We start from the raw sequence: 72,089 nt of genomic DNA, 5'->3' as shown, positions 1-72,089 counted from the left end.
CAAGATTGATATTTTGCATCAGATGGCAAGAAAATATTCCCTTCATTGTTGATATTTATTGTCACTAATACATTTTCTACCTCAGTTTTAGTTACCTTGTGTTGGAAAACAAAGTTTCCTAAAACTTTAAATACATTCCAACATACATATTCTTATCAGCAGACAGTAATAATTCAAATATCACTCGCTTGTGCTTCTGGGTCCTGAGATCCAGATGCTAAACAAACAGCTATGATTCCCCAGGCATCTCCCTAACATCTTGAGGTTTCTCCACACATCTATTTCATTGTGGTGATTTCAGGTTAGTTCATTATCTTACATGTCAACCAGAAAGAAATTGTGACTTAGTCTTGGAAGTCACATAATGTCAACTCTGCCACATTGTATGGGCCAGGTGGTCAAGGCGTGCTCAGATTCCAAAGGAAGGGAAATGAGTAACCCAGAACACTACAAAGAAGAAAAAATAGCAGCAAAACATTATCTTTGTACCATGTTCTATTCAGGAGAAGAAAATTGATAACTATTTGGGGTCGTGGTTGTGTTCATTGCTTGATGCAATTATTTCAAATTGTATCTATTATATGCATATATATGTATATGTACATATATAGTTTGTCAATGCTTAACATTTTCTAAGGAAATAGCAAGTCTGCAGTTTAATAAGTGCCATCCTCAGAAATTCAGATCCAGAAAGACTCAGCTGAGATTTAAGGATTTTCATTTCTAACTAGCCATTGGTGGTTCAGTCCTATAATTCTAGCTATTCAGTAGGCTGAGCCCTGAGGATTATGGTTGGAAGTCAGCTTAGGCAGAAATGTTTGAAAGATTCCAACTCCATTTATATAGCAAAATGCTGGACAGGGAGTGTCATTTAAGCAGTAGCGTATTAGTTGTGAGTGAGAGAGCATAATGAGACAATTCAAACCCTTGTAACTGGCAAAAAAATATTTATAGAAAATTACTAAATAATGCTGACGTTACTGGTCCAGGAAACACATGTGGCAAGCCATAGCTTTAGGGGCTTTTGTTCAACACTTTTTTCATATATTTTTTATTGTAAATAATAGAAGGATTACATTACATTCACCACATAGAAGGTGCATTACTTCACAAACATTGACACCCTCTCTCATGTTTTGGTCCCCATTTCCCTCGCTCCATCCCCGCCCCTCTTCTTCTTTTCCTCCCTTCTCTAGCCTATTTCAAATAACCAAATAAGCATAGATACAATATATCAGATAACAAGGTAAAATATTATAATAATATGAGACAGCCAAGGGATAGCAAAAGAGATGAGAGATGACATAGTACATTAAGGACAACAATCACTCATTATATGGCTCTTTTTTCTATATCCTGGAGGTCCTTTCATTTAGCATCATATTGTATGGTCTTATGTGTCTAGGTTTTGTTCTATTGTAAATCTCTGCTAGGAGAGCCCAAGGTTTCTACTGATTACGACAAATGAGGGAAACCATTGAGCCTATGTTCCTTTGAGTCTGGCTTACTTCATTTAATATGAATTTTTCCTAAGTCTTTCCATTTCCTTACAAATGGGGTGATGTCATTCTTTCTGACAGCAGCATAGAATTCCATTGTGTATAAATACCACAACTTGTTGATCCACTCATCAACTGAGGGGCATCTGGGTTGGTTACATATCTTTGCTATGTTAAATAGTGCTGTGATGTTGTTCAACTCTTTTTAAAAACTACTTTATTTGAAAATGCTAAAAACAGTGGGATTGTAATTACATGAGTCAGGCAAAGAGTACATTTACTTTTGGATTATGTCACCCCTTATTCAACTCTTTGGCAGAACTTTGATCCCATCAGCACAATGACACTGAAGGAGAGAGATGAAAAACATGACAGTTTAATGTACGATGATGATGATGATGATGACAATGATGATTTAGCCATACTGGCGATTGAACTCAGGCCTTTTTAAAAAATTTTATTTTATTGCCAGGGTGATGTACAGAGGGGTACAGTTACACATGTAAGGTAGTAAGAACATTTCTTATCAAACATTGTTACCCCTTCCCAGGATTTTCTCCTACTTTCCCCACCAAATTATAACGTTCACTTTCAGAACATTGGTTTGACAGTATGGCTGTGATACTGGTTCACCCTTTGCCCTTTGTCTCACCATTTTGTTGTTCCTCTTTCCTTCCCTAATTCATATGTACTATGTGAACTCAGGGCTTTAAACTTATTAGGCAGGCACTCTACCACTTGAGCCATGTCTTTGGCCCTTTCTTGCATTGATTACTTCTGAAGACTTATTTTTGAGGATTATTTTGTGCCAAGTTGTGCTGTGATCTCTACTTTGGCATTGATTTAATCCTGGGGATAACAAGCTTGGACCCTAAGCCCACACTACTTTCCCCATTGCTAGAGTAGCCACCACCAAATTCAGCATTGTGTGAGATAGGGCCTGAAGAGTATTTTGCCTTATCTAACAGCCTCCAATTTCCAGACCCTTCTAAGTAGGACAGGCCTGAATCACCACACTTACCTAACCTGTCTTTATTATATTAATGTGCAGTGGCCTCAGCCACACCCAAAACAAAACAGCACCTCACTTTTCTGAATTGTTAAGGAGAATCTGACCAACTGACATTTTGAAACATATAAATAATTCTCATCCTCATATACTCTTTCAGGCACTTATGACATTATAGGAGATCCTAAGACACAGTTGAATAAGCAGGATTGTTTTTTCCTATTGCAGATTTCAGACCTTGATTTCTGATTTCTGATTTCAGAAATGTTGTTCATGACTTTGACATGGGCTATTATATCTTCACTCGGCCAACTTGTACTTTATCTGAGCAAAATGTCCTGATGAAGCCAGGGAGCAGACTTGATTGCTGTAAGGAAAGGCTTGCCCTCCTTGTTCCAGTAATCAGAGTGGAAGCAGTAGCTGGAAAACGTCTTCCTTCTCCCATAAGCAGAATATTCAATGTTGCATCTGAAGCATGCTTCATTTGAAACCAATGGATATCCAGCCATAGTCACTAGCAGTGTATTTTAATCTCAGTAATATTTGTCCAGCATTGCCCTCTAGTGCTTGTGGGTTTGTTTCTGATGGTGCCACACATCCAATTAGGGCATTTCAAATCATTATTTAGTCAGTGATGTCTTCCAGACCTCAGCTTCTCAGAAGCAGACAGAAAACCCTAACAAATACAGTAAGAGAATCTTTTGTGTATGTTTCTTACTTGGTAGCCTTTGTTAAATGCATATAATTGTTGAGACAGCAACTCACTCATATTTTACATTGTGAATGAAAAGATGTGGCATGCCTTTGCCCTTCCTGAGAAGAAATACATTGTAGGATGCAAGATTATTCCACTAACTTTTTTTAAGGCAATGTTTTCCCCCCTTTGTACAACAAAATCCTTTGGCTCTGTAGACATGATCTGCCATGAATGGTCTACATGTAGCATTAATCAAGTGGCAACTTTGGAATATCTTGAAGATTGTTTAACATCAGCCCAACATTTCTGGATGGTTATTCAGGTTGGGGTGGGGAAATTGCTCCTAATTTTAGATATTTCACAAGCTCCCAACTGAAGCTTTTCCTTTCTGCTTTGACAAAAAAAGCAACAGAAGAAAGAAAGAAAGAAAGAAAGAAAGAAAGAAAGAAAGAAAGAAAGAAAGAAAGAAAGAAAGGAAGGAAGAAAGAAAGAAAGAGACCAAAATCGTAAAGAAAGAGCAACAACTTTTGTGTTTCATGTTGAACCCTTTTTTTCCTAGACTACCCAGGAAGCTCATGTGCAGAGTGGCCACTAAAGGCTTCAGACAAGGGGCTGCCAATCTGGTCCCATCCTGTGACAAGAAAAGTGCCCTCTACATCATGGCCTGAAAAACTAAAATACAAGTAGCTGACTTCCCTGATCATCTGAGATTTATTTTTTTTTCAGCAGACAGCCTTAATGGTTGTTAGTGGAGAGAATTACACCAGTGACTTGGCTTTTTTGTAGATCCCTTGACCAGTGTATGCTACCTGTCACACACAACCTTGGGTACCAGCATGAGGTGCTATAAGAGACATTCGGTTCTATAAAAAAAAAATTCCCAGGCGTTAAATCTTAACAAGTTGATGCTGTAAACGAATGTAATTCAACTGAGAAAATAAATTTCTTTGCAATTTACCCTAAATTAAAATTTTAAATCAATCAGAAATAAGGAAGTTGCTAAAGATAACATGCATTTTTAAGTGGCAGAATTATCAGTCATGAGTCTTTTCTCTTGTGTTTTACTTTATAATCTAAATTTTGTTCCCAAAACACCTTGAATTCTTTATGAAAGTATAAATCAGATGCCACAATATTCATGTATGTTATGAAGACAATTGATTATCTTTTTAGTAAGCTAACAGTTGGATATAATCATCCCCATAATTTAGTTCAGAAAATTTGTGTCATCAACAAAAATGAGCCGTGTGCATATTTGTAGTGACTGCAGTGTCAACACGTGGGAACCAGTGATCTGTTTCTATTTTTGTCTTTTGGGGGATTGTTCATACAAATAGAATCATGTAGCACAAGAACTATTGTGTCTACTTCCTTTCAGTCAATGCTTTAATTTCCATAGTGTATTGCATAATACTTATTATTGTGGTGAGATCAAATTCTATTTTATGAATAGACCATACTTTATGTTTATCATATGATGGACATTTTGGTTGTTTCCATCTTGGTTGTTGAAATAAATATACCATCATTTTTCTGGAGCTTGTAGATACATGGGACAGTGATTACAGCCAATGCTTGATAATTAGTTGACCTGCCAAGAACCCTTTTCTTATTAATTTCTAAAATAACTTTGTAAATTATTCTCCATTTCTAAAATGAGAATAGCATTGCTTTTGGGAATAGTAACACAGCTATTATATACTATGTAATGGAAGATCAGAAACTTAAGTACAAGTGATTGACTGATAACTAGTTCTGTCTCTTAGACTACTGATAATCCATCTTCGATGAGCATTCAAGTCACCTGTTGAAAAAGCTTGGGCAGCACCACAGAGAACGCTGCACTGCTACTACCTAAAACCAAAATTACTATGAAAAAGCAGGAGCTTCAAAACTCACTTCCGGTCAAGAAGGCATTGCAGTACCACAATACTCATGTCTGAATCTCTGGTACTACTGTCATTCATATGAAGAGTTCTTTCTGAGAGAATTTTTTCAAAATAATAACTCAAGGTTAATGGCCAAAAAATGCTGAAGTTCAGATGATAGAAGATATTGTTCTTTAAAAAAAATAATAAAATAAAAAAACTCTCTGTGGATGTGAACCCAGTTGTTCCTCCAGACTAGACAGGATTAATTAGCATTAGAGCATGACCACTTTGCTCCAAGGCCAGAGAGTTGGAGTTTTATCCCCACTCACAAATGTTTACTTCCATCTCTTAGCACTCCTTGGATCTTGTGCTAAAAGAAGATCACATCCTAGGCTTATTTTATTGTATTTTATTTCAGTAATGGCTCATTAAATTCAACATTAGCCCATGGCTCCTTTCTGAAAATGGCAAGAAATAGCTTTTTAAGTGAAAGAAACCATCCCTACTTCTTCCATCTTTTCCTTTTCCTCTTTTTTCCATGATTGTCTTTTTCTCCTGCCCAGCTTTTCTCTTTTCCTTCTTGTCGCCTTCATTCTTTACTTGTGTAGACATGACATTTTGTAAATAATATTTATTGAGCTCCATGATAAATATGAGCACTTTAAAAGGATTTCCTACCAGGTGCTGTTAGTTTGTGCCTATAGTCCTAGCTGCTTGGGAGGCTAAAATTTGGAGGGTTGTGGTTCTAGGTCAGCCTAGATGGTGTCCATGAAATTCTACGTAATGGAAAAGGCTGGATGTGATGGCAGCCAATGTGAATCCAGCTAGGATGGGAAGGGAGAAACTGGATGACTGTGGACCAGGCCCACTGCAGGAAGAAAGTAGGACTCTATCCCCAAATAACCAGGACAAAAAGTGTGCTGCAGATATGGTTCAGTGGTAGAGTACCAGTCTCATACATGTAAATCCTGGAGTTCACACCCCAGTAAAAAAGAGAGAAAAAGCGAGGAGGAGAAAGAAAAACAAAATTAAGCAGGCACAGAAAAGGCGAAGAATTTAGATAACTTGATCAACAGCTCCTTTTGTAGGCTCAACTCTGCATATATCTGACCTCCATTTCTTCTATATTTGCTCCATTTCCAAACTGACCTATGACTACTTAGCTATATCATATCCTGAGATAAACAAACAATGGATTAGGATTTTGCTTATATAATACTGTCTCATTCTGTTTTTGTATATATATAAACATACATATGAATGTATGTGTGTATATATGTATATATATGTGTGTATGTGTTTATATGTATCCATATATACATATATACATATGTATATATGTAACTGCATACAATAGACTCCAACATTTATAAAGAATAAAACCCCACTTTTGGAGTCTATTGTGGGAGACCGTATCTAGTGGGGCCCATCTTATTGGTGGGAATGCTTCCGCACACCAAGGCAGTGCAGGACATGACGGGGAGAGAGCAGAGCATACAAGGCACAGAGCCAAAGTGAGATCTATGACAGAACAATCATGGAGGTAATTCATTAACCCAGTTACCAGTGAGTGGTCTCTGGTGATGTGCTTCTTCACTTCCCAATGCATTATTTTGTTTCATTTTTCCTCAAATGACGTGAATGTGTATAGATATTTCAGAATTTAAAAGGAGAGGAAATGAGGAGGAAAGAAAAACTAGAGATAGAAAACACAAGTGTTTCAAGTTGTACTTTTGCACTTTAAGCCCCTATTATCTAAAGTTATTGAGTTAAACCCACATTTTAGGTCTTTTTGTTAAGAAGTAGCTCATACTTTGTCGCTTACTAGGTCCATGGTAAGATTCACCAGGACTAGCTTTTGAAAATTACATTTGTTTTTACTCCTTCCACATATTTCCATTGGTTGAATTGAATATGATTGTTTATTTTTGCTTTAATTGGATTGTGTATATTAAATAAGCAGAAGAAACATAGAATGTTCTACATTGTTTTATTTTAGTTTGTTCCTATTTGGCCCTACTGTTATATTTAAAACAGTCAGGAAAGTGCATTGTATAGATTAGATTTAAAAAAAAACAATTCCTGAATAAATTAATTAAGATTAATTTTTTAAACTTTAGTGTAGCAATGGCTTACTTTTGAACTGAGGTGTATGCTCTAAGTTTGTAAACTGAATCATTTTGTTTTTTAATACATACTTATGAGTACTTAAAAAGGTAATAATGCACCAAAATATTTCCTCTTTATAAAATGTAGAAAATTAAAATTATCATCATGAGAGTGCTGTTCTATACTTCTAAAATATAGCTCCATTTGGATACTTATTTTGTACATACTTTATAAACATGGATTTTATGGGCTTGTGCTTGACAATCAGAAGTTTAGGTCTAATCTTCAAATTTGTGATGCCATATACAGTGTAATTTACATGCACAGTTCTAGGGCTCTGATTAACTTATTTTTTTTCCACAGAATTAGAGCATTTCACTCATTTTGAAAACTCACACATTGGAATCTGTATTTGCAAAGCTCAACATGAATGAACAAGTACAAGTGAATAACCATACTAATTGCCATAGAATTAAGATTATAATTTCATTAAAATTGTTTCCACTGCATTGAGATGGATAATGATGAGGGTCTTATGTTTACACTTGTAAGATCTTCCCTGCCAGGCTTAAAAATTCCCAGAGAAATCACCAACATGCTCATAAACAATGAAGGTTTATCTTTGAGAATGGCTAGAGACCTCCACCCATGATATTTAGACATGTGCACAAAAAAGGTGATTTCCTGAAGACCTACATAGAAATCTTCTTTTTTCATATATTTTTATTGCAATTAATAGAAGGGTGACATTATATTCACCAGATAGATGGTGCATTACTTCACAAACATTGACACCCTTTCTCATGTCTTGGTCCCCATAAAAATCTTTAGAAATTTCCCTTGCAAGCTTTTCTGTTATCTGGAGCTAATCACCCAGGAACTAGAAATTTCAAAAGCCATCAGATTCTAGGTCAGATACATGAGGAAAATTGGCAAAATGAGCAAGGAGCTTTGTTTCTGTTGCCAAGCAGTTCTGAGAATTTCATTCTGGGTGGGTTCATTTCTGTCACTGTGAAAATGGCAAAAGACAGAGTCTCATTTGCAAACTAAGAGGCTTCTGTGGAGACCCATAATAATTGATTTTCTTTCTTTCATTAAAATTCTTAATACCTACACTCCAAAAAGTTGAAAAGGTCTTTTGCAAAGCTTTTCCTGGCAGATAATGTATGGCCAAAGTGAGCGGGAGTGGTAAGGAAACAATACAAATTTCACACACATATTTATGATCTCCATTCACTAGATCTTGGCTTCAAAGTATAGATAAAAGCCATCATTCCATGTAGCAGCATGAACAGGTGATGTGAGCTAAGATATTACAATTAGCATCTTTTTAGCAGCTATTCACTATACATTGAAGGCAGAAAACAGGCAAGCTGGTAACCCAGCACCATCTAGAATGACACTATAAATCAACCTCTGAGACTCCAAAATACATTTCAAAATTTATTTGACACTCTGGAGCTGTAACTCAAAAGCTGCCATCCTTCTTCAAACTTGTTTGAATCCAAATTCAGGCCTTCCTGGACCCCCACAGTGAAGGCCACACTGGCACAGAATTGTTTGCCTACCAGCAGAACTTGACTATTAGTATGATTGATCTGTTGTTATGACTTCAAAAGAATAATAATAAAAAAAAAGCAGCCTTAACCACTGGGATTCACAATATGAGCCAAGGATAATTAAGACACTGGGTAGAATTTTCTCCATTTTTAGGACTCATTTTGCTTTCCTTGATGAAGCCTAAAATCCTCTGTAGCTATGACTTAATTGCAAGGGAGGAATATTGACAGCAGTTGACGTTGACGGCTGTCACATGTAGGGGTTTTAGGGAGGTATTTGCTTTTTACTGTGAGATTTTTAAGATTTTTGTTTTATTGCATGAATATTGAATTCAATTGAACTTAATCAGATTACCTAAGTTTGCACTTGCTACCTTTGTGATATCATTAACATCATGATACTTTCTTGTGCTCTGGCAGGAACTCCTCAACTTCCAGGTGGTTCTACACTTGAACAAGTTCAGGAACTACTGAACTATAAAATACCATTTCTTCACGGTCAGGCACTTAGCCCAATTAAAAAGCAAACATGATTGAGAACGATTATTATTCCCATTGCCAGTCTTTTTACAACTGAATGGATTTGTGAATTACCTTAATATTATTCTCAGGCACCCTGTTTATTTTATAATTACTTTTGCATGAATGAAATTGGTCATTAAATATTTCCCTCTCTGTTTCTGTATCTCTGTCTCTTTTTTGTCTCATCTCCCTCTCCTCCATCTCTCTGTCTGTCTCTGTCTCTCCCTCTCTGTTTCCTCCCTCTCACCATCCCCAGTAGTTCTCAACTATGTTTAGGCCCAGTAAAGTTACAGTAGGCAATCTTAGTAGACATCTGTTATTTGACTGAGTGTATTTGATAGAATATTGTGAGATATCAACCAGTCTGTTCTTATTTGTTTGTTGGGTTTGCTTTTTCCAATGAGTTGTTCCACTCCCTAGCAATATGACTGCATGTCTTCAAGATGAAACAAACTCAATGTGTGGGTATGTCCTGTGCATGGATGGGAATGGGTTTCAGAATTACAGAACCACACATTACAAAGGATGTTGCTGCATGCATGAGAGATGCCCCACAATGGAAAGGAATACATGCACTTTAGATAACGTATCCTTAAAACCTCACAGCTATTCAGATGTCAGAAAAATGAAGTAGATTTGGATAAGAGGGGCCAATGGGGGGTGGGAAAGTAGGAGTGAGTAACCTACCAATCCACCACAGCTCATAATAATTGCTGACTTTGCTTTATACGAAATTCTGTAGTATACAGGCAGCCTATAAAAGATCAATTTAATTTTCCTTTTAATTGCTTTGGAATAATATTAATATTTTCTACCATATAAGGCTAATGTGAACCATTACATGTATATAAAGCAGAATTATTTCTTTCATCTTACTTACATTCCAGTTGGTCTTTTCAGAGCATCATTTCCCTGCCTTTCTTCCAGTGAGCTGAAGAACTGCAGGAAGCTTTGAGATGCAGCTCTGTTCTGTTAGGATGAATCCCTCAGGCCAGCCCCTGGATGTGATTGTATCTGGGTTCTATATATTCTTCACTGTGGCTGATTCTCCTATCCCAAACCTGTCTTTCTGTCTCCCATTTAACATCACACGTAAATTCCACTGGGGGTTGTAACAAGCGCATGTGAACATTCATATGATTTTTTTCAGCTTTAATCTAAATGGCTGCCATAGGAAGATATGTCCAAGCTCCTGGAGTAACCAGTTCTCCAAGTTAGTGCCTTGAATTACTTTGGTGGATTAGCTATACTGACGGAATTGGTGTTTCCAAGGTGCCACACTACCTGTCAACTTTGAAAACAGAAAATACAACTGGATTTGCATGAACCAGGAGATAAAACTACCTCCCCCCGCCCTCCAAGTGGTATTTCAATTCTTGCTAATGGAAAGCCTACTCAGCAATAGATTGACTGCCACACATGGTGTGACTGTGGGGACACTTGAGCTTGTTCATTTACATGCAATCCTTCCCTTTGGTGTCTGCCACCATCTTGTCTTAAGCTCATTCATTTTTCCATGTGTTCAGCATCTAAATAGATTTTCTTTTGATGCTGCTTACAGCAACACCAAATCCTTTGATGTTTGTGTTTTGTGTGTGAGTGTGCGCATACATGCATGTTTGTCTTTGTGCACGTTCAGATCTTGTCAATTGGTGCCTTAAATCATTACCAGAGCTTACCTTCTTGGTTCCCTTTCATAATTTCTGCCTCCCAAGTCTTCCCTCAGTCTGAGAAAGCATAGAACATCTTCTCTTTGTGTTTGGCTGGGGATGTATGGAAGTACTGTGGAAATCTTCATTGCAGAGAGAATTTACCTCTCTGTCATCCAGAATCAGCCCCATACCTAGAATGGCACTGCCCTCCTATTCATAGCATTGGACAAGAGTCTGTTTTGTACTGTTTGCATATATGGCATATATCTACCCTGTAGATCTTCCCACCGTGGCCACTTTAAGCTGAAGACTACTTTGCTGAGCATAAATTCTTCATGAAAATAACTTCTGGAGTGGCTATTTGGGTTCAGTAAAATATTACCTGTGAAGGGCCAGGAAACAAACATTTCAAACTTTGCAAACAATGGGATCTCAGTCATATCAACTCAATTATGTTATTGTAGTATTAAATTATTGACCCGGGGCTGGCACTGTGGCCTTGTGGTAGAGTGCTTACCTAGCATGCATGAAGCCTAGGGTTCAATTCCTCAGTACCACATACACACATAAAGCTGGAAATGGCCCTGTGGCTAAAGTAGTAGAGTGCTAACCTTGAGTAAAAGCAGTTCAGGGATAGTGCCCAGGTGCTGAGTTCAAGCCCCAAGACTAGCAAAATAAATAAATAAAACAATGGCCAACTATACATAGTGAGTGGGTATGGGAGCATAAAATTTTATTGACTAAACTAGGGATCAGGTTAGATTTAGTCTCAAGGCTGTACTTTCCTGACTTCTGGCATTGACTATAGTTAAGCATAATAAAACAAGATGCAATAAGCTTTGAGTGTCATCTATAATATAATTAATTGTTATTCCTATTTGCATTTAATAATCAGTTTGAAAAAGAATCTTGATAATGTAAAGGTTAATTTTTGTAAGATGGTATAAACCATTAAAAGTCATCATAAAATCTACCGATGCTTCAAGCCTGGTCACATATTGACAGATACCCATTAACGCGCCTGATATTCCTGGAGATTTATATTAATTCAAGTGATATGGCAGTGTCTCAATACAGGGAAATGTATTCAAATACATGTTTATATGAAGTGGGTCTTCTAAAATTATATTGTACTCTGCAAGAAGAAATTTGGCTAATCTGAGACTATGAATTTCAATGTCTGAAAAAGAGGCAGTCATTTGCTCCAAGAGAATACCCGAACGTGTCTGCAAGAATAACTACTGGATAAAGCTGAAGGGTTCAGTGAAAGAAAAGAAGAGAGATTGAAAAAATATGCATCTTTAGTAACATCATTCAAGGGACTGTACCAACTCTTGCATGAAAGGCAGGATTATATTTCAGTGTTAAGCTAACAATGCCAGGATACATTGTTATGCCATATACATTGCTTATTGACATGTTTGTCTTTGGTTAATGGCACTTGTAACCCAAAAGTTTGTCAATAAGCATCTGTCCATTCTGTATTCTGCAATTTTCTTTCTAAATGATTCCAGATTGCAAGCAAATAATACTATCACTAAGGGACAACTCTCAATACCCTATTAATTTCCAAACTATTGGTCACTTCTCATAAGCTCTTGTTTTGGGGGACATTATTTCCCTCTTAGATGATGTCCAAGGATGCATGGCGGGACAGTCTAGTCAGAGGTCATGGTTCTTGAGCTCAGTCCTTTGCCCAAATCATCTAAATGTGATTTAGAATGAAGACATTGAGTTGTGCTCCTTGGAATTAGTTTTTATAAATTCTTTTTCACAGTGCTCATCACTCTGTAACTATCTATTGATATAGTTTTTCTCTTGTCTACTTCTTCTATTAGATGATGGACCCAGGAAGGCCAAAGATATCACTTGTCTTTTCCTCTACTTTCTATGTCCAAAAATTACCCATCACCATTTTTCTGGTGGACATTAGGCATCACATGATACCATCAGGAAGAATGACTTTATAGCAGCATGCAAAATTGACTCAGCAAGTTTTGACCCAAAGATGATTGACCTTAGACAGATCCCACCTAAATCAAGTTTTCCAGTGAGTTATTTTTCACTTGTGTATTTTGGGGTCTTCTAAAAGAAGCAATGAAGTTCATGTACATGCAAATAGTTCTATACAAAAGGGATATGAAATTGGAGATCTAAGCTTTATGCCAATTTAGGAAACCAATACAGATTCACAGAAACAGGAACTACTCCATGAAGAAGAAAAAGAAAGTGGGAAAAAACTACTCTTTTAAGGGCCCTACCTCTCAATAGGGCTACATTGGCAGTCATATAACTGTCTCAAGGAAAAACACATACAAATTTCACCAGTGCTACCTCCATAAATCCAATTATGAAAAGTCTTTAAAGCTATCTGTTACCTAGTCATCCATTCATACTCTTCTGCTCTTGGTAAAGCTGCCTGGATGTAGCCATTGGGGGTAATGAGAAGTAATGAGTACATGCTCTGCTTCTGGGTACCTTGGGCAAAGGAGCTGCTCATGGCTGGTACACAATGGCCCTGTACTTGCCTGTGGGAGCTTGGAAGGCAAGGGGTAAAAATGTCACTCTTCATTGTTCTTTATCATCTGGATTCCCAAACATATCTCACATCACACAGACACATCACAAACTTGTCCACTAGAATTTCTGGCACAAAATACATGCATTAGGAGGATACGCAGACAAGAGCAAATCAGTTTCCAGTATTCCTATTATTGCCACTTCCCCCTTCCCTGTGAGATTTTGTGCCAGTATTTTTTAAACATCAAAATCCAGTGACAGAAAACAGAATGTGGAGGTTTTTGCTTTGTTTGCTTACTCTAAAATACTTAACAAAAATGAGAAAACCTGGATAGATTTCAGTCCATACTTGGGGTGGGGAGCACACTGGTATTGCTGAATACTAGGCATAGATTAAATGCAACATGCAGGCAGTTTCAGAATCAAAGCTGACCCAGTTAGGAGAGAGAGAGTGTGCATCCGATGTGACTATGGCAATAACCATCGAGTATTTATTCTTTAGATATTTCACAGTTAAATAATACTTTCATGCCTCTGTAATGTAATGGTGCCATCAAGCACACAAAACCAATGATCTAACTTCAAGAATGTACAAATGCTCATTTAGATTTCCTCTCTCAAATACAAATGTAATTTCAGTTGCCTGTTTTTCTGTCCCTAGGAATTGCACATATGAAGTAATTCTTATTTTAAACCACCGACTATATAAACTATCATAAAGCCTATAATAAGCCACAAGATCAATAGCACTTTCTATGAAACAGCAATATACCTTCCTTGCCTCCTGCCTTTTGTATTTAGAAGACACTATTAATATCGAGGTAGAATTAAGAAGAAGAGACCATTACTTCCCTCATGGTAGAGAATCCATTTTCATTCCCTTACTTTTGCCAAGAGGCAAATAAGATGGACTAATTCACAAGCATTGTCAGCAGTGATTGACAAAAAATAAATAAGCACAGAATAAGAGCAATGGAGAGTCTTCCTCTTCATATAGATGCTTTTCATCCTCGACAACATACTGTATTTGCAGGGCTGTTTATTGAGGAGACTGGGGAAATGATAGGAAAAAAAAATACCTTATCTTCCCAAACAAAGAAACAAGAGAGAATAAATAAAGCATCGAATTTCCAACAGTCAAGTGAGTTCTCTGGGTATTATTTATTTGGTATCTCTGTACCAATCCTTTGTCTGACTATAAATCTTTATATTACGTTAGAGCTTTTTTTTGTGTCTGGGGTATGTGTCCTGTCTACCGAAGACATGAGAAATAAACAATCTTCATCTCAAGAGCTGTGAGTACAATTGTGTCACGGATAGAAAGAAAGGACTGTGATAAGGCACAAGAGGATACAAAAGGGTTGATATCTTAAAAAATATATATAAATGAATGCTCTTACAGTGACTCTGCCAATTCCCTTGGGAGTCCTGTAAGAAGGAAACCAACAAAACCTCCCCCTTCCTTGGTCTACAGATGGTCTTCAGGGTCTGTAGATTTAGGAAGACTCTCTTATGCTTTTGAATGGATAATAGGTTTTGTTTTGTTTGATCTTTCCAAGAGTTAACTCAATTAGAGTCTGGAGCTGAGTGGTACCTGGAAGCTAGAGAGCTCTATTGTCTGCTATTAATCTAGCCTATGCTTATCAGTGGTGAGAAGTAGTTCCTGAGCTGCAGAAAGCTGAACCAGTTGACACCATAGATTTAGTGCTCAACAAAGGTCAGTGTTAATTCATTAGTCTGTGCCTCTTCATTGCTTCTGAATACTCTCAGTCCAGACTTCTCATACCTGTTCACTCATGGCTTCTCAGCTTAGATCCCTCAGCTTTGGTCCAGTATTATCCTCCCCTTTTTCTTGGCATTTGCTAGATTTGGGTTTCCGAAGAGGGGAATATTATTTTCTGTATCTCATAAACTACACACAATGGGTCTGGAGGCCAGAAGTCTCTGGTCAAGTTAAAGGGTTGCTGTCTTCTGAGAGCAGAACTGCTTCCAGATCAAGCCTAGATATCTCTCTGTGGTTCTCTGATGTCCACTTTCTGGGTCTTCTCATGATCTCCCCTTTTGTTGTTCCACAGACCTGTGTCCATCTCCAAATTTCCCTTTCCTATAAGAACCCCAGTCACAATGGATTTGGGCTTACTCATACAAAACTTAGGGGAGACGCAATTTAAATATATCAAGATTTTTCTGGGCAACAAGCATTCTATTCCATCTCATCCATTTTCAACCTTGCCACTGGTAGACAGTCTTATTTTCTCTTAGGACATTTAGAACATATTCCTCTATACTATCAGAATATATGTTGCTTGACTTTCCGGAATAGATCACAGTCTTAGCTCTCTATATATACAACATGCTTCTTCTGAACTTGTTACCTGAATGACTTATTTACCTTGACATGAACCCACTCTTCTAAGTCCAGCCAATCCTTGAAAGACATTCACAAATTTCCTGTTTTTACAGAATGAGTGGAGAAATAATCCTGACTGTGGACTGCCAGTATCCATGCACACATTTATGCATGTGCATCATGCAACAATCAAAGCATTAGCCGTGCCTTACTTTGGCTACCAAATTGACCTCTAAAATGATGCTAAGCAAAGATCCTAGTGCGTGAATGGTTACTGCAGTTCTGACTGCCAAGGTAAAAGCATTAGATGGAAGAAAAGATGTAGTGACTGGTATGATGACCACTATCACACCCACATTTTCACATATTGCCAGAGTTGTGGAGAGTTGTGTTGTTAAACACAATTGCATATATCAAAGAAGACAGAAGGCCTGCCTCATGCTTAGCCTGGATTACTTAACTCTTAATACATTGAAAGCTGATTTTGTGTGGATTTTGTGTGGGGAGGGGGGTTTTGTGTATATGTGTGTGTGTGTGTGTGTGTGTGTGTGTGTGATAGACTGATTGTGATTGTTTTGGGTGTAGAAAGATAGATAGATGACCAGATAATTATGTATTTTTTTACTCTTAGGGCTTTCATCCTTCAGAACTTATTTCCCACGACCTCTACAAGAAAAAGAACAATCTGTTCCATTATGCTTTGCTATCAATTAAATGATCATTAAAATATATATGGTGGGCCTAATTGTTAAGGCTCTTTATAAACATTGGCTAATTAGTCAATCAATAATACTTAAAGGGCTTTCTTTTTACACCGCAGAATCTTCTATGACTTTATTTTGTATGTTTTTATTGCAGGATTTCAACTGACTCTGCCATTACTGCATTAAGTCTATTAATGAGAGTTGTAAGTCAAAGCTGGCAAAAGGATTAACTCTGATCTCTGGAAGTCTTTAATATACCCCTTAAGTTTTTGGCCTGATGAATGCACCAGAAACAGCATCTCCCCAGAATGGCTTAACAGGTGTATGTTAGAATTTAGATCCATCTGGAGGTTTAATATTTTGTTTTAATTGTGACTGGAAAATGTTCTTCAATTCTGTATGCAGTTGAAGAAAAACATACAGAAACTTCATAAGAAAAACTCTAACTATTGTATATTGTTTACTTAAACATGGAAGAATTCATTATTTCATTTAAACAGATTTCCAAACAGGCAATTGCGCTTACTAGAAACTCAGTTTCTATTTCAACTAAAGACAAAGCAAACATCTTCTCATTTGTGTACAATCATTGTCTGTCTCTCTCTCTTTTTCTGTCTCAGTATATCTCTCTCTTTCTTTCTCTCTTGATAGAGATAGTTCTGCAAAATGGATAAAAGATCTTCCTCTAAGATTAGCAAGATTACAGTTTGATGTAGACTCACCAATGCTTGGGCAAATTACAAATGCCTGCTTATACTCACTTTTCTCATCTGATAGAGAAGGATATTCTTGTCTAACTTATAGAATTGTACTGTGAGGATTACACATCTTGGAATACTGGTATGATAAATACATATTTAGTGTCATTCCCAACACAAGGAAATAACCATTAAATGTTAGCCATTACTGTTTCCAGAAGATAATTTTCATATCAGTTTATTCATCAACTTACTCTTAAACATTCAATACAAATGGGAAACTAGGGACAAGAAAAAAAAGAATTAAAAGCTCAGGTTGAAGGGAAAATGATTATTATAGTCCCTTATAGATCCCTAAATCTTCCTTAGGATACTTTGGGCTCACCAGTTCAATTAGTTGTTCACAATTACACTCCGCTATTGCCTGTCCTTTGTGCATTTTATTAAGTTGAAATTTATAATATGCATTCAATGAGATAAAAGGGAAGAGGAACCAGTTTAGCTTAGGGGCTTAGGTATTATATCTTGACAAAGGATATACCAAGTTAAGGACTTAGCATTCGCAATGGCTGTCTTCTGTCTTCTTAGGAATAGTGTAAATGATGCACTGGGCACTGATGTCTCACACCTATAATCCTAGGTACTCATGAGGCTGGGATCTGAGGATTGTAGTTCAAAGCCAGCTAGAGAAGAAAAGTCCATGATGTTCATTTCTCTACCAAAAAAAAAAACAGTAGTGATAATGTAGCTCAAAGTAGTAGAGAGCTAGCCTTGAACAAAAGAGCACAAGGACCGCATCCAGGCCCCGAGTTCAAGCCTCATCACCAACAGAAGGATAAAAGAAAAAAGAAAAAAAATATGGAGCCTGGGTGTGATCCAACTGGATGGATGCAAGAGACTCCTGCATGCCCCTTTGTTTTTTTTTTTGTTTTGTTTTTATTTGTTTTTTTTATTTTATATTTTTTATTGTATTTAATAAAAGAGTTACATGATATTTGCCAGATAGAAGGTACATTAATTCACATACATTGATACCCTTCCACATGTCTTGGTCCCCATTACCCTACCCCCCAACCCCCCTCTTGGTTTTCCCCCCTTCCCTGTCTAATTTCAAGTAACCAAATACAAATGAATCCAATATATCAGATAACAAAGTGAGATATTGTGACAATATGAGATAACAAAGGAACAGCAAAAGAGATGAGAGATAATATAGCACCTTAAGGACAGCAATCATTCGTTATATGGCTTTGTTTCAATATCCTAGAGGTCCATTCAATTAGCTTCATACTATATGGCCTTATGTATCAAGTCTGCATGCCCCTTTGTAAGGCAAGTGCAAACCTTTTAGTTCCTGTAACAGGTAGAGACCTGGGGGAGAAGTTCTAAAGCTTAAAGAAGCCTCAAGGAAGGTGTCAAGAGTTCATAGCATGATTCACTAGAGAAGTATTTTAGTATTTCACCCCTGATAATAGCCATTCTATGATGTACCGGTGACGTCCTGCATGATTTCCCAGGGATGTGTATGCTTTCCTTGCTTCAGTTCCCTGGAGCCTCTTCTGACTCAGCACACATTCAAATGATGAATAAGACCTGGTATGGTGAAAGCCCTACGGAGAAACAATGCGAGATTGTGATGAACAATGAAGAGTTCTTGAATTAGGGTGATGTGAGCATGTATCCTCACTCTCACATGATAACAATTTGTCCTTTACTGAGTGACCTACAGTCCCAAACTCAGTCACCTGTTCATACGTGCTTGTATTCAGTAGATATTTATTCAGTGAATATAGACAAGTGAACAATACTGAAGTACATGAACTAAAACTTTTAGGAGTGTAATTATGTTAAAGTAAATCACATAACAAGGTAATGGCAGGTAAGGACACATGCTAGTAACCAAAAAAAGGTATGTTAATGAAAGAAATAGATAGAGAGATGTCATTTAGAATGATGGTTAGGAGAGGACTCCTTTGCATCACAGTGGAGATGGAACTTGAAGAAGACCACAGTTATGAAGACTTGACCAAGGGGGCATTTTAAGCAAACTAAATATCAGCCCTGGTCTTGAATCAGGGATGAGCCCACACTGCTCAAGGAATAGAAAAAGAGGAGTAATAAATGAGGAAGAACATTCTAAGAGATGCAGGACGTGGCCAACCCTTGAGATTAGTACCTTTGTTGGATACCCACTGGGGTATGCTATGCTTTGCTATATCTTTGATTTGTCACCTAAAACATGGGAGCACATTGTTGGTGGTGGAAGTTTGGAGGGAATTCATGCATGAAAACTCAGCAGAATTTCTGGAACACTTGAAGTACTCCGTAGCCAACACATAAAAAAGGTTTGACTGCTGTTTTTCAATGAGCAGACAATTAGTCTCCAAATATAAGAGGAAAGAGAGCAAGAGGTTAATTGTAGAGTACAACCAAGTGTTCTAGACTTTGCCCTCACACAGAGATTGCTGTTGGATAACTATTGACCATAACTCAAGATAACTATCATCTTTGCACTTCTCAGAGCTGTGGCATGCAGGGACCAACTTGTATATGAGCTTGATGAATCAGATGAAATGTTTTCCCCACTGTTGTCTGATACTAATTATGCTTTAATGAACTCTTCTTGATTGGTGTAAAAAATACCCTGAAGCCTGTTTTCTAGGCAACAAGCCAATGCCATGTCGACTAAGGCTTCTGGTGAGTTTGCATTGTTGAAGATTCTTGCTTACCTTTCCTGAAACATGGGGTTATTGGCTTCATGTTCTTATTTCTTTATGTCTTTTAACAAACACTTTTTAAGAGGGAAAAAACTCTATTGAAGATCAAGGAGGAAAAAAATGAAATAATCTCCTGTCCTGATATCAGAGGCCTTCTGACAATATCTGTTTTCCAGTGTATTTGCACTCATTTTTCAATAAGCTGTGTTTTGAAAAGGGCTATCTCTTAGCCTGAAATTAGAATTACCTATTATTTCTTCAAGAGGCATGATGTTCCCTGGCCAACCACTGTTTCCTCAATGCCCCTGTCTATATAAGAAAACATTCCATTTTTCTGGAGTAATAAAAGAGCAGATTTCAACCCAACTGAATATATCTCCCAAAGCTCTTAGTTGCCTTCACATTATTTTTGGATGTATTCAAGCTGTCAAAACCCCTCTGCTACAAGACCCAAGCCTCCCATTGTCTAACCAGAGGACATGGCTTTGTGTGAGTAGACATGAAAGGAACAGGCATGTGCACAAACCAATAAGATGAATTCCACATAGGTAGCTGGCAAGATGCGTCTGGCTGAGAAGACTTGAACTGCTATCATGTCAAGGGATCAAAAAAAAATAGATGTCATGGTAGCTGCCAGAGTAGCCACCGATGTAGTTCTCTTCTTGTTGCTATGACCACAAGCTCCAGAAAGTAATTTTCTGATAACTTTTCCAACTCAGTCCCTGAAGTGTCATTGAGATCTTGGAAAAGCAGTAAAGGCTGATGAGAGCTTGTGTCTGCTATTGGTCCTCAGTGAGTGATGGAGTGGAGGAGTGGATGGCTGGCCTGGCTTTCTTCTCTTATCAGTGATCACAAGTAAGCATCATAATGGTAGTGCAGCAGGTAGAAAATAGAATGCTAATTTTAGTGAGCAGTGGAAAATGTAATTATTGAATAAAACTGGAGTCTACATGTTTATTTGATCAAATAATACCCTTCCTATGATACAAAACTGTAATCAGAATTTTAAAAATGGTTGGATCACTGCAGAAATAAGATCTATTAAAAACTATAAATTACCTCTGGGCAGATGACATCACTGTGATTACTTGGGCATAAGCAGTGAGAACAGGTCTGACTGGCGTATTTTCAAAACTAGATCTAGTGAAATTATATTTGGAAAGTCAGATGAAGGAAATGTTGAAGAACTGGACTTTAGATAGAGCAAAACCTAAAGTAGCAAGCAGGTTGTAATCAAATAGTCTGTTGATTGAACTACCATTATGAATCAATACCAAATCTTTTCATTTGTCTCCATGCAAGTTTCAGCTCTCCATCATAGAAAGGTTACCTTAGCATAAATCAAATGTCTACATTTTGGTCATAGAAGAGCAGAGAATCCTGAAATTCCCACAGACATATGCTGTATTTAGAAGTGACAACTGGATTTAAGGTTGACCGAAGAATGCATTCAATGCTCTGTTCATCTAAGGAATCAATTTTTTTCCAAAACTAACTTGAATTACTTTTATAGGTAGTTGATACCCTCATGGTTACAACTTCCAAGAAATCTGTGATTAAGTTTGACAATGAACTATATTGGTTTCTCCTTATGACTTGGCAACTTGAACCTATCGTCATACAGTGTGCACTTATATTTCAGCATCCCTCAATGTATTGATTCAAGACCAAAATCTACAGATACTAAATTCTGTGATATAAATGATTATAGGGTTTGCATAGATGCTATACACATATTCTCTCATATATCTTTTTTTAAAAAAATTTTTTAACCAATCCTGGGCTTGTGCTCAGGGCCTGAGCACTGTCCTTGGATTTTCTGAAGGCTAGAGCTCTACCACTTGAGCCACAGCACCACTTCCAGCTTTTTTTCTGTGTATGTGGTACTGAGGAATCGAACCCAGGTCTTCGTGTATGCTAGGCAAGCTCTCTACCACTAGGCTGAACTCTCGGCCCCTCTCTCACATATCTTACGGTGTCTATAGATTATTTACAGTACTTAATGAAATGCAAACACTGCATGCATACTTTCATTCTATAATTTGGAGAGAAGTAAAAATAAAAATAACCGTACACATTCAGTTTAGAGACAATATTTTTTAAAAAATTATGTTTTATAATTGGTTGAATCTGGACTTAGAGCCCATAGAACACTGATGGTAACTCCAAGGAATTCAAAATATTCTCTCTGCTTTCTCCCTTTCATTATCTGCAGCCAGCTTCCAATCCAAAAAGCAAAAGCCATTCCTCAGCTCCTTGAGGAAAGAGAACTTCTCACATAGTAGAGAAGTAATTTGAGAAGAAAAATAATGAGTCCGCATCTCAAATGTCATGGCGAATAACACAAACAGAAACTTTAAATATCCTAGTGACCTTTTCAAATCACTCTACTACCTGTAGATATGGACACTTGATTATGGGAACAAGGCAGCAGGAAGGTCAGTAGCCAGGCTTCACCAGAAAGTGTTAAAGCAATTTCCACCCATCCCTGGCTGGCCTGGTTCCCAGGGAATAGTTCAGACTCTAGCAGCCCTGGTTGTCTCCTGGTTCTTTCCCTAATGCTTTTAAAGAGACAAAAGCTGACTGCGGGTATGCAGAGGCTGCCTGCCTTCTAGGGATTCTTTTACTTTAAAAATATCCCTGCTAACCAGTTCAGGGAGGAGGATGGTGAATGGTGCCAAATGAAAAATAGTGGTAAGGGGCTTTAGGGGCTTTGTATGCTGTGAAGTTGGAGGATTTTAATTTCCTCAGGAGGGTGATTCTAAAACCAGAGGAAATAGTTAATTAAAACAAAAAAGACCTTGGATTTTGTGAAGGAGCTTCATGTTGGAGATGAGGGTAGAGATTTTTAGTTCTTACTATTTCTCTCCCTCTCTGTGCATGTATATTTTCACTATGAGTGCTACCCTACATATATTCTGATTCTGTTTGTGTGTGTGAGAAGAGAGAGAGAGAGAGAGAGAGAGAGAGAGAGAGAGAGAGAGAGAGAGAGAGAGAGAGAGAGAGAGAGAGAGAGAGAGAAAGAGAAAGCAAAACTGAGTCACAAAAATGACCTGAGTCCAGCCTATTATGGAGACACAAAATTCTGTATCTACTGAGCAACAGCACAGCTGGTCCTTTGAGCCCCACTACCACTGAGACACTGAAAGGAAAGAGAAAGAGGTTTGCCCCCTCAGTCAAAGGTTATTTATTGCTCCAGGCATTTTCCATTTTCTGCTTATTGTTGTGTGTTCCTGCAGAATTCTTCTGCAGCTGAAATTGTTAGGTGAAAGTTTCCTGAACACTTCAGGTAAGTGAGAAGGAAGGCCTCACTTCTCCCTCCCCATACTGACAAGACATGTTGTACCAGCAGCCATCAGAATTAATACTACCACTTCCCAGAGGTCACCCTGAGGTCTGACTTAGAATTTTCCTGGAGCTGTTAGACTTTTGGCAAATTGCCACATAGTTGAAAATTCCATTTGCTATTCAGCTTTATTTTTTCTGCCTCTTCCTCTTCCTCTTCCTCTTCCTTTTCCTCTCCCCCTCCTCCTCCTCCTCCTCCTTTTCCTCCTCCTCCTCCTCCTCCTTCTCCTCCTCCTTCTCCTCCTCCTTCTCCTTTTCCTCCTCCTCCTCCTTCTTCTTCTGCTGAAATCTGGATTAATCCCTCAACAGGTTCAACATGCAATTAATGTTGGTGATCATAATAGAACTCCATTTTGAATGAGGAAGTTTGACAACATGAGAGAGGGAGAGAACAGTATAACAGCTTTGTGAGAGAGATGCAGTGGATCCATTCATTCATCATTGACTGAGTAGATACCAAGTGTAAGTACTATGAGAGGTCCTAGGAATGCTTGAATGAAAGGTGATTTCGAATAGTTTTGTCTGGGTCTTTATTAGAAAGAGAAGTTAGATTAATTGTATATAAGCAGCGGTAGTGGTTCCAGAGCTTCAAACCTGAACTGGGAACCAGAGATATGGGTACGTTGAGACAACGTGACCACAGATTGAAACAATATGCAGAGAGATGGGGTGCATTCTCTCTGAGAATTCTGCCAGCTCACTGTTATATCATGTGAACGTCATATGTTTTCTCATAGTTACTCCCCACAAGAACACTATACAAAGAAGTATCCTTGCTTGCTTTAATTATCAGTGAAATCTAAAGAGGTTTAATGATTTCCCTTCATCCCATTTTACAGTGGGTATTTTTTCTTTTGTTCTAAGGATGGATCTATGAATGGGGGAGACTAGATCCCATGGGGCCTTCATTCTAAAACTGCATGTGGGAGAATAAGACAATACATATGAAAAAGAAAGTTTCACAACAGCCAACTCTGTTCACCATCTCCTAAAGAAGTCATTTCATTCCAAATGTCCTATGAATGATTGCTATACTTCACAAACTTCTCACATCTCAAAGCCCATTTCAGGAGAGCAGAGAGTTTACCAAAATAACTTAGAAGAGGTTATGTTTGTTTTCATTTGTCTCTGTTGGCCTGTGTTGCATACACAGTGTAGAGCTCAGAAACTTAGAGCTTAAAAGTCAAATGTGACTTGCCCTAAGTAATGCTAAATTTTGATTTCTGAAATTCTTGCCTTTTATGACTTTCATGACACTGAAATCTTTTTTTTTTTTTTTGGCCAGTCCTGGGCTTGAGCTCAGGGCCTGAGCACTGTCCTTGGACTTCCTCAAGGCTAGAGCTCTACCACTTGAGGCTCAGCACTGTGTATGTGCTACCGAGGAATCGAACCCGGGTCTTCGTGCATGCTAGGCAAGCACTCAATCACTAGGCCAAATTCCTGGCCCCGACACTGAAATCTTGGTTTATCTCTAATTTTGTGCCACATAATTTTCTTAAATCTTCACACACTTGGAAATCCATGTACACCTCATAACTCCAGGATAAAGGCTTGAAGAGAATTTCTTATTTCTTCCCCAGTAGCAAGTTGAAATGAAAATAGAAGTAGTATGCTAGCAATGAAAAGAAGACCATCTAATCATTTACACTGGTACATGAGGTAGAAAGGCAATCCTTGATCGAATCCTAATGTTATCCCAGTTAGAATGTCCAAGTATAATTTTACAGGTCTTTTTGTATTATCATCACTTAAAAGTTGTTACAGAAGAATTTTTAAATGATTATTATAGGCTGAATAAATTCTTTCTGCTTCAAATTCATATGTTAAAGTCTTAACACAGCATCTCAGAGTTTGACTGTATTTAGTGATGGGTCTTTTAAAAGATTTTTTAAGGTAAAATAAGTTCATATAGGTGACTCTTTATTAAGCATAAATGCTGTTTTGATAAGAATGGCAATTAAGACACAAATATGAATTTGGAGAGAGGGGACAAAGAGGAAAAGTCAGCCATCTATAAGCCAAGCAAGAGACCTTTCTAGGACACTCACACTGCCCACATCTTATTCTCAAAAGGCTGGTTCTGAACAATAGAGGAAATAATATTCCTGTTAATTTTGCCATCTTGTCTCTGATACCTTGTTTGGCAGCCATCATGAATTGCTTCAAGTATATAATGATGAGGCATTGAACTCAAAATGAGACATTGCTATGGAAAAACCCAAAAGTACAGACTTAGTTCTAAGCCATCAGCGATGCTAAAGCTAGTTTACAAATAGATAATGTCCACAGAGCTACTGACAGCTTGTCCGAGTGGCTGCAATTTACATTTCCACCGGAATTGTTTGCCTTGCTTATCAGTGTGCTACGATTCAGAATGATAAAATAACTGAGACAATGAAAGGCAGGATAAACACAGAAGGATTCACCAAAGAGGATACCTGAATGTCTTCTATTGCCCATTCAAAGACTTTTCCAATTTTCCTTCAGAAACAAAACAGGATGCAATCAAATGTTGCCATCTTGTTGTTTTCCCCTTGAAAGGGTGAAGATGACCCAGTGTGCTTTGAGCTACCCCAGTCCATCTAGTTTTCTTGTAACTTGGGGTTTGGTTTACTGTAGACTGGAGGGATGTCAAAGAGAAAAGAAGGGCCCGTTCTTAGGGGCTCTACACTCAAATCTGATACTTACATATTGTTCCCCTTTCTAGGCTTTGGGGTGGGAAGAAGTGCGCAAAAGGTTTCCATTCTATCCACAATCATCATGGGGCACTGCCTTGGGGGAAAACCTAGCATCCACCAATTTCCTAAGCTTTTAAAGCACAAAAGTCATAAAGTGTGGATTTTATTTTCTCCTGTCCCCCTCCCCTACACTGCCATATCTCCTGGAGGTACTGAAAACAAAGTAGACTGAAAACAAAGAAAAATTTGGAAAGTAAGTGTCTCCAGGTGCAGGTGAGGGTTTGTGAAGTTTCCCTGCAAAAGTAGGGACTCTTCACTTATGGTCCTTGACTTTGATCACAGAGTAAGAATTTCTGGACAAGTCACCATGGGGGGAAAAAAACTTGATAATGCTTGGGTAAGTAAGCAATCAGATAAGTGGACAAACAGACAAAAAGAAGACAAACAGAAAGACTTTACTCTAGTAGAGTGTGGGTTTTCTCCAAGGAGAGATCCAGAGCTCTTTGGCACCATCAGTATTTATATAATAAAGACAGGAGATCTGACTTTATACTGTGGTACGAGAATTCAGTCACAAGATACACAGAAGCCACATTTTGAAAAGTCCAATTGGGAATCTTTATTGGGACACTGGTATCTCCAGGTCAACTCTTGTCACAAAGACCTGCAACTCCTCTACAATACTATAAGGAAACTGAACCATGAGAGCAGGAGAGAAAAGCAAAAGCAGAAAAACATTAGTAAAAAACCATATCAACTCCAATGGAGAACAGAAGTGGAATAACATGGTGACCAGAGGAGAGCCAGGAGGGAAGATATGGGAATATGAGGCTTGGCATAATGGTACCTGAGTTGGTCTTGGCCTAATTAGGGCCAGGGTCATAGGAAAAATGAAAGTCTTGTCAGTTCACAGCACAGGACTGACAGATCCAGTAACCTATATCGTCCAAGTCCCCTACCTCTAGGAATTCAGATATGCCTATCATTGGGAGTGGAACTTCCCTGCCTCTCCTACGAAAATAAGATGGCACAAGTTAAACCCATTCCCTGTCATTCACCACGTGGCCAAGATGGCATGATTAGATCAAGTATCCTTATTTCAGTGCAAAGATAGGTTATTTATCTTTGTTCTCAATCACTCTTGATGTTGTTACACTTGCTACGTTCCTGGCTCCTGTTTATTCTTTAATTGGGGGGCATTTCTCTCAGGAAAGAAGACATCTTGCTAACTATAGATACTAATTCTTGAGGAATTAGGAATTATTTTGCCAGTCCTGAGGCTTGAACTCAGGACCTTAGTGTTGTCTTTGGGCTTTCTCAAGGCTAGAGCTCTACCACTTGAGCCACAGCATCATTTCCAGCTTTCTTTCCCCTATGTATGTGGTACGGAGGAATCGAACCCAGGTCTTCATGCATGCTAGGCAAGAACTCTACCACTAGGCCAAACTCCCAGCCCAGGAATTAGGAATTCTTAAGGAATGTATCCTATTGTCACTCTTAGTGCTTCTCTGTTTCCAAATACCTTGTTTCTGAGTTGCCTTCACCAGCCCTCATTTTTTTTTCTAGTCTATCTTGCCTCATTTTCCCCTAAAATGACTTTGGTCTCTTAATCTTAAGGGAAGTTGATGGGTAAGTATCAATCTCTGATATTTGCTTAAAGCTTGAGCTTTTTGTTTGCTTTGTTTTTAATTCTGGGCTGCCATTTACCAGGCCTCATTTTCCTTATTCTATTCTGCCTTAGAATGAGAGAACTGCTAGCAGTTTTTATAAATGCTCATCTTTAAGCCTTTACAGATACCAGGCAACTTCACTTATTCCATACTTGCTTCCCTATGTTGGGGAATGTTATGTGCTGTATCTCAGGAAGGAGATATTTAAATGATAGAACTAGGCAAGAAGCCTGGTTTTGAATAGCTGCTAAACTCAGCATTTGAACCTTGTGTTCTGCCACACACCTCTCATCACATGAGAGAAGGAAACCTGGAATGTTGTCAGCTCATACCTGCCTAGTGCATGTTCTCATGTTCCCATTGTTCCAGATGAAATTAATTCTCTATATAATTCTATCATGCTCCCTCATCTCCAATTCAATGGATCATTCCTGAATTTAATTACAAGAAAAAATACATTGTGAGGTGTTACTTTGTATTAGTTTTATCACTCTCATGTCAACCCCTTCTGAATTTAAAGACTGAGAAGTTATGATTTGTATTTTTCAGAATTTTTCAGGTGGGTGGTTAACCTATTCACTGGTCTTTTCAAATCATTTATGTGGTTGCTGATGAAATCATGTTTTTAGACTATAGTCTGAAATCTAGGAGTTCTACATGTCAGATCCAGCAATTGTATGTCATGTAAAGAGATGGGATGAACGTGAAGGAAGTCTTAATACAAGGTAGTCAGGACAATACACTTCAGTACATCTTTTTGGTCTTCTTCACCAGTACAGATACTGGTCTTCACCTTAAATAGGGAACTAGAGGCAGAGAGAAAGAAAGGCCTCTAAAGTTCATAGTCAAAAGTCACTTGTGGACCTCTGTCTCTGTAGGGGTTCTTGAAAACTTAGTATCACTTTACCAGTTAAGGGAGAGCAGAAGCAAGTCAGTCATTATTGCCTGGAAGGTGACGTGTCCTGCGTGTTTAGATATTGAGACCGTTTTGTCTTTAGTCACAGAAAGATAAGATGACATTGCTTGTCTGAGGATCAGTTTGCCTTCTGCTACAAGAGGCTTATCAGTAATAAATCTTATCTTTGATCTTATTAATGCATAGCAACCAAAGGTGAACATGACTTCAATCAAAGGTATAGATGCAAAGGGGAGAGGTGCTGGGTACCCAAATTTTAATTATTCATAGGCTTAGCAAAAGCAGCTTTTATATTTCCTTTTCAGAAAGCAGGAAGGACCCAAGATAGCCTCTCCCATGGTTTCTGAAATGTGGCCCTTGATTTCTACCCTATATTTCTCCAGTTTCTCTACTAGTACCTCATTCTCCACAGCTTCCATGTGCAATGGAGATCTCAGAGAACATCAGATCAAATTTCTGTGCCTTTCCAGGAGCAGCACTTTCATAGTGTCCTCAAAGATGACCATGCAGCCACTCCAGAGCCAAGGGGAGAGCAAACTGACTTGAGCTCTTGCTGGAAAGAATTCCTAGAGGTCATATTTGCACTGCCAACGTAAAGCACTTCTTTTTACAAGCCAGACTTGCTGACTCTGCCTGGATGAATCATGCTGAAAAGTCAATTTCACTAAGTTATTTCTCTGATTAAAAAATCTTAATAGTTCCTCACTGCACACAGCTAAACATGACACTGCATCCTCTGACAGTGAAGGTCTTTTGTGACATGTCCCTAACTCATGGCTTCTACAAACTTTATCATCTTGCTTTTTACTTCTGTTGGAAATGTCATGTATAAATGTGGGCACCAACTATAGATGAACTTGGCAGGACAAAATTTTACTTTTTCAGAATGGAATGCTGCTGACAAGAAAACAAGTAAGCAAGCATGCTGGGCCAGCCATCTGCTTGGATTTTATCTATAAAACTACTGCTATCCTCATTCCTATTTGTTGGAATTTAGGATTACAGTCTTGTGTGATTAGCTTCTTTGAAAAGGATTAAAAGTTTACCTCAGCCATTTACCAAGATCAGGATACTTGGCTAAATCAGAAACTTGCTGGGAAAATAGCACAAGTGGCTTAACTAAAAGAGTTTCTTGTAAAGTGGGAGCTATCCATAAAATGACAGTGCTGCATCAAGCAACCACCTTGGCAGAAATCTAAGTCATACACATCTCTTTTATTCTGTTTCTCCATCTCCTTAGATACCTCAGCTTGGCGCCGAGTCTACAAAGTAGAGAAAATATTTATGATCATTTTCTCAAATGTAACATAAAGCCAAGATATGTCATTGTCTCTTCATAGTCACAGCAATTGAAACTTTACAAAACTAAACTATTCCAGTGAATAAGTCAAGCCAATTACTAAAGGCTATCCAGGCAAATATAACTTTGTTTGACTTTATTTCTTTTTCCTTTGTTTAAGTTGAGTACTGTTTCAGTATAGTCAAGATATGATGGTTCTATGGAAGCTTCTGAATATTTCAAAATGAGATTTCTACTAGAGGCAAATAGATAATCAGCAGGCAAATATACATAGTTACACCATAACATCTTCAGGCAGCTTTTCCTTTTTAAGTGTAAAAGTCTATATAAATATTTATTCATGTGTCAGGTCATTTCAGTCAAAGTTATGAAGTGTAGCAGACAAAGACATTTATCACATTTAAAGTGGTGTTTTTCAACATTTTGATTTGCATAATGAATTTCCTTAGAATTCACCCAGAAAGCTATTTAATGATCATGGGATTTTATTTAATAAATAAGTCAGATCTGTTAAAATGATGTATGTTACACAGTACCCATAAGGACATTACTTTTCTTTATATAAAAAAAGGATGAAAACTACTATATTTCACTCTTTTTATTCTTGTCTCCACACCCTTAGTATTTTTTGCAAGTTTTCCCCAAACAGTCATAGAACTTCCAGAAAGGACAGTTAAAATTGGGCCATTTTTCTTGTAAATGATAAGTGTTATCATTCATCATCTGTTTGGGATATTGAATATTGTATCATATATCTGCTTCATTGCTCCCACATAGCAGTTATCTAATACCAGTGACAAAGATGAGGAAAAGGCTCACACCTCTTAGTGAGTTATCTAGGGCTAAAGTTCACCTATCTTACCCAGGTTTGGACAATGTGCCCCTAAAACAGAGCTCAAGACTGAAATAACACCTAATCCACTTTCAATCTTATCAAAATATATTTAACTCTGAATCTTGGCATATCAAAAGACACTTCTTTCATTTAAAAAGAACTGAGTCTCAAACAGCAGGAAGAGCTCACTAATAAATTTGTCACCAGTGATTATCAATATTCCCAGAACACAGATTTAACATGTTATAAAAGTTCAAACAAACTAATAGTGAATTGTATTTATACACTTTCCAAATTAAAACCACATTAGATCTATTGTTACATTTGATTTAAACTCGTAATAGCTCCAGACTGAGTTTTTGTATACTTACTGGGTCATACAATTCTTTGAAATGCCCCAATACATGCAAAAGAGTTTGTAGGTTTGCAGAACACTTGGGCCTTTACTGTGCTTTTTTTTTAATGTTTTTACTTATTTCTGGTCAGTTATGGGGCTTGAACGCTGTGCTTGGGCACTGTTCCTGAGCTCATCAGCTCAAGTATCGCTCTACCCTTTGAGCCACAGCACCACTTCTGGTTAATTGGAGATAAGAGTCTCATGGACTTTTCTGTCCAGTCTGTCTTGAACTGCGATCCTCAGACCTCAGCCCTCTGAGTTATTTTGAAATGGAGAACTTAATTCATGTCACAAAGAACTATTAGAATTAAACTCTCACTGACTTAATAGTCCTTCCTTTATAGCAAATTTTGCAACTTCATCGTACTAGGATTTCTCATGGTTCCTTTAGCATGCTAAACTCACTTGTCTTTGCTCCTCTTCTAAACTAAAATCCTCTTTCCCAAGTCTCTGCACAACTAATTTATTATTCAGGTCTTAGCTCTGATACCATCCACATTGAGTCTTAATTCTAATGCCACACTCTAGGAAGCATGACATTAACTTACTGGAATTTACTGTGACCCATAATTCACATTATTGCACATCTGCATTTATGCTTAGCTTTTCACATACATGTGCAGATGTGCACACACGCACACACACACACACACACAGGCAAGTGGTAAGTGGTTTGTCATATTAGCTTGTGTTAATGTTGCTATCACTTTGTCATTCTACTAGTTCTCTTTCTCATTGCTTCAGTGATGGATTCTTATGCCCAAAATGGACTGAATATGTAAGTAGATGATAAACAGATGGATCAAAGTATTAATGACTAGATGAAGAAACAAGGACACCTTCTAGAACAAGCTGTCTTTTCCATTGAAAGAATAGAAGCCAACTTACATTACTATACATGCTATCATAAGCCTAGAAATGTCTGTCTAGTGAATGTTCACATGCAATATTAATATCCCGTCTTCCCTGTAGCAAACTAAAGTTAAAATATGACATGAGAAAGAAAATCTCAAGTAGTGTAATGAACAATGAGGTAAGAAGAGGAACTAAACTCCACTTTGTTCTTATCTCTTGAAATAATTCACATGTTTTTGTCAGTGATCAAAGAATCTGTGTTCAGAAGAGGGACATTTCTTAAGCAGGGAGGTGTTTGGACAAAGACCATCCCCAAAAGACAAATAAAGTGAATCTTTAATGGGTTACTTGAATGTTAAGATGGAAAAGACATATTCTGTTGGAAAAAGTGTTTCACGGTGCTGAAATGAACCATTAGAGACTTCCAGTAAGCAAGGCATATAAATCACAAGATTTATCACTTCATACCTGCTGTTCTCCACTTGTCCATTCTTGGCACCACTGGAGTTGACATCTGGGAATTGCATGCAAAATAAAGGATTAACATTCCATTGTTAAAATTCAATGCCCTAGGCTTGGCTGTTGCTTTACCAATTTGTTGTCTGAAGAGGATGATGTCTTATAGGCTTTCTGGGAGTCTTTGTTCTGATAAGGACTATCCTCAAATCTTACAACATGGCCCTGATCACCAGCAGCTGATTTTTTTCTCTCTAGAGATGAACACTTCATAAGAGTAATATATGCCAGGCAGAATAGACTGCCATTTCCAGCCACTGTGCTTATATTTTCTCAATTTAACTGGCAATTCTTGAAGGATCTATTGACTCAGTATCTGGCAGAATACATGGCAGCTAATATATGGTGAATTGGATATGTCGCTTCAATTATTTGAAGCATTGTACTGATAAAACCACATTTATTTAGGTGTCTGTTCACCTCAGGGTTAATACATGTTGCTTTCTTCTATCCCCAACTTGATATCCTTTACTCAATAAGTCCTTTCAAAGCTGAATTTACTTAGTATGAACAACTATTTTTTAAGTCCCAGACCTGATCACAATAACTGGTTTTCATCCATTAATTATATTTGTATCTTTTTATTTAACATTTCATTCTCTTGTTAGAATGTTGATTATATAAGGATTCGGATTATGGCTTTTTGTTACTGTTTAGTAAACAAAGGAGGAAATAGCGTGAGGCATACAAAAGGATATTGATAGAAACTTGTAGGATGGATAAATAAATGAATTAACAATGATTTATACAACCTTTCTTTTGTTTTGTTTCCTGTTAGTCATTCACATTGCCTATTGCAATGTGGGAGAAATAAATACAGCTAGTGGAAATTGTATGATCTGGTGGAGGCTAAGTTCAATGTACTAGCAGGATAATGGAGAAACAAAGACTGAGTCAGATATTCAGCTGGGTCAAAGCCTTAGTACTGATCAGGGATGACCAAGTAGAGAATCTGGGTTTGATTTTCTTGTGATAGGAAATGACAAAGGTATTTAGACAGAAAAGTGGTCAGTAAATCTCAAGTGTTTGAAGCATCATATGAACCCTTTCTGCAGTGGTACAGGGGTGGAGGTAACTGCTCTGAAGCTGGCAAGAAACATGGCAGTTGGCCTGGTTCATGGACTTTGTAAATCCAGATCACAACATCCTCACTGATTGCTAATCAGCAAAAAGTGTCTCCAAGTGAGAGTTAAACTGTTGCTAAGAGTATCATTAGTTGGAAATATAAAAAGAACTAGCCAATATGGAAAGTTAAAGATGTGTTGCTATGAGTTGGTATTGTACAGTTGATTAGCACATTTCCCAGAATCCCCTTTCCTCCATTGGTGAGCTGTAGGGTTATTTAGAGAGAGATTTTGTAAAATATTTTTGATGGAAGTGAAGCAGTGGTCACATCTTTTCAAATGAATGGCAAAATAGATGCATGCCAGTGTGAGGTATCAAATCCAGTGGAGCTTGCACGTATTCCTGATGGCCCCTGCTAGTCTGGGGCTACTTTTGGCACCATAGGTACCCTTCTACTTCTGTGCTCATAGTCTGTTTCTGTGCCCAAGTACACTGGGAGCCAGCGTTTAGCAGGTCACTATCACATCAAAGATGGACACATAACAGTCCAGATGTGCCACAGTGGATGAGTGGATTCAGAAAATGCAATGGAATTTTACACAGCCATTAGAATGAATAAAATTGTTATTCACAGAAAATGGAAGGAACTAGAACAAATCATGGTAAGTGTGGTAAGGCAAGCTCAGAGAGACAAATTGCCCATGTTCTCTCTGATTTGTTGAAATTAGATCTACAATACACTGGGTGGTGATAAATTATACAGGATTCTAGACACCCACAGTAAGACTGAAAGAGGATATTCTTAGGAGAGAAATACAAAGGCCAAATCCCTACATGCCTCTTTATATTTATATAAAATAATATATATATTCACACTCCAAGTTATGGGGAAAAATCTCTTTTTTAAGTTTTGTGTTTTGTGTTTTGATAATTCTGTCTTATGTATGGTGTATTAGCATATATCCCCAGGAAGGGAGGAAAAGGATATAGAACTTGGGGGAAAAAGGTGAAAAAGTGCAGTAGTAGAATTCACTAGACATTGTTGGAAGTAAACTATGGAACTTGTGTGTGGTAATTAGGACTGGGAGAAAGTAAGGGAAGGGAAGACATTCTACAAAAGGAAATGTACTTATTACTAAACTCATGCAATTTGAATCCCTCTGAATACCACCTTAACAATAACAATGAAGTAATTTGTTCTAAAAATTGGAAACCCATCCACATGGGTTCCATGTTTTCATTTTGTTTATCAAGGGCTATCTCTTCATCCTCTACTTCCAAGCTATTTGACCCACAATAATTTCATATCCAGCACTAGACTCAGAGACAGCAGCCTGATAGATTTCTTTCCAAACCCTAGAACTGCAAGCGCTGATCTTGCAAGAAACCTCCTATTCCATGCCCATTCCAGAAGCTATGCTTGTCTGACTAAATGGTGACAAACCCAAGATCTCTTTGCTATTCCTATTGTTAATATAGCTAGAACTCACTGATCATGCATAGAGTATAAATCACTGGGCCAGACAGAACAGTACAGCAAGACCTCACTCAATCTTTATAACTATGCCATAAGGCACAGATACTGTTACTATAACCAATTTAGAGATAAGAAAATTGAAGCTGAACAAGGTTCATTAGCGACCAGAAGCACACAATGAATTAGAAGCTGCTGTGCTTTGTGTCCTCTCCAGCTGCATTGAAAGGAGACGCTTGGCCCCCAGGTGTCAGTAAGGAGAGATGCCCCACAGATTCTTGGAAATGTAGAGGACAGTAGAAGGAGAAGGTCTTGCAAAGGAGCAAGCTGGCCTTACCCAGTTCCCCTCTGCCCTTGCTGTTCCTCATGAGGCCCTGAAGCTATGGAACAGCCGTCGTGGAATAGCCTGAACTATGACATCTGGACACTGAGCCTCCACAGAAACTGTGAGCTGAATAAACTTCTTTGATTCCTAAGTAGATTGTTTAGGTTGACCCTGTCTTCGACAGGTTTTGTGAGTAATACCTAGCAAATCTGGGATAGGAAACCCAGTATTGTGTTTTAAGTATTCTTGGTAGATTCCTACATCCCTCCACCCTTCCCCCAAAGGCAGTAGGACAATGGTATGAAGTGTTCAGCAAGACATTTAGTGTTAAAGCTGGCAGAACCCCCTCTTGAAAAAGATCCATATTAGGCTCTCTCCTTTGATGCCTTCATTCGGAAAATGAGAGTAAATTTATTGGGAGGCTGAGTGAGTTAAGATATCCTAAGTGTGTGGAAGAATACATGATAAATGCAATTGTTACTATTTTCCCCCTCTTATACCGTCTTCAGCTTTCTGCACCTCATAACCTGGCATAGACCAGCTGTAGCACTGTTGAACTCCATTCATTTCGAACTGTATGATCTTTTAGTTCATATCTGTTTTCCTGACTCAATTCCTTGTCTCCAGTCATCTGTTAGCTGCCAGAATTGCAAAGTATCGTAAACAAATTCACCTCGTTAAAAATTGGTACCAATAATACCTGAAGTTTTAACCAGCTTACAAAGCAAATTGTATCAAGAAGTCCATTTGAAAAAACTAAAAAACTATGTCAGTAGTGGCAATTTTATAGCGATTCAGTCAAGGTAGATGTTTTCTTGCATATGTATATTAGGTGAACAGTCTGTCTGTCCTTGATTACAATTTACTCATGAAGAGTAGCTTAGTAAAATAATTCTTTAACTTTACCTTCTTGCTTCTTAGTTCTACCCAAGGCCTCAGATCTTCCCTAATGCATTCCTCAGTGTATTTTTTGTAAAGCCTCACACAAAAAGCAATCCCTTCCTTTCTTATTCTTTGTTCCTCAGTGAGTGCGCTTTCATTCATTTCTGTTTTTGTAACTATTTTTATGAGTTCTTTTATTCTTGTCCTTTTAATATCAATTTTCTCTTTGAATTATAGTGCTTATTATTATGTTAGAGCTATTAATCATGAGCCAATGGACAAAGTGCATTTCTTTTCAAAAAATAGACCAAAGATCAATAGTCATTATTCTGGGATTATATACATAAGAAATCTAGAAAGAGATCAAAATTTTAGGATTTTTTACTTGAAATTAGCATTGACATAAATCAGTCAATGTAAATGAACAGATGGATATACACATGCATGTGTATGTATTCTTTTATTTTGCACACAAGTGATCTTTGTCTAATAATTGCTTTTTAGAGATTGACCTTATGCTATAATTCTAAAAGACTCATAAAACTGAAGGGTAATTTACTGTTCATGTGGGAAATACAAAATTACACTTAAAATAGAGAAAATTAGAGAGCAAAGGTAATTGTTTCGCTGTCTTTCAAGTACAAGGGTGTCAAATGTGAATTTGATTTGTACTCTTGTTTATGAATATGCAGCTACAGTGCTTTCTCTCTACCCTCCTGAGAAGAAATATTTCAAGTTTCTGTTATCATCACTACAAATCATTTTATCTTTTCCAAAGTCTATTTTTTTTTCAAATCCAATGCGAAAGTATTTAAGAAAAGTGTATTTTAATGTTCATTGTCAACAGGTGTTTGTCAAGGTCCTCATTATTGGAATTTTGGGTTCAAAGGAATCATATAAAATGACTTAAAGGATGATGTTGAACAATAGACAACAGAGGAGATATTGTAATAGACTTATTTTTGTATGAGTGGCCTTACACTTTCAGAGAAGGCAGTTAAATTTATTGCTATGTCCACTGAATACTGTATTTTTTGTAGGATCATTGGGTGAAATTGACTAGAAGCACTATAAGACAAACTGGCCTAATGCACTTTTTGAAACTAAGGATTCATGTTTGTTGCTTCCCCCTTCAAGATGCTTTTCTTGTCTGGACCATACAAACCCAGTAGTTACCAGTATGGGAATGTTCCCTGGAGTTCTGCACAGCATAGTGGGTGCACCTGTCCTGTGGTCATTATTTTTCAGTCACAGCCTAGAGTCTTCTCTAAGACAAATCCTGATTCTGTTCTGGTCCACAGACAAAGCACATAATAGAGCACACAGTCAGAATGTATTAACATGAATGCTCTATTGGTATTGACTTGATGCCTCAATGTATGAATATGTACATCGCTTTTGTGTGGTGCATCAACATATAGAGATACAAAGTTCATTGTGTGAATTTAAGAGTAAGCTTCTGAAACCCAGACCAAGTTTCTCATGTTCTTTGACTTCCATAGCATTGTGCTAATGCTACTACCAAGAAGTAGTAGGTTGAAATCCTTTCAGCTGATCCCAGTTCTCTCAGTTTACTTAGTGCTATAAGGGAAATTTTGCTGATTCGTTAGTGAGGCTCAAATTAAGGTGCTGTCTAAGCTGTATTTCAATCTAAAAGATATGGAAGGAATCTACTACTAAGCAATTTGGGGTTATTGCAGAATCCAGTATCTGAAATGATTATCTTATCAGATTTTTAGGTGCTACCTTATTAAATGGTGAAATTACATATTGACAAAGCTCACTGGAGGTGAGTCTTAGAAACTTACCTACTTTAACTCTGTGATTGAACAACTATTATGCACAAAGTTAGGAACCTGATGAATGCTGAGAAATGAATGAATGAAGTAAATGAAAGGAGAGGTTCCTGACTCCAATAAAAGTAGCTGAGACTATGGTTAGAGAAAAGAGGGGAAAGCTAGCCCCTGATGCTTCACCTCCTGTTTCTTTCTACCCACAAGTCAGCTGCTGCTTCTATATCCAAAACTCGAAGCATTGATGAGCTTCACTACAGAATGTTTAGAAAGAACAGGAATTCATTTCTTCTAGAAAATGAGCTTTTTCTTTTGTGTTAGGGCTTAGAATACTACCTGGATTTTTAAAACATTTTAAAATATTTCTTTTACAAAGAAAGAGGGAGATGGTAAAATGTATTTAATACTCCATTCTGGCCAATATCATGTATTCCTCAGAATGTAGCATTAAAACTACAAACCTAGGACACCCACTCTTTTTGACAGTGGGTGTTTTAAGCACATAAAAAAAGCCACTTTTAGACTTGAAACTTCCATGTTTTTGAAGTACTTAGATTGAATGAAAGAATTGAAATCAGGGTAATAACTGTACCAATTGAGTCAGAAACTAGTTCTATTGAATCTATAGCCAGGAATCAATAATTGAGTCCAGATTCTTCCCAAAGGTTTATTTGAGCAGGAAACGAGGTACTGTTAGAGCAGCTGTGATTCCTCATAAGTCATATGCTGGCATGGAAAGCAGCCCTGCCAATGGCTGAGATGGAGACTAATCTGCTGTGTGTGGCATGTGGCCCACCACAGGATAGGCAGTAACTGCCTATGATATGTGTGCTGGATCGACATATCATTGTCTCCTGTCAACACTCAGATCCAATAGAACTACTCCAGCCCAGTAGCCACATAGAGACATAGCCCACCTAATACAGAAATGTTCTCTTCTCTTATGATCTATCACTCAGCTGCATGCTTAGCCTCATCACTTTTGCCCTTTTTACCTACTTCCTCTGTGCTTAACACATCATGTGGAAAGCTTGAGAAGCTGAGCTTACAAAGAGAAAATAATTGTATTTCAAACATAATGTTAAGTGGTGTGGCCTTCAGCGTTCAAAAGAAATCAAGTAATTGGACTAAGAGGAACTTACAGATAAATGTAAAAATCTAATTTTTTCTTCCCTAATATAATGGAAATATCTAGTAGTATTGGTAAAAAAAAATGAATGGAGCTCTCTAGGCTTTTTATGGCAGATAGTCACTGCTGGGGTTATAGTTGTGAATTAAGAAGAGATCATACCCAAGGAATTTGCACTCAAAAACATCATTAAATAAAAATGCTGCCTGATTGTGAAGTGCTTTGAAAGAGAAATATATCAGATGCTTTGAAAACATAAGATGGGTATTCTAACATAGTCTGGATGACTTGAGCTGGTTTCCTAGATAGATGGTGGTTAAATTAGTGGTTAAAATGAGTTCAGCAAGAGATTCTGAGGCAGAGGAATCTTGGATGTTTAGGACCACACATATGCAAAGTGTTCAGATCTAGATAGTGTACAGAAAATGATGAGAGGATATAGCTAGATAAGAGTAAAAAAATGGAAATGATGTAAATAAGAGCCAGAGAAAGGTATTCTATCACTCAGACCTTCTTATGCATGGTAGGATTTGGGATGTGTTTTCAGAACAGGATAAAGGGGTGAATTAGAATAGGCTACATAATTGCACATTCACTGTCTTCTGGAGTGGCAAGCAGGTATCTGCTTCACATTGTTGTTCAGCGTCTCTGAAAGTGGAGATTACAGGATTATCATTGTTTCAGCTAGAGTGACATGTGCCACTTTCATTCAAGTCACTGCTAGAACTGAGCAAATGGCCATGACTATTTACAAAAAACCCCAAATAGATAGAATATTTGGAGACAGAATATTTGGTGGACATTTCTGTCTCTGCTAGAGCAAGCATTGACTGGTTGCAAACATGAGAAAGAGACTGCCTGATTCTATAAATGGTGGCTAGGTAAACAACAGGCCTGATTGACAGCAAACTGCCATTTTCCTTTCAGATGAAGTTAATCAGTATCTGGCTAATACCCATGAAACACTACACCTGATATGCATCCATAGTCAAGCAAGGAATTTTGGCTTTAATTCCTCAAAAGGACATTCATGGTCAGAAAAGCTACACAAACTATATCTTATCATTTCTATGAGTTAAAATTAATCAAACCATCTTGACAAATGGATGTCAATAAATCTTGGGGAACTACATGAAGGTATACCACAAGGCTACATCTTTAGTCGAGATACTCAATATTGTAAATCAATAACTTCAATGCAGACATACCATGTATTGAAATTTTTTAATCTAATGTAGCAGTAATACATGATGAGCTGGTGAAAGATGTACCCAAATTTGGGTACTTATTTATTAAAAGATTTTATTAACACTGATTTTATATCATATTTCAAATGCCATGTTTAACAAACAAGTATTCCATAAGGGAATCTCTATATACAATCATTGATAGATTTTAGAATTAAAATGAAGCTGAGACTTTGTATGTCAGAGATACATATTGATCTATATGACATAACATTATGACTATAGAGTATACCCTATCATAGATTTTTATGTCTATGTAGTTATTTCTCTAAGACAAACTTGGTACTTTTGGAGGGAAGAATATCATACACCTTGGTTTAGGTTCATGAGTACTGCTTCTTGCACAAGAGCAAAATCTGACACAGGTCAGATAGTGAAAAGTATGTGCGCATGTGAAAGGGTATCAATGTATGTGAATTAACGCACCTTCTATCTGGCAAATATCATGTAACCCTTTTACTAATTACAATAAAAAAGAAGAAAAAGAAAATCTATGAAAGAGGAGACAAATTTAGTTCAAATGTAGTGTGCACATGAATAAAACTATCAGAATGAAAAAAAAAAAGAGTCTTACAGTCTTAAGTGCCTGGGCTGGCTTTGAACAATAATCCTCAGATCTCAGCCTCCTGAGTAGCTAGGGTTACAGGAGTGAGCCACCATACCTGGCATTAAATATAAATTTTTATAACTTGCTTTCTCCATGGATGTAAAATGTTTTCATTTGTCATTCATTCTTACTCAATAAACACAATGTCTCACATACAAAAAAAAAAAAGTATGTGCGGAGTGAGTTATAGGCAATATGGTAGCTGTCAGGCAATATTAATCCCAGAGCTCACTGTGCCAAGATCATCAAAATCAAGAGAGAAGACACCTAATCATTTTACCCAACCTTCATTCTAATCAAACAGTAAACCACATAAAGCAAAACACAATGAAGCCGAGCAAGGATTGGAGTTAAGAGTACCAACAGATAGCCCTTGGCAGGATTGTCATTTTCACAATGTTGATTTTTCCAATCCAGGAGCATGGGAGGTTTTTCCATTTCCTTAGTTCTGCTTTAATTTCCTTTTTTAGGGTTTTAAAGTTTTCATCAAAAAGGTCCTTTACAATCTTAGTTAAGCTAATTCCTAGGTACTTTATTTTCTTTGAGGCTATTGTGAAAGGAGTTGCTTTCCTGATTATTGCCTTGTTCCTCTCGTAAAGGAAGGCAGTTGATTTTTGAGGGTTAATTTTATAGCCTGCTACCCTTCCAAAGTTTTGAATCAGCTCAAGGAGCTTGGGAGTAGAGTCTATAGGATTCCTTAAATACAGAATCATGTCATCTGCAAAGAGGGATGGTTTTACTTCCTCTTTCCCTACTTGGATCCCCTTTATGCTTGCTTCTTGCCTTATTGCACTGGCTAGGAATTCTAATACCATGTTAAAGAGGAGTGGAGAGAGTGGGCATCCTTGTCTCGTTCCTTAAGTGTAATACTAGCAGTGGGTTTGTCATACACAGCCTTTATTTTATTGAGGAATGTTCCATGGATTCCTAGTTTCTCCAGAGCTTTTAACATAAAGGGGTGTTAGATCTTGTCAAATGCCTTTTCCGCCTCTATTGAGACAATCATGTGATTTTTGTCCTTGCTCCTGTTGATGTGTTGAATTATATTAATTGATTTGTGTATGTTGAACCAGCTTTGCCTCCCTGTGATGAATTCAGTTTGATCACAGTGTATAATTTTTTTGATGAGTTGTTGTAGACAGTTGTCCAGTATTTTGTTGGGAAGTTTTGCATCGATGTTCATCAAAGAAATAGGTCTATAGTTCTCTTTCTTTGATGAATCTCTGTCTGGTTTGGGGATGAGGGTTATACTGGCTTCATAGAATGAGTTTGGTAAAGAACCTTCATTTTCAATTTCGTTGAAGAGCTTGAGGAGTATTGGTGTGAGCTCTGCTTTGAAGACCTTATGGAATTCAGCTGTGAATCCATCTGGCCCTGGGCTTTTCGTAGGTGGAAGTTCTCTTATTGCCATTTCTATTTCAGAGCTTGAAATAGGCCTGTTAAGTTGGGTTAGTTCTTCTTGGTTCAGGGTGGGTATATTAATCTTGGCTAGGAATTCATCCATTTCTTCTAGATTCTTAGAAAAAATCATATTAAGTGAAGTAAGCCAGACTCAAAGGAACTTAGGCTCAATGGTCTCTCTCATTTGTCATAATCAGTAGAAACCTTGGGCTCTACTGCAGAGATCTGCAATAGAGCAAAATCTTGATACATAAGGCCATATAGTATGAATCTAATTGAAAGGACCTCCAGGATACTGAAACAAAAGCCACATAACGAATGGTTGTTGTCCTTAATGTACTATGTTATCTCTCATCTCCTTTGCTGTCCCTTGGGTATCTCATATTGTTACAGTATCTCACTTTGTTATCTGATATATTGAATTTATTTGTATTTGGTTATTTGAAATTTGATAGGGAAAGGGGGAAAACCAAGACGGGTGAGGGGGTAGGGGGGAGGGTAATGGGTACCAAGACATGTGAAAGGGTATCAATGTATGTGAATTAATGCACCTTCTATCTGGCAAATATCATGTAACCCTTTTATTAATTACAATAAAAAAATAAAAAAGAGTACCAATAGAATGCACATGTTCTAAGTTTGGACACATAGAAATAATACAATCCTGTAATCATTAATTACATTCAGAAATAGACAAGGAGAGAAAAGTTTGGAAGACAAGTAAAGGTAATTTAGGATGGATGAAAGGAAATTTGGATCAAGGTTAAAGAGAAAAGTCAGTATAGTGAGCATAAAGAAAAATAGAATGAAATGAGGCATGGCTGAGTGAACAGACAGACTTAGAGGTAGAGAACAGTGATTACCTATGATCATTGAACACCTTTCAGGTGGGAAATGGATGAGATCTGTGTGGCCTTAAGATGAAAACCCATGACCAGTAATGCAAATTACAGGGAGGTTCACTTGGGCTCAAGATTATAATAGTCAGATCTGCCCAGAGGAGCAATGAGCTGCCTCTAGGGAAAATAAATTACCCGTTGCTGTAAGAGTTTGAGCACACATTATATTGTCCAACTTTCTCCCAAACCCTGTGAATCAGGCTTCTTAGTCTGTCAATTCCATTTAGAAGGAAATCTGAGGCTCAGAGAGGTTCACTAATCAAGCTTAGGCAAAGAGTTCTGCTCACAGAAAGAGAATAGTTTTTTAAAAAGGAAAACTTTAAGGATCAGAGGTATGAAAAGTCACATAGTTGTCTCCATTCTGAGACTTCAAATAAATAGTTAAGAAATGGCATCTGGAAGCATGGAGAGAGCAAATTAATTTAGGCAAATATAATGTAATCTGCTTAACAAAATCCTATAGTGTCTTATTTGCCAAAATTAAGTGTTTTGAGGGAACTTATTAATAATCTGTTAAAGAGACCAGGAAAGCATATTTTTGAATGTATCTGTAAAGGCACATTTCCAGAAAAGATTTAGGAAAGAAGATATTCCTAGAATGTGGGGAGCAGGATCCAGTATGCTGGGAACTCAGATGAGATAAAAGGAGAAAGTGAGCTAGTGAAGATATTCTTGCTGTCTGCTTCCTGGATGTCATGAGGAAAGCAACCTCCCCTGCCATACCCTTTAGCCATGGTGTTTCCACTTTGCCACAGGTTTAAACACAGTAGGATATTAAAAGAGGTGACACTGAACAAGATTATATTGCATTCATAAAGTTCTTTGTTAAATGGCAATTTCTTCTGACAACTACTTAAAGGTAACAATACTAATGAATACAATGGAGCCAGCCTAACATGCACTGAAACCTCTGAAGCAATGAGCCCAAGAAATATTTCCTCCTTAAAGTTAATTCTCAGAGGAAGTGGTCACAGTGATGGAGGAAGAGTGGCAGACATAATCACGTTGGTGGATTACACAAACAGAGCTCTGGTTACCTCTATTTGTTTTTCAGTCCTGTTAATGGTCTATAGTAGAACACACATTTTATAAGAAAGGGTCTCTAGGAACTATTTAGGCTTGATGCGCTGTATATTCTCTGCCATGATAACAGTAAAATATATACCATATAAGCCAAGAGGAGTGAGCTTGTTCCAATAAATCTTTTATTTTTATAAATGAAAATTGGGATTGATATAGCCTACATGTTTTTTTCATTGTTTTTGTTAGTTGGTTTTGCCAAACCCTTGTTAGTAGTTTCCAAAACTGAAAGCTAGTTTGGTATAAATGTGGCTATTACCTCAAATTCATTACGCCAACAAATGTTAATTTCAATCCTCTTATTTGCCACAGGTTGTTTTGTCTCTGAGAAAGAAGCCATGAACCGAACTGAGCATGGTCATCGTATAATCTAGGCAGGGGAGAAAAACAAGTGCATGATCTGTTCCAAAGTTCGTCTTCTATATTGTCATAGACTATCTGACAAAGCAGTTCATGTAGAGGTATAAAGTAAGATACCCTTCCTTAGAAGATGCAGAAAATCTCTTGTTAACAAGGCATATACACCAAAGCAAGGAGTATATAGTGATGGACTAGCTGAAATTGGCACAAAAAAGGGACAGGGTACTCACAGACAGTTCTCCCAGAAGTTCTATTTGTGGGTGTTACACAAGACAACTCTGTATTTAGATTCTGTTCTTCGGATAAACAGTCCTGAGTCATACCATGTTAACTCATTTCCTTTCTGGGGTTAATTTTGTCACCTGTAAACCAATGAGTTCGGCTAGAGTCAGCCTGAGAGGCAGCAACATTGCAATAACTCCATGTCTTCTTCTGCACCTTTAATCACAATAGTTGAGATCATTCAGTGATGCAGTTGCTGGGGCACTGAGCCTCGGGGTTCAGGTGAGAAGGCAGAATGACTCACTTAAGCTAGCACATAAAACATAGTTCATGGATAAGACAGTCTTTAAGACTCATTTTTGTTTCTAAAAGGAAACAGCTCTTAACTATTTAAATTAGACTCTTAAAAATAGGGCAATAGGCAATGGGTGAGAAATTCTCCTCCATTGCAGAAGACAGTTTCTGCTTTTTGTAATCTGACCCAAGGCAAGCTGGCTCAAAAGTTACCTATTAGGATTTTGTCCGCACATTACATGTGGGTGAGTGGAGTTCAAGAATTAGAATGCTTCCTCACATGGTGTTAAAAGGAAGAATCAGTAAGTGAACAGGAATAAGGAAACCTGTTTATAAAATGATGGATATACAAATAAAATGCGGCTTCTGACATTTTCCTTATTGTCTGTTCAAAGTAGGCCCTTGGGTGTCCTATATTTCTTTCTGGCCAGTATGAATGCATAGTCCCAAGGCACCCTTTTGACCAGCCACAGAGTTCTCACCAAGAAACAGGCTGTTTACTAGGCTATTATGCTTCCAGTGAAAGTTAATAGCTCTAGTTTAAGGGCTGCCTCTAGCGCTGGTGGCCTTTTGAAGTAATCAAAACAAGATAGAAGAGAGAGGGAGCCAAGCACCTACCTTCATCGTACAGTTCCGCAACGACCCAGGCCCCACTGCTCACTCTGCTCTTCTTCCTCAGGGCTCCATACCCGCTGCGAGCCCACAGCCTCAGACCTCTTCTTTGGCATGCCTGGCATTGGTTGGCATTTTTTGTACCCTTAAGTATTTCTCCAAGATAGGGAGCTCTTAATATTAGTAATAGACAAGAAGGGAACCCCACTTATGAAAACTTGGAGATTCAACAACATGGCTTTGTGTTCCTTGGAGCTTGTACAGTAAAATGTGAGAAAGTTGAACACCTCTCTCCCTCTTTCTCCCCCCATTCTGTTTCTTCCAATATCACCTTTGAGTATAGGCAGTAATATTTACCTATCCTGTAATTTATGTAATGTTAAGTCTTTTGTGGCTTGTAAGGAATTAAGTGGGTAATTAGATTTTCATTTCAGGAGGAAGGAAATGGTTCATGCTTCATAGTAAGCCGAGAAACCGCGCTGTATCCATTATCGATGGGATCACAGCATTGTGGCATCACTTGGATTTTAGATGCCCAGGGTAAGGCATAATATCTCCTTACAGTTCTGTGGACAGGAAGTCTAGTGTGCAGCACATCCGTGAATAAAAGCAAGATGTTAGTATGCGCTTCATCGCTCTCAGTGGGCTGGAGGTGAAATGATTTCCTTGTTCACTAAGGTTATGGCAGAATTTATGTCATTGTGGTTATGAGATTCAGATACCTTTCTCCTTGTCTGTCAGCTGAGGTCTTTTCTAAATCTCTAGAAGCCACTCTGACATTTTAGCTCATGGGTTTCTTCCTGCATCTTCAAAGCGAGATTGTTTCTTACACTTTAAATCATTCCAGCTCCTTCTGTGATTATTTCTTCCAGTGGATTCACCCTTCAGCCTTGTTACCCTTTGTCCATTTTTAGGGACCCATGCATAATCCTGGGTCATCTCTTTATTTCAAAGCCAGCTGACTGGCCACCTTAACACAGTATGCAAACCTTAATTTCCTACTCCCAATTTTGGAGATGTGGGTTTGGACAGCGGGCAGCTGTTGGATATAGAGGGTATCATTATTCTCTGTACCCCATCTCCAAGGTCTATGACATCAAAGGACAATGCATCTGAAGGTTAATTCAGTAATTATTCCTGCTGGTGTGACCTCACCACAGCAAGTGCTGGTAGTCCTAGCCCTGATAGGAAAGTTTGTAAGACTCTCATTACCTCTAATTAACCAGCAAAAAATTGGAAATGGATCTGTGGTTCAAGTAGTAGAACACTCAAAAACAAGTTAGCTTCACTTCTTTTTTCCATATATATATATATATATATAGTAATTGATAGAAGGGTTACATTATATTCACCAGATAGAAGGTACATTACTTCACAAACATTGATACCCTTTCTCATGTCTTGTTCCCCATTTCCCTCCCCCGACTCCCGGCCCTCATCTTGTTTTCCCCCCTTCCCTATCCAATTTCAAATAACCAAATATGCATATATACAATATATCAGATAAGGTGAAATTACTGTAACAATATGAGATAACCAAAGAACTAGTTTCACTTCTTTAGACTCAAGAATGAATGGTGTTGAAAGTGAATTTCCAGACATGACTTCATATTGTGAAAAAATACCATAAAGAAGTCAGTTCATATTTTTCATCCTTTGTATCACAACAAAAATATTGTCAAAGTTGTCCAGTTATTGCTATCTAAAGTAAATAGAAGACATACTGGCTACTAGCACCTGTGATCACAATATATACAATGCTCTGAGCATCCAAAATTAGCATTAGAATTTTAAAATTCATTGTACCCCAAGCCACTTTCCCCCAAAACATATCATTGCTATAATTTATTTTTTTTCTTGTTTTTTTTCCTTTTCCTTTTCCTTGTCAGTCATGGTCGTGGTGCTTGAACTCTGGGACTGCACACTGTCCCTGAGCTCTTCAGCTAAAGGCTATCATACTACCACTTGTGCTACAGCTCCATTTCTGATTTTCTGGTGGTTAATTGGAGATAAGAGTCTCACGGACTTTATTCCATGGGTTGGCTTTGAACTGCTATCCTCAGATCTCAGCCTTCTGTGTAGCTAGGATTACAGGCCTGAGCCACAGATGATGGGCCTGCTATAATTTCTTTTGCACAGCAAACTTCAGGAAAAAATGTGCTTCTAAGAAATTAAGTGATATTATCTTACTGGAATAGCTGTTGTGGCTTAGCTATGTATGGTTAGAGGAAAAAGCATTTATAGTAGAGACCTGCAAGGACTTGCTCAGGCCACAAGTCCATTGCACAATTCATTAAGATAATGTGTTTTTGTTTTCAAGTTACTATATTTTATGGAGCTTCAGAGCTTGTTATTTACATGAAGGATGAATGACCTAGATTTCTTAAAAGGGAGGGGAAATTCATTAGGATTTTGAAGACACTCAGTGGACTGCATCCTTAAAATGTGAGATCTGTAAATGGGAATACCTTTTTGTGTTTCCTGGTAATCTGTGGTAAAGACCCCACACTCTTCAAATGTTAGATGTGAGGGATTTCTTGAGAAGACAATACAAGAGAATAACATCTGATATTATCAAGAAGGTAGCTATCCACAGATGAGGAGACAACAAATTAATTAGTAATCTAAGTATTAATAAATCTAAGAATTAATTAATTAGTAATCAAGTAATAATAATAATAAATCCTGGCTGTTATATGAACAGATAGCACCTCTTGATTTTTTTTAATAGCTTCTTGGAACTTCCTTGGAAATTCTGATATTTCCCAAAGCTGAGAAGTTAAATAGGGAAGGTTTGTTTGCATTCACCATGTTTAAATCCATTTCTAACAGATCTTCCTATGTATGAAACCTAATTTCATGTCCCTCATTTTAAAATACTTCATCTAAACCTATTCTAAAGACAGAAGTCTTCGATGTCAAATGCCATACTGTTACTTTCTTGCTAAAAATGGCAAGGCTGCTGCAGGACTGATAATCGTCCTGAGTCATTATATTTTATTATGCCTGATGCAAAAACCATTAAATAGACCAATTGAAAAATGAAGCTGTTGCAACCTGAGCTCGATGGAATTGCTAAAATGCAGGAGGGAAAAATATCAAAAGCAGCAAATTAAATTCACGATAATCAGCCTGGTGACTTGTCCTCAGTGGATTCTCTAATCTAGCTCTGCCTAATTACATTCGTTGTAGGGCATATTATGTTTGTTTTCCCAGTGGCATTTTTTATGATTTTTTTTAAGTTTGGGGAATATATAATATAATCACTATCTCTTTATGTTATAAAATGTCACGATTTTGAATAGGAAAAATTCATGGACTAAGTAATGTCAATCATCTCCCTTTATGAAAGTGTTTGTCATTCATTTTGTTTAAAATAGGCTTGGGGAAAATATCTTTTATTCAGAGAAGAGTTGGTTTTTAAGCCATATATCTTCCTAATTTGCATAGGAATATAGTTAATGATATCCATAACTATGGTACATTTGGGAATGCAGTGGTCCTCTTTCCAAATGTGACTATTTTATATTCCAATTATATTTTTCCAAGTAACTCCACAGGATTATAAGAGAACCATTGTCTATCTTCACATTCCTTTTCTAAGCTTCAACCATTTTCACATTCTCATACCTGTAGACCATATTTGCATGGTCTTTTTACTTTTCTCATTCTCTTGAAGTCCATATAGTACAATAATTAAAACTCCCTGGATGCCCTCCTTAGTGCCCTGGAACTATTTTGTAATTCATGAATGACTCCACCTAGGATCTCTGATGATCTCATTTGAAATATAATAGAAGAGAATAAAATTAAAATACAAACAAAACAAGTGGCTGAAAGGAATATATTTTTTTCTAGAATTCAATCCACATCACTATTTACTCAGCTCTCCTATAGATAAGATGGTTTTGCATAGCAACTAACTCTAAATTGACAGTACAACAAAAACAGAGCTCAGTACTGGGGCCATTCTGTATATACCCTAAATTCTGAATCTGTTCTTACAACCTTAATGAATCTTGAAGCTTCCTGTCTCCTTCTTAGTTACTACAGAAGAGACACCACACACACTCTTTTATATTTAGAAATATAAATCCATGACAATAGCGTGGGTGAGGACGCTGTAAATATTTGCATACAAGCAAGCACACACACATGATTACAAATATTATTTCACTGATGATGTTGTAGTGTAAGAGATGTTAAACAAATTCTTGGAGTAAAGATCCAGGCCTAGGGCTTTACTAATCATCTGCATGGTTTTCAATAACTAACTCATCTTTCCTTGGATATGCACACTTTCAGAATGTAGATAATAGTTCAAACCCTAATACCTTCTCAGTCCCACACACTACCTACATTATCTCAGTTCATAGCATGCACCATATACTGAGCTAAAAATTTTGGTTTAATATCACTAATATCAAAGACTTGTGAGGTACCATATTGTTATCTTAATTTTAAAAGTATGAATGTGCAAGTACAGACCTCTTACTTTAGCCTTCTAAAAGAACTATGGTTTTTAGATGCAAGTTTCATGATTGCCTCAACACTGAACCTGGAATAGTAACCTCAGTTATTGTACCCTAACGAAGCAGTACATGTGAATGTGCTTGAAAAATGACAATGATACTACAAGGTTCTGATTTGTTCATAAGCTGGAATGGATTTTTATGTACTAACAAATGACCACTCTAGCCTTGTTACATTGAAAATGTACGCAAACGTATATCTATTGACTTAGCATGAACATTTAACTGCAAGATGTAATTATGAAAGCAGAAGATAAAGATAGAATGGAGTAGAGAAGCATGGTGGAAAGAGGCCAGCTGGAGAAACAGTTCAAGAAATTAATGATGCACACTTCAAATAAGTAAGAACCAGTCCTGGAACTTCCAGAGCTAAAATGGATTGGATCCAAGTTTTATTAAACAGTTCCATAATATTGAACTTCTTTGTGCACAGTGTCATCTGGGGCTCAGCATTAATTAAAATGTGTTAAATTTAGCAAATCAGATTTTGCAGGAAAATGAAATATGTAAGTGATGCCAGTATTTATTGCGAGCACTTGAGACCTTTCCCCTCAATATTCAACCAAGTTATAATGTAGTTTTTAAAGGCTTGGAATCCAAGTCATTGATTTGTATATGAGTCCACAGAAATGCCCAGGTCAACACAAACTCTTCATTCTTTCTGCTAATTTACAAAGCTAAGGGCAAATTTCTACCTTCAACTACTCCTAAGATTCTGACAAATAAGTTGAATACTTGAATAAGGCTTACCCAACAGAACAACCTACAAAGGTTTGTCAAAGTCACAATAATATAAAGGTGAGAATATGTGAAACACTAAAAGATGGGGAAATGAGTTCTTTGATGGCATGTAGATATCAGTATTTTAAATATATAAGTATATATACATATATGTGCATATATATATATATGTAGCCAGTCTGAGGCTTGAACTCATAGCCTGGGCATTTGGGCACTGCCCTTCAGGTTATTTGCTCAAGACTAATATACCCTACCACTTTGAGCCACAGCTCCATTTCTGCTTTTCTGATGGTTCATTGGACACAAGATTGTCACAGACTGTCTTCAAACAGTGATCCTCACATCTCAGCCTCCTGAGTAGCTAGGATTACTGGTGTAAGCTACTGGCCCCTGGTTGTATCAGTGCTTTTTGAGGATTCACAATGCATATTAACATGGTAGGTGTGCAAGGTTCTGCAATTGTGATTATCTATCCATGTTAGATCATAAGATGCTTCAATAGGTGAGTTGATTAAAATCAACAAAAATTCCAAAATACATTGCATGGAGTTTTTTTTTATTAGGAAACAGTAATTAGTAAAAAGTGAAGGAAATGTCTTTTCTCCCAATGAGAAAAAAATGCATGCAGTGACCAATCTAACAGCGTTTCAAGCTTCTAAAACATTCATAGCATGTGTTGATTTGTATCTCTACAGAGGTGAGAACAAGTGGAAGCAGGGTTTTGAGAGCAGCAGAATGAAGATTGTGATGGAGAAAGGAAAGCAATAATCAGAATGGGATACTGGAAGGGTCAATATGCTAAATGCAACTCAGATGTGACGGGAAGGCCAGAGCTGATGTGTGTGTGTGATCATATGGCAGGGCGCCATACAAAGGAAGTTCAAAAGAGTCCATCTAGTCCAGTAATTGCTTGCTTATCTGTACTAAGTATTCTTTCTATTTTCTATCCAAGCAGCCCTTCCAGTCTTCAATGAGCATTATATGGAGCAAAGATAAAGTTAAAATGTAGGCAACCTCGTTCATTAAAAAAAAGCAATGATTATTATTCACAATGTCTTCAATGTGACTTTTGTGGAAATAATCCAAAGCCTCCCAAATGAGCACATGGGCATTGCATCCATCTTTGCAAACCAAGCAGATCCTATCATGTTAGCAGATATTCTGAAGTCTGAAAGAAGGGGAGAAGGGGAAAGCTAGATGGTGGAGAAAAGGGAGGACTTCCAGTATGCCTGATTGGAGTTTGCTGATGGAAAATCTTGCAGGCAGGCTAACATGTTACCCCTGGCTGCTGTGACAGTAGACCGCAGAGAAGCATAGATGATGTGGAAAGACCCACAGTGCAGAACACCAGGCTACTTGCACAGAAAGCAGCAGCTGAGGAGGTGTGATATACTTAGAGTCTGAATATACTTTGCAGGTAGAGCCTAGGATTTTCTGCCATGTTGGAATTGGGTCTTTTCCTCCCGTTAATTCCACTGATGTTTATTGAACCTTACTAATTACTGTGGATACACCAGCAAACAGGCAAAAAGAATCCCACATCTAAGGAATTTACCATCCAGTGAGGCAGAGAACACCCAACAAATATATCAAAAGCATAAGGAATACATTCTGTTAATTATAGAACAACATATTATGTTAATGCTATTGAACTGAGTTCTTTTATTTTTTATCTTGAAGTAGTTGCCATTCACCAGAGTAGTATGTTAATATAGAGTCTTGGTTAATGTCATCCTTATCATTTTCCCTTTTCATCTCACTCTCCCTTCCCTCATTAAAAAATTATACAGTGTGAATTAAATTTTGACCAAAGAAATTTTTGGTTTTGGTCAAAAATGTGAAAACAAACATGGCTAAGAGGTGTTTGTGCTGCTGACATCTGAAAGTACACCACCTACAAATCACCTCTTGTGTAAATCATTGCCTGTATATCATCTATAAATCCTATAAATCAGAGGACATACTACACAGATTCTAGAGATATCCCTGTTTTTCTATGATGTAATCTACACTGTTTAGTATAACAATCCTAAAGGTGACTAGAGGATGCTGACATTGAGGATATCGAGGCCCTAGACTCTCAGGGTCATATGCATAGACTTTCCAAAGTTATACAACTGCCAGTGTCTGAGTTCAGAATGGTCTTCTCTGTAGCTCCTGCAACAAATGCCAAGAGATGGGTTGCTATAACACAGTAACATTCTTTTTTTTATAGTTCTGAGATTGAAAGTCAAAACATGGATGTCCACAGGGTTGGTGACCCTTAACCTGCTCTCTTTTCACTGTGTCTCCTTTTTACTGTATCTGTGCATCCCTCTGAGCATTCCTTCCTGCCTCTACTTCTCCTTTCTTGCACACTAGGAAGTTGATTCAAGTCTACCCTAACATCCTCATTTTACTTAATTATCACTTTGAAGGCCCTGTCTCCAAATATAGTCACATCCTGAGATATTGGAATATAGGGCTTCAACAGATGAATTTGAGGGAGGCATAATTCAATCTGGAAGAGTTGAATCCAAATTTTCCCATTCCAAGTTCATTACTATTTCCACGGCACCACACAAATAGCAAGTCTTATTTGCCCAAAATATCTCCCCAGTCAGGCATTCCCTGGCCACCTTATTTAACCTCATAAATTTCAGAGATCTTTAGGGATTTTACTGCTATTTTCTTGCAGTATTTTTCATAACTTATTCTTAATATGTATATTTCCATTTATTTTATATCTTTTCTTTCTTCCTCCACCAATAGGTACTACATAAAGTTGGGAATGTTTCTGTTTTATTTATTGTCATATCTCTGGTACAGAGAAATTCACATATCCAGGGAACTGAATAAATATTTCCATTTGCAGGTATGATATGTAGGTGCAGAAATAAATCTAAGTAAAATACCATAGCCCACTTGAATGCTGGGACTAGATAAGCAGTCACATAGCACACCTAGAGTTGCATGATGCATGTTCTGGAAACAAGGCCTCCATCTGTTCTGTCATAAATAATCCACACAAAAGAACAGGCCAGGGCAACATCTCAGAACCACAGTGCCTTTTGTTCTCTCGCTGTATCCTTTTTTTTTCTTGTGCAATATTTGGGCTTTCCAGACTGAAGCCTTCCAGAAAAATCACTTGATGCTTTTTGTATCCCTGCAGGGCAGTCATCAAACATGCAATATCATCAAGCAGAAAGCATGAAGCAACAGTTACTATGTTAGCAAGATCTGACCAAATTCTGGAACTCTGCTCCAGGGCCCAACTGCAGATATCCCCTGCAGTATGACAAGCTTTGGTGACATGTGGGCATGTGCACATTGATAAATGCCATTTTCTAGTGGGGTTTTCTTGTGCAGATACAAACGGTTTTAGAAAAAAAATAACAACACACGCACAAAACTGGAATGGCTTCTTCTGTTTTTTTTGGCAATCCACCTTGTGGTATGGGCTATAAAACAAATAGGAAGAGGAAGGAAGGATGAAACAATTATAGAAAAAGCCAAAACACAAAACAAAATAAAAATACCCAGAGAGAAGAAGCATATCAGGACAGAGAAGCTGAGATATTATGTCTGTACTTCAGTTCCATATGCCCACAGTAAGAAAATACCACACATAAGAGAGGGGAGGCCTTTGTTCCATATGATTAGAGGCTGGGCATCTGATACCAGCGTCAGCAGCAGCTGCACGCTCCCATCCTGGCATGGAAAAAGAACTCTGTGTTGACTCTTCCTAGAGTTTGGAGGAATGATGACAATGTTGACTATTTTTTTAAGCAAAAAACTGCCTAGCTCCACTTCCTACCTTTGTCATATTCTCTCTCCCTATATATCACTGTCTTGCTGTGGCTCTCTTTTACTCATTTATTACTTAGATATTTATCGTGGTATGGCCAGGTGATCTCGGGGTCTGGTGCTTCCTAGGCTGGTACAAAACTAGAGAGCCACACTTTAACTCCTGTTTGTCCGGGTTATTTGAGCATAAAGTCTATTACTTTTAAGCATCTTGTTCTTCCATGTAGCACAGGGATGTACTTCCATGTCCAATTTTCCTCCTAGGAGACAATCTTCCAGGATTTGGTGCCCCGGTTGGACAACTAACATGGTATTCCAAGTCTCAGCCACTTATGTAGGATGACAGTCAAGAATCACTGCACCCAGCTCTGGACTGAAAAGGAATCTCATGAGCTTCTCTGCCTGGGTAGTCTTGAACTGCAGTCCTATGCACAATCTCTAATAGGGCTTGAAATGTGAGCCACTTCCACTTGTCTTAAGGCTGCTTATTAGGATACCAATTTCATTGTAGTAATGGCACATATACCCCAATATGACCTCATCTCAACAATTTATACCTTTAGTTGCCCTAACCCCAATAACATCACAGTCTACAATATTAAGTATTCTTTAGCTTTTATTTTGGAGGAGGGTGGTGGGAAATCAAACCCCTATTACCTTGCAAGGATATAGAAGTTTTAGAATGACTTAGAAATCATTAATCAACCAGTTTTAAAATCTTTATATAGGAGGCCAGGAGTTTGGCCTAGTGGTAGAGTGCTTGCCTTCCATGCACAAAGACTTGGTTCAATTCCTCGATGTACCACAGACATAGAAAATGCTGGAAGTGGTGCTGTGGCTCAGGTGGTAAAGTGCTAGCCTTGAGAAAGCCAAAGGATAGTACCCAGGCCCTGAGTTCAAGCCCCAGAACTAGCAAAAGGAATCTTTATATAGGAATTCAATCCATCTCTTTTTTTTCTTATTGTCAAGAATAGAAACAGAGACTAGAGACAAAGAGAAGTCAAGCCAGGTGCTGGTGGCGCACACCTGTAAACCTCGCTGCTCAGGAGGCTAAGATCTGAGGATCACAGTGGGAAGCCTCCTTGGACAGGAAATCTGTGAGACTCATATAGCTAGTAAACCACTCAGTAAAAGCCAAAGTGACAGAGTAGCAAAAAAAAAGCTCAGGGACAGTGCCCAGGCTCAGTTCAAACACCAAGACAGGCCAAAAGAGGAGAAAGTCAATGGCAGGAATATCCAGTAATGGCCCTTTTTGGCCAATATAATAAATACCTAAAAATAAGCGTTTACTTGGTTAGAACTAGGGGTTAGAGTCTACCATCAGGGGATTCTGCTGTTTTTAAGCTTTTGGTAGGGTACCACTTGGGAATGTGGGTGTAGTGGCAAAGCAACTCATGACAAAGAAGCAAAAGAGACCAAACAGAGAACCGGAATGCCATAACCCCCTTCAAAGGACTATCACCAGAGACATAAACTAACGACCTCCACAAACCCTCACCTCTGAACGGCTCTCAGCCTCGCAGTCAGACCAGCTAGGCACCCAACCTTTAACGCATGTGTCTTTGGGATACATTTAAGATGGGAACTATCATAAATATTCTGATGAAAGTATGCCACAAAATGAGGAGAATGAGAAACGTTAGTACTGGTACTTTGATCCCAATAAATACGAAGAGAAAAAGATGATCACCAAATCAGGCTCCATTTGCATCACCTAGCACCAAGGGGTACCCTACCACCTGCTATTTTTTTGGAAGAATTATTGAGATAATTCCATGCCTTTTCTTGTACAACCCAATTCTCTCATTCAATGATTTTTAACAAGAATTTTTTTTAAAAAGGTAACAATATTTGTCAAAAATCCCTAATGTAATAATGCATTTCCTGAGTCTCAGAACAGGTACCAATGCGAGCCCCAGGTTACCCAACTACATGGTACAGTAATGCAGCTTTCCTTACATTTGTGCTCATCCACTTCCAAACTCTTCTGGGAAATGTAGGACAACTTTCCATCAAGTGATGGTTTCCAAGCACCTGAGCCTCCATACTTTGGGTTTCTGAAGTGGAGACATGCCAAGGAAGGAAGTCAAGATGGTGATTTTACCACCTACACTGACTTAGGCTGACACAAATGTATGTCTTGGAGGTATTGGCTCTTTCTATTCCAATATTATCCTCCCAACGATTCACAGCTACTGAGGACTGAAGAAAAATTTCTTCTATGAACACTCAGAAATGGAACATTTACCTTCTCCTTGAGCCAAATGAAACTCTAAAGAAAATCCAGGATAATGTCTCAGATCTTATTCCCTTAGTCCCTACTAGAGGTACTACATCACAACTCCCAAAGGGGAGGGGGGAGAGAGAGAGAGAAAGGTTGAGAGAGAGACAGAGACAGAGACAGAGAGACAGACAGAGACAGACAGACAGAGACAGACAGACAGAGACAGACAGAGGGAGAGGGAGACAGAGAGAGAGACAGAGGCAGAGAGAGAAAGACAAAGGGAGAAAGAGAGGGACAAAGGGAGAAAGTGTGTGTGTGTGTGTGTGTGTGAGAGAGAGAGAGAGAGAGAGAGAGAGAGAGAGAGAGAGAGAGACAGAGAGAGAGAGAGACAGAGAGACAGAGAGACAGAGAGAGAGAGAGAGAGAGAGAGAGAGAGAGAGAGAGAGAGAGAGAGAGAGAGAGAGAGAGAGAGAGAGCACGCACTGTGAACTGTGTCACCATTCCCCAATGGTGGACCAGGATAACAAACACCATCTTCTAATTTCTCCCATTCCACCAAACTCATCTGAAATTTCAAGGCACCCTACTCAAAAGTGAAGGGCAAAACTTCTTCTCAAAGTCATAAGGAAGGAAGCCATTAGCCTGAAAATGGAAAAGGCACTGCCTACCTTCACTACTCCTCTACATCTGTTGTGTTTGCTATTGGCTAGGCTGGGTTGTAAGCTGAAAAGTCTTTCTCTGCCTCCCTCCTAAGTAATGGACACTTACCCAGTCTTGCTCACATAGAGAGTGCAAGAGTAGAAATGGAGGTGGATGGGAATAAAAAACACATGGGCTGGTGCATTCAGACATGACTTTACAACGTGAACCTCATAGGAGTAATTAGTATCTGTAAATTATATAATAGTTTCCAATTATAAAATAGTTGCACCCTTTATGGGAAACCAATGAAATGAATGGAATCTTTGGGGAAACAAACCTCTTTGCTTCATGGCTAAAACTAAATGAGATTATGAAGATAAAACTTGCAATATAGTGCCTAAAATGTGGTAAGGTTTGAGGAATGTCAGTAGTTTTCATAAAACTATGCTTATTTTCCCACATGCTCAGTGTTGGTGATTAAATTACTTGTAATTCTCCTGGACAGCCTTTTGCAAGGCATCTTTGAACTCCTCCTTCTCCGTTATATGAAAGGTGACAGCCCCTGGATTCTGAAATCTTTTGAAATCTTCTTCTTTTATCTCTGTCAAGGGAAATGCCTTCCAGAGAACTGAAAACCATCCATAGAACCCATATAGAATGCTTGATTTACCATGAGTAGAACTAAAAAATAATAATGAAAATAAAAAGGTTAAATTCAATTGTGACCAGAGTAGAAAACTTGAAAGAAAATTGCCATAATGAGCTAAAAAGGAATCAATTCGCCATATGTTACTTTGGGGAAACCTTGAGACACACAAGCAGGCTACATTCTGTCCTCTTCCAACGTTGCATTGTGACCTGAAGATGGTTTTGATTTATTTAGTCATTTAATTTCCCTTCCATCTCTTGGACTCAAGCCACAAAACTTCAAGCCTCTTGGCCAGACAATCAGATTTCTCTTTCTTTACCCATTATTTTTCCTGTTGGCAAAATTCCTAAAATAACAGCCCGATGAAAATGTACTTTCTCCAGTGGCTCCTCAGGCTCTTTGGGCTGCCTCTATCAAAGGAGAGATCTATGGGATAATGCTGCCGGGTTTGGAAATCAGTCTTGGGTGGTTTCTCCCTAATTGTGTATGCATGCTCTCTGGAACCCTAGGAAGGCATTTTTTCAAAGTTGGGTCTCTTCAAAGATTTCACAGTGCTGGAGGGGGCTTGCCAAGCCTCAGGAGCCCTGCTGGGATTCCTCTTCTGAAAGGTCACACAACTAGAAAACTTGTTTCCTTTTAAGATGCCACCACAGAGAGAGGATTTTTTTTTTATATATCACATTAGACTAGTTTCTACAGTTAAGGGGAAACTGAGAAGCAGGCACAGTGGAAAAGTTGCTTCGCTGCTTCTCTTCTTCACTATGTTTGGGGAAAACTCCCCCAATCTCCTGCTTCCTTTTCTACTAGTGGACCCCCATTCTACCAATTTAGAATCCAATAATTATTCTGCCAATAATAGAATTCAAATTCCTCCCTTGATAGTCACTGACTCAACATAGAATAATGAATACCCTCCTATTGTCAGGAAGAACAAACGAATGCAGAGATTACCTAATGGTCTCCTCTATTCAGTGCACTTGCAGTGGATATAATATGCAACCATTATTCACTCAGTAGATCAGTTATTGCAATGTGGCACACCAAACTGTGTTCAACTAATCCTTGTTTGAATTGCTGGCTATGCCAAAGAGAAACTATAAATGAAAATTGAAGACTGTCTCTTAACAAAAAGATGGTCATTTTTGGCAGGGTGCAATGGCTCATGCCTGTAATCTTAGCTACTTAAGAGGCTGAGATCTGAGGATCACAGTTCAAAGCCAGCCCGGGCACTAAAGTCCATTATAGTCTTATTTCCAATTAACCATCAGAAAACCGGAAGTGGTGCTGTGTCCCCATTTTCCTCCCTTCTCCCCATCCCCTCATTTTTTTTATTGTAATTAATAGAAGGGTTACATTATATTCACCAGATGGAAGGTGCATTCCTTAACAAGCATTGCTACCCTTTCTCATGTTTTTGTCTCCATTTCCCTCCCCCACCTGCTCCGCTCCAATTTCTTTTTTTTAATATGAGTACACATATCTTTCAAAATAGCCAGACCAATTGATACAAAATGATGTTACTGTTTTTTATTTCATTTTCCAGAGTAATGCATATATATATATATTATTTGTAAATATTTGAGTAAATGTCTATTCAAGCACTTTGTTAATTTGCATTGTCTTATTTGTGGTCATTAAGGAATAGTAAACTTTATATACTCTTAATTCTTTATCAAATAAATAAAAAATAATACTTTTTTATATCCCATGAGTTTTTTGGATGGAACTTTTGCTGGTTCTTTTGATGAGTAAAATATGTTTTCATTGTTCCTCGTTTACCTACTTTTTTATTTTGGTGTTATCTAAAAAATCACTGAAAAATTTAATATCGTGAAATCTTTCATAGATTTTCTTCTAAAAATTTATCTTGCAGATATAATTTTCCCACTACTACTTGAGAAAGGCATATGAGCTTTTAAACTCATAATAGTTTGTGATTCACCATTATTGGTGACTGTATCAACAGTTGATTTTTATTTTGTTGAATTATATTTCATCCTATGAATATATAAGAATATGTTTATTTATTTCAACATATGTACAGATTTTGGTTGTTAGATACTACAAGAAAAGCTGGCTTGTACATCTCCTATGGAGACATATACTTTGATATCTCTTCAGTAGTAGAATAGTTGATCATGTGGTAGGATTATTTTTAACTACTTAAGAAACTGTCAGGCTATTTTCCATGTTGCATTCTAAGCAGCAATGTGCGAGAATTCTAAGTGTATTAAATCTACCTGGTAATGTAAGACTTTTTTCTCTTACAGTAGCACTTTTTAAAACCCTGTTTTTTGTATTATATTGTCAAAGTAATGTATAGAGGGGTTATAGTTACATTCATCAGGTAGTGGGTACAATACTTCTTGAACACTGACACACTTTTCATGTTTTTCTTTTATATTCCCTCACTTAGCCCTTACCAAATCATCTTGATCTCCCCCTTCAGTTTCCTATTTCAAATAAACAAATAAGCTTATGTACAATATACCAGGTAACAGAGTCAGATAGTGGAACATTTCTTCATCTGTAAATAGGTCATTTTTTATTTACTCTTCAGAGAAGACTCTCTTTAAGTTTTTAGCCCAACGTTTAATGGGATGGTTGTTTCTTTGAGGATTTGTTTTTGAGAGATTCAAATTTTTGAGCTGTAGGTGTATTTTAGCTATGAGGCTCTTGTCTGTTAAATGGTTAGTGAAGATGTTCTCCTACTCTGTGTGCCTTCAATTTAACTTGCTAGCTATGTCCTTTGCCATCCAGAAGCTCTGCAGTTTAATGCAGTCTCATTTGTGCAAACTTAGTTTAATTTGTTGTGTTTCTGGACCTGTGCCAAGGAGTCCTGGTGTGTCTCCTATTCCTTCCTGTAAAGTTTCCAGGGTATCTGTTCCTACCTCCAGGTCTTGATCAATTTGGAATTAATTCTGGTGCAGGGTGACATATAAAGTTCCAGTTTTAGTTTTCTACAGGTGCTTAACCAATTCTGCCAGCACCATTTGTTGAGGAGGCTGTCTTTCTTACATCCTATTATTTTAGCTCCCTTATCAAAGATTAGGTGGCCATAGGTCTGTGGGTTGATTTCTAGGTCCTCAGTTCTATTTCATTGGTCCTCAGGCCTGTTCTTGTACCAGTACCAAGCTGTTTTGATTACTATAGCTCTGCAATAGTGTCTGAACTTGGTATTGATGTTCCTCTGGCACTGTTATTTCTACTAAGGATTGTTTTTGCTAATGGGACTTTTATTATTCCATAGGAGTTTTTAGAATGCTTCCACTATTTTATTATAGAATGATGCAGTAATATTGATGCATATTGCATGAATTTGTAAATAGCCGTTGACAGGGTTGCTTTTTTCAGGATGTGGATCCTCCCAATCCAGGAGCATGGGAGGTTTCTCCACTTCCTTAGTTCAGCTTTAATTTCCTTTTTCAATTTTTTTTAAGTTTTCATCATAGAGGTTTTTTACTTCCTCAGTTAATTCCTAAGTATTTTATCTTTTTGGAGGCTATTGCAAAAGAAGTTGCTTTCCTAATTCCTATGTGTGCATTTTTTAATGTGATTATTCCCTAAATAATATAAATAATACACTTTAGCACCAGACACCAATATCTCCTGCCTATAAACCTAACTACTCAGGAGGCTGAGGATTGTGGTTCAAAGCCAGCCAGGGCAGGGAAGTCCCTGTGAGACTCTTATCTCCAAATTAAGTACTCAAAAAACAGAAGTGCTACTGTGGCTCAAATTGGAATAGCACTAGACTTGAGCAAAAAGTGGCTCAGAATATAATGAGTGGTTGTTGTCCTTAATGTACTATGTTATCTCTCATTTCTTTTGCTGTCCCTTGGTTTTCTCATATTGTTACATTATTTCACCTTGTTATCTGATATATTATATATATGTTTATTAGGTTATTTGAAATAGGATAGGAAAGGGGGGAAAACAAGATGAGGGGTGGGGGTGTGGGGGGGGAAATGGGGACCAAGACATGAGAAAGAGTCTCAATGTTTGTGAAGTAATGCACCTTCTATCTGGTGAATATAATGTAACCCTTCTATTAATTGCAATAAAAAATATATGAAAAAAAGTAGCTCAGACAGAGTTTCCAGGCCCCTATATCCGTACATACATACATATATATATACATGTACACATATAGCAACTGTATTTAGTGACTGTATCTATATAGTAACAATTATATGATATTTACATTTTTATGAAATTTATATTAGTTTACCTAATTTAAAGCTAGAAGAGGATGTGCATGATTTATAAGCAAATATTATGCCATTTACATAAAGAACTTGTGTGGAAATTGACATCTCTGTGGATCCCAGAATAAATTCCTGTTTGGATACTAAGAATAGTGTATAATGTATAATCTGGGCATCCTTTATCAAATATGTACTTTTAACTATTTCTTCTAGTCTGTGCCTTATCATTTCACTAGTGTCTTTTGAAAGTACATTAAAATTTTATGTTCTCACTTAGTTTGATTTTAGTAAATTACACTTTTGGTACAATATGTAAAAAAGTTGTCTAACTCAGAGAGACCAATTATTTTTTCTCGCATTTTCTTCTTAGATGTTCAGATTTGTTTCTCTTTAAAAATCAATCATTTCTAAATTACCTACTTTATTCCTACTTATCTTTTTGAGTAGGTGTGATATAGCAATCTTAATGCCCTTAACCTGTAATTTCAATATCTGTGTCAATTCTTGCCCAGATTTCACCATTTATTTGCCCCCTTTATTATCATAGAGTTTTTCTGTATCTCTACATGCAATTAGGAATTTTATCTTGTCAGAAGACTAACATTTGAATAATTCCTATTGAATGCTTGACTTTTATCTTTGAATGCAGTTCAATTTCTTGAAAATACATTGAGTTCTTCAAGTTTAAAATAAAGTTTGTTATGAATTTCTAAACCAATACTTTTGTCAGTGTTCATCATTACATTCCAAGATAAGGTCTTTTTGAGTGCTCTACTCAGCACCCTATGAGTTATAAATGTGCCCACTCTTGCTGGCTGTAGGAAGATTGCTATTGGCTTTGTCTGGGTGCTGTGTATATTTGAGAAAGATCATCTCATAATACTTACTTTGTGCAGCTCTTGGACCTTCAAAACTCTGCTCACTCAACAGCTTTGATCTTTGCAAACTCAGTCTTTTACCAACTAAAGGAGTTCATGGGTTCTACCTCAACCTCCTCTTCCATGTGCTGTTGACTGGCAATGCCCCCAGGTCAGCTGGAAATTGCATTATGTATTTTCATCTGTCTTTTTAGAGATGACTATCCTGCCCTTAATGTTCAGATCTTGAAAAACATTGAGTGATGGATTTTATCTGGTTTTGCCCTTGTTTTAGTTACAAAACTAAACCAACTCCCATATATTTGCTGTGAATTGATTTCTAGGGGAAAGCCATGAAAACATTTGTGTCCTCTTTGTAAACAGAAAGATTTGGTGACAAACCACCCTAATGTACAACTCACGAAAGGACAATACAATCTCTTATGTGCCAAGACACCCAAATGTCTTTCATAGTTAATATTCCATTGAAAAAGAAACAAATATGAAAAAACAGCAGCAAAATCTAAAATGTGATCGGCATATTTCACACTAATCATTTTTTATCAGAGAAGGAATAAATTCTTCCTTCCCCATGAATGTTTAACCTTCTGACCTGCCCCTGGAGACCTTGGGATAGGCTACCTCCCTTGAAATTTTATAAGCAAGTTTGCTGACAGAAAATCACTCCCTTTCACTTACCCAGATGGCAGTGTTCGTTTTAGGACCATTGAATACCGGGACTTTCTCCAATTTATCACAATTAAACACCTGTGCTAAATAAGTGGCACAGCTCTGCAGTGGCTTTAAAGCCATGGAATGAGAACTAGCAAAACCCTCTTTTATTTAGTGGGATAAATGGGGTGAGGCCCCTCCAGATGTTATTTAAAGATAATGTATGATACATAGAATGAGGAGGTCCTCTTGAGGTTTTGTGGGCTGGTAAATTTTCCTGATTTCATACTCCATGCTGTGTCTGCAACAGGGTGACACTGAGTTTAAAATGTGAGATGCTTGCGGGGTTTCTACTGATCACAGTCTGATTTTTTTCATATATTTTTATTGTAATTAATAGAAGGGTTACATGATATTTGCCAGATAGAAGGTGCATTAATTCACATACATTGATACCCTTTCACATGTCTTGGTCCCCATTTTCTCCCACTCACCCCCACGCCTCATCTTGTTTTCCCCCCTTCCCTATCCAATTTCAAGTCTGGTCTTCTTATTGTGGAAAATTCACCATGTGTTCTTGAGAAGGTAGCAAATTCATTAACAGTGTAGTCTAAGAGTTAAGAACATAGACGTGGGAAGGAAGATGGCGCCAAGACAATAGGGACGCTGCCAGCTCTCTCTCACAAAAAGAGAGAACCAGGGAGTCCCACGAGCCAACTACCTTAAGAAATCCACAACAAACTCAAGAAGCAATGGAGAAGGACTCAAACTGGAAAAGAAATCCAGATAAAGCTCACATCCAACTTTCTCAAAGAATTCAGAACGCGAGGACCCCTCCACGACCTTTCTCTGCCTGCTCCAAGCCATGAAAAGTGGCAGTAGGCTGAGGGTGCCAGGCTGGGAGCCCAACTGCTACAGAAACCAGCACACAACCAGGCCAGCGAACGGCGGAAGCAGTCGAACCCAGATGCGGAACCAGAACAGCAAGCAGCGGAACCCAGACACAGAACACAGGCAGCGCAGCGGAGACCCGAGGGGAGTGAAAGACTCCCCACCACCGTGGAACACCCGCAGATGGAACGCAGAGGCGTGAGTAATACAGCGTGTCCCCAAACACTTTGGGAAAGCAGAGCTGTGCCAAGCAATAGAACTTAACTCAGACCCCTCCACCCCGCCCGAGAAAGACTGGCAGGAGCAGGGGGGCAAGGAATTTAGAATCCTGTCCCTCCCCTCAACAGCCCCCTCCCTCAGGCCATTGACTGGAGATTGACAGGCGGGCTACCTAAGACCCAGCACCCCACCAAGGGAGGCGGGGCTGTCCCAACTCCCACCCGCCCAACAGGCTCAACCCCCAGCCCTCTGATTGGAGACTGACAAACAGGCGGACCCTAAGACTCAGCACCCCACCAGGGGAGGCGGAGCTGTCCCAGCTCCCACCCGCCCACCAGGCTCCTCTCCCAGGCCACTGGATCTGGAGAGTGGAGGGCGCTGGGACCCCACCTTGCAATAACAGGCAGGATGTGCGGGGAAAATAGGAGCCAGCATCTGCCCCTCCTCAATTCTTGAGTGGGGCATCCTCCAGCTGGGAATCCTGAGCAAGACAGCACCGAGGGGCCCCCCACAGTCACAGACTCTCTGACAAAGCAGTGGAAACACAGCAGGGATATGAAGGGCCAAACAGCAGCCAAGCTCCCCTTCTGAGAACCAAAAAGGCGCGGCTCAGCCCTTGGAGCCCACGTCTTCAGTTGGGCACCGCCCCTGGGAACAGAGGGGTCTCCTGCTGGTCCTGCTGAGAGCCCCTGGAAACTCTCAATCCCCAGACCCTTGGCTTGGGGCCACCCCTGGAAGCAGCAAAGAAAAATGTCTGCCAACCGCGCTCAGACTGAAGCTTGCAGATCCATCCTGTGGTCCACTGTGAGGCCATTGGTTGGGCTAAGAGCTAGTCGTGCAGCAACACATAAGTTTTATTCTAATACTTTCCAAACTTTGTACTCAAATACGCTACCTACTTACCAACTTAGGTCAGTTATCCTTACGCTATACCTTTTCTTCATTACTACAATATTCTTACACTCCTACGTTAATCCTCTTGTACCTCCCCTGACCTCTCTCATTCTATTTTTCTATCTCTGGACCTCTGTTCGTCTTTGAACCCTTATACTGCACAGATCTCCACTTGATGGCTGTTGAGCAATACTGTATATCTAGGTGTTTAATTATTCTCTAGGCTCAGAGGGACTTAAAGACAATAGAGATTGGATTGAGAGGCTTATTGTTTTGGGTATAAATCACTTATCAGTGGTTGTATTAGACTGGTCTGTAAGTGCACAAAAAGAAAGAGTGATAACACCAATCAAAACTTGTGAACATCTAGTGTCTGCCAGCTACAGAGGTCTAGGTTGGTTATATCTGAAACACTATAATCGTATTTAGTAGTAATCTTGCTCCCATTTTCAAATGGTCAGAACAAGAAACTTAAATCAAGAATCAACATCCCCCACCCAATGTAAACAGACAATGGAACAGTCACTGGCAAACCTAGAGGAGAGTCTTCCAAGTGCTATACAAATGCAATTGATAAACACCATAAATGAAAAATGTGAAAATATAAAGAAAGAGATAAGGGAGGAAGCCAGAGCTGAACAAGAGGAAACCATAAACAAGGTGATAAGTGAAAAAGAAGAAGCCATAAAGGGGTCATAATAAAGGTTTTTCAAACAAAGATGGATGAATTCATAGAATCCACAAATAAAAAAGTGACCGAACTCCAGCAAATGTCCAACGAAAATAAAGCTACTGAGCTAACCACTCAAATGGAAATCAAGGAGCTAAACAAATCCATACATGATCTAAAAGAAGAGATGCAAGGCATCAAAAATGAGCAATTAGAAGCAAGGGAGATGAAAAATAAAGTAGATAGCTTTGATAGCAGGTTAGACAATGCAGAGGAGAGAATTTCCGGGGCTGAAGATAATTTAGTCGTTATAGAGAAAGAAGAGAAAATGAGTCAATCCAAATCTAGGAAAAATGAGAGAGCGCTTCAGGAGATCCAAGATACAATTAGGAAGCCTAATTTAAGGGTAATTGGTATTGAGGAGGGTCTGGAGAAAGAGGTCAATGGTATTGGAAATATACTTCAGGGAATCATCTCAGAGAATTTTCCAAATATCCAGAAGGGCAGGCCCATCCAGATACCAGAAGCTTTTAGAACCCAAACAGACCTGACCAGAAAAGAACATCCCACCACCACATCGTAATCCGAACTGGATCAATAGAAACCAAAGAAAGGATCCTAAAGGAAGCCAGGAAAAAGGGATCAGTAACCTATAAACGCAAACCTATCAGAATAACCCCAGATTTCTCAGCAGAGACCATGCAAGCAAGAAGTGACTGGAAGCATATATGTCATGCCCTTAAGTCAAATAACTACCAATCAAGAATACTGTTCCCAGCTAAGCTCTCATTCATAATTGAGGGAACAATAAAATCATTCCATTCCAGGGAAAAGCTGCAACAATATGTCGCAACAAAACCAACACTACAGAGAATTCTCAAAGATGTTCTATACATAGAAAACCAAAATAAATGCAATATAGGGAAAGAAATGGCACCTAAACAGCATGCCATCTAAGGACCACAAGAACTGTCAAGACACAGGCCCTAATAAAAACTTTTAAGAATGGTAGGAACTAATAAATATCTCTCAATCCTAACTCTCAATATCAATGGATTTAACTCTCCAATTAAACAGCATAGGCTGTCTAGTTGGATCAAAAAGCAAGAGCCATCGTTCTTCTGTCTTCAAGAGACACATCTTACCCAAAAAAACCACTCATCTTTTGAAAGTGAGAGGTTGGAATAAACTCTATCAAGCTAACGGCCCCCATAAACAGGCTGGAGTTGCCATCCACATATCAGATAAAATAGACTTCAAACTAAAATTAGTAAGAAAAGACAAAGAAGGTTACTACATACTACTAAAGGGATCTTTCCTCCAGGAAGACATAACGATCCTAAATATTTACACACCCAATCCCGGAGCGCCAAACTTCATCAAACAAACTTTACTTACACTGACACCATACATAGATCGAAACACAATGATTGTCGATGACTTTACACACCACTCTCACCTATGGACAGATCAACAAGGCAAAAACTCAAAAGAGAAACCTTAGAACTGAACAACTATATAGACCAACTAGATCTAATAGACATCTGCAGAATATTCCACCCAGCAACAACACAATATACATTTTTCTCAGCAGCACATGGAACATTTTCTAAAATAGACCACATCTTAGGCCATAAAACAAACCTGGACAGATTCAGAAACACTGAATTATTCCATGCACACTCTTAGACCACAAAGGCATCAAATTGGAACTGAACACACATCTCCACCAATGAAAACCCTGTATCTCATGGAGACCGAACAACACATTGTTGAATCACCAATGGGTCATCGAAGAGATCAGAACAGAAATCCAACAGTTTATGAAATTTAACAATAAGGAGCACACAAAATACCAACTCCTTTGGGACACAGCAAAGGCAGTACTCAGAGGAAAATTTATAGCGCTGAGTGCCAACAACAACAAGTTGGAAAAATCGCAAACCAACAAGTTAGTGTCTCACCTTAAGGTCCTGGAAAAAGAGCAACAAACCAACCCTAATCCCAGTAGAAGAAAGCAAATTATTAAAAATCAAAGCAGAATTAAATGATTTGGAATAAAAAAAAACTATAGAAAGAATCAACAAAACAAGGAGTTGGTTCTTTGAAAGAATTAACAAAATTGACAAGCCCTTAGCAAATCTTACCAAAAAAAGAAGAGAGCATATCGAAATAAACAAAATCGCAGATGAAAATGGTAATATCACGACAGATATTACCAAGATCCAGAATATCATGAGGGAATACTTCTCAAACCTTTACACCAACAAATTTGAGAATCTAGATGAAATGGATGAATTCCTAGCCAATATTAACATACCCACACTGAACCAAGAAGAACTAAGCCAACTCAACAGGCCTATTTCAAGCTCTGAAATAGAAATGGCAATAAGAGAACTTCCACCTAAGAAAAGGCCAGGGCCAGATGGATTCACAGCTGAATTCTATAAGGTCTTCAAACCAGAACTCACACCAATACTCCTCAAGCTCTTCAACGAAATGTAAAATGAAGGTTCTTTACCAGACTCATTCTATGAAGCCAGTATAACTCTCATCCCCAAACCAGATAGAGATTCATCAAAGAAAGAGAACTATACACCTATTTCTTTGATGAACATCGATGCAAAACTTCTCAACAAAATACTGGCCAACCATCTACAACAACTCATCAAAAAAATTATACACTATGATCAAACAGGATTCATCACAGGGAGGCAAAGCTGGTTCAACATACGCAAATCAATTAATATAATTCAACACATCAACAGGAGCAAGGACAAAAATCACATGATTGTCTCAATAGATGCGGAAAAGGCATTTGACAAGATCCAACACCCCTTTATGTTAAAAGCTCTGGAGAAACTAGGAATCCATGAAACATTCCTCAATATAATAATGGCTGTGTATGACAAACCCACTCCTAGTATTACACTTAATGGTGAAAATCTAAAGCCATTCCCTCTAAAATCAGGAATGAGACAAGGATATCCACTCTCTCCACTACTCTTTAACATAGTACAAGAATTCCTAGCCAGTGCAATAAGGCAAGAAGCAAGCATAAAGGGGATCCAAGTAGGGAAAGAGGAAGTAAAACTATCCCTCTTTGCAGATGATATGATTCTGTATTTAAAGAATCCTAAAGACTCTACTCCCAAGCTCCTTGAGCTGATTCAAAACTTTGGAAGGGTAGCAGGCTATAAAATTAACCCTCAAAAATCAACTGCCTTCCTTTACGCCAACAGTGAGAGGAACAAGACAATAATCAGGAAAGCAACTCCTTTCACAATAGCCTCAAAGAAAATAAAGTACCTAGGAATTAGCTTAACTAAGAATGTAAAGGACCTTTTTGATGAAAACTTTAAAACCCTAAAAAAGGAAATTAAAGCAGAACTAAGGAAATGGAAAAACCTCCCATGTTCCTGGATTGGAAGAATCAACATTGTGAAAATGACAATCTTGCCAAGAGCTATCTACAAATTCAATGCAATACCCATCAACATCCCAATGTCATTCTTTAAAGAAATAGAAGAGGCAATCCAAAATCTCATATGGAACAATAAAAGACCCCGTATAGCAAAAACACTTCTTAGCAGAAAGAACAGCACTGGAGGAATTTCAATTCCAAACTTTAGACTCTATCACAGAGCTATAATTCTCAAAAGAGCTTGGTACTGGCACAAGAACAGGCCTGAACAGCAATAGAATAGAACTGAGGACCCAGATATTAAACCACAGACCTATGGCCACCTAATCTTTGACAAGGGAGCCAAAAAAATAGAATGGAAGAAAGACAGCCTCTTCAACAAGTTGTGCTGGCAGAACTGGTTAAGCACCTGCAGAAAACTAAAGTTAGATCCTTCTTTGTCACCCTGCACTAGAATTAACTCCAAATGGATCAAAGACCTGGAGGTAAAAGCTGACACACTGAAAACTCTACAGGAAGGAATAGGAGATACACTAGGCCTCCTTGGCACAGGTAGAAACTTTCTTAATAAGGACCAAGAATCACAACAAATCAGAGAAAGGCTGGATAAGTGGGACTGCATTAAACTGCGGAGCTTTTGTATGGCAAAGGACATAGCTAGTAAATTAATTAGGAAGCCTACAGAGTGGGAGAAGATCTTCACCACCCAAACAGCGGACAAAGGCCTCATATCTAAAATATATCAACAACTCAAAAAATTGAATCACTCCAAAACTAATCTCCAAAGTAACAACCATCCCATTAAAAAATGGGCCAAAGTCTTAAAGAGAGTCTTCTCTGAAGAAGAAACAAAAATGGCCTATAGACACATGAAGAAATGCTCAACATCTCTGGTCATAAAAGAAATGCAAATCAAAACAACTCTAGGATTCCACCTCACTCCAGTTAGAATGGCCAGGATCAGGAAAATGTATAATAACAGATGCTGGAGGGGATGTGACCAGGAGGTATCACTACTACACTGTTGGTGGGAGTGCAAACTCGTTCAACCACTATGGAAAGCAGTGTGGCAGTGCCTCAAAAGGCTAAACATAGAACTCCCCTATGACCCAGAAATACCACTACTTGGCATTTACCCAGCCATCCAGAAACAAGGGCATACTAAATCCACTAGCACAACAATGTTCATTGCAGCATTACTCACCGTAGCAAAGATACGGAACCAACCTAGATGTCCCTCAATTGATGAGTGGATCAACAAGTTGTGGTATTTGTACACAGTGGAATTCTATGCTGCTGTCAGAAAGAATGACATCGCCCCATTTGTTAGGAAATGGAAAGACTTAGAAAAAATCATATTAAGTGAAGTAAGCCATACTCAAAGGAACTTAGGCTCAATGGCTTCCCTCATTTGTCATAATCAGTAGAAACCTTGGGCTCTACTAGCAGAGATCTGCAATAGAGCAAAATCTTGATACAAAAGGCCATATAGTATGAAGCTAATTGAAAGGACCTCCAGGATATTGAAACAAAAGCCATGTAATGAATGATTGTTGTCCTTAATGTACTATGTTATCTCTCATCTCCTTTGCTGTCCCTTGGGTATCTCATATTGTTACAGTATCTCACTTTGTTATCTGATATATTGAATTTATTTGTATTTGGTTATTTGAAATTTGATAGGGAAAGGGGGAAAACCAAGACGGGTGGGGGGCTAGGGGGGAGGGTAATGGGTACCAAGACATGTGAAAGGGTATCAATGTATGTGAATTAATGCACCTTCTATCTGGCAAATATCATGTAACCCTTTTATTAATTACAATAAAAAAAGTTAAAAAAAGAACATAGATATGGACTACAGGCTGCCCCAG

General features: G+C 38.1%; 1 long non-coding RNA gene across 1 annotated transcript; it reads left to right on the top strand.

Moving 5' to 3' along the window:
• Positions 1-19,217: 19,217 nt before the first annotated feature.
• LOC150066694 (uncharacterized) lies at positions 19,218-54,434 on the top strand. The gene is made up of 4 exons (XR_016539263.1): positions 19,218-19,387; positions 23,562-23,714; positions 51,778-51,984; positions 54,234-54,434. It is a non-coding gene; the product is annotated as an uncharacterized LOC150066694 (long non-coding RNA).
• Positions 54,435-72,089: the final 17,655 nt, after the last annotated feature.

Source organism: Megascapheus bottae, chromosome 2 (assembly GCF_031878675.1).
Source record: "Megascapheus bottae isolate mThoBot1 chromosome 2, mThoBot2.hap1, whole genome shotgun sequence".
Classification (NCBI taxonomy): Eukaryota; Metazoa; Chordata; class Mammalia; order Rodentia; family Geomyidae; genus Megascapheus; species Megascapheus bottae.
The sequence above is the reverse complement of the archived record's forward strand: the minus strand, read 5'-3'. Positions and strand labels throughout refer to the sequence as shown.